The 72089-nt window shown below is 42.5% G+C and overlaps 2 protein-coding genes across 4 annotated transcripts in view; both read left to right on the forward strand.

Annotated features, from left to right (window-relative positions):
* Positions 1-16479: 16479 nt before the first annotated feature.
* Positions 16480-44994, forward strand: kcnip3b (Kv channel interacting protein 3b, calsenilin; the record flags this gene model as incomplete). 3 transcript variants are annotated; one of them, XM_080738990.1, is made up of 7 exons in its annotated part: positions 16480-16645; positions 39981-40105; positions 40270-40339; positions 40544-40722; positions 41304-41408; positions 41556-41618; positions 44947-44994. In XM_080738990.1, 7 exons carry the CDS (start codon positions 16519-16521, stop codon positions 44992-44994), a joined length of 717 nt encoding a protein of 238 aa, XP_080595116.1. The 3 variants fall into 3 exon arrangements, with proteins under 3 accessions (XP_080595116.1, XP_080595117.1, XP_080595115.1); XM_080738991.1 differs by having other exon boundaries at positions 16483-16652; positions 39985-40105; XM_080738989.1 differs by lacking the exon at positions 16480-16645 and adding an exon at positions 32014-32119.
* A 3247-nt stretch (positions 44995-48241) lies between these two features.
* LOC308295601 (solute carrier family 23 member 2-like) overlaps positions 48242-72089 on the forward strand; it is a gene marked incomplete at its 3' end in the record, with an annotated part of 37792 nt that continues 13944 nt past the window's right edge. Inside the window, exons 1-6 of the mRNA XM_080738651.1 lie at positions 48242-48545; positions 63951-63999; positions 65083-65297; positions 68186-68284; positions 70094-70210; positions 70749-70906. Coding sequence (XP_080594777.1) covers positions 63951-63999; positions 65083-65297; positions 68186-68284; positions 70094-70210; positions 70749-70906 — 638 coding nt within the window. The 5' untranslated portion in view covers positions 48242-48545. The remainder of the gene's footprint in view (positions 48546-63950; positions 64000-65082; positions 65298-68185; positions 68285-70093; positions 70211-70748; positions 70907-72089) is intronic.

The raw sequence follows: 72089 nt of genomic DNA on the forward strand, positions 1-72089 counted from the left end.
GAAGCAGGGACCCCCCCCCCACAACCCATAGTCAGATACCTTATAGTTTCATCATTTGACAGCACAATCATCAGTGAATTTTTGGTTCATGTAAGTTTGTGTTTCCAGATATTTAACAACTTGAACCATCAATACTTAAATAAACTTGACCTACCAATCTGTACTTAGTCTGTTCTTTTTCCCCTCTACACGAAACCTCTTTCGCGCTGCGAGGCGTTGTGAGCTTGTAGATCAGCTATTTTTGGATTAAGTTCTCAGAATTTGGACACTAGGGTTCAAGTGGTTAATATAGAAAAGGAGAAAAAAAGCTATCACACAAAGATTTGGAGGACTCCCTGTAGTAACTCTGAGGACCCCCTAGGGGTCCCAGACCCCTGTTGAAGACCCTTGCTGTAGGAGTAGCACGAATACAGTGACAGAGATCTGTTCCCCACCCAGCTTCCCTCCCGGGAGTTCCAACAAAGTTGTGTTTGTTGGAACTCCCGGGCATGCACCGTGGCGGATTCAAACCCCAGTATTTTATTAGGAATTCTATCCCTTGCGCCACACTGCTGCCCCGGTTTCACTCGTTTGTAGAGCTGACCATGAAGTCAGGATTCAATGTATTCAATATGTTCTTAACCTGCAACCCTGTCAGAACATTTTGTTGTCCATGTTGGGTACCAACCCGATGTTGAGAAACACCCGTAGACAGTTGTTTTAGTCCTTAAAGGAGTAGTTCACCCCCAAAATGACTTTTTTTCTATTGATTAGTCACGCCATGGAAACTAGAGTTCAATAATATTTTTAGTTTTTTGTCACATTCCTAAGACAAAAATGTGATAACAATAAATGTACCCCCATTTTTTCCGGATGGGGACCCGTTTCGAAACGGGTCCCCATCCGGAATCAATGGGGGTAAATTTACTTGAATAAAATTTTTGTCTTAGGAATGTGACAAAAAACAAAAAATATTATTGAACTCTAGTCTCCATGGCGTGACTAATCAATAGAAAAAAAGTCATTTTGGGGGTGAACTACTCCTTTAATCTATTCTAAGTGATTATCAGTGAGGATGGATGACAGCTTGAGGGCCTAGTGGGATGTATATGCCTTCATTGGATATGGCTCAGTACAGTCAGCGCAGTTTTCCACAATGCACTGTTCCCACGTCAATCAAAGCATTCACATATAATTAGCCTTTACAAGATCAGTGACCATTACACCACACTGGCTGACAGCTACAGTACACCAGTGTTGTCACACACACACACACACGCACGCACGCACGCACGCACGCACGCACGCACGCACGCACACACACACACACACACACACACACACACACACACACACACACACTCACATACACATTCAGTACACATACACAGTTTTATGTGCGTCACCTACTCAAACGGATGAGGGACAGGTTTAGCGATAGCAGATTTAGACTCATGGATAATTTAAACACTGTGGTAACACTATCCCCCAAAGAGGCCATGAAGAGTTTGGGAGACTCACACTTTTGATCTAATCACTAGATCTGCCAAAACCAAACATAGCTTGGAACAGATGGGAAGCATGCAATCCTACCATCAAGATACTATCAAGGAGTAATCATGTTTAGTGCTCAATCTGCTGTTATCATCTCGAGCCATGGTAGATCAATAGCAAGGCTGCAGAGTATTGACAACACAACATACAGTAATATGAACTGCAATACTTGCAATACACAGCAATTCTTACACATGAATTTTCCTCTATGCAGAATATATTTTAAAAATGATCTGAGGTTCTGCACTGAAAACCTTTTTAGGAATCTGCTTGAAACAGAGAAAATTTCAGCTAATATCGCTATACTTAAATTATGAATATGTATTGTGATTTAGAGTTCACTATATGTGCCTCTGATCCCATATTCATAGGCGTCTGGCGTCTGCATTGTCTCTCCTTTCTAATTCAACATTAGTCATTAGTAGGGGTTTTATATCTTACAATGCTACAATTAAAATGACAATTTCAAAAGGTTTTGATTATAATGTCAGAACGGTTTTCAGAACACTTTCACAGTGTGCAATCAAATGAAAACACACACACACACACACACACACACACACACACACACACACACACACACACACACACACACACACACACACACACACACACACACACACACTATCGTATATCATACAGTGAGTGTCATTGCCCTGACTAAGTCACAGTAAGATCGATCCAGAGTAGAAATGATGCAGTGAGGTTGAGGTGATTGGCTGTTGGAGACGGAGAGGCGGGATGCTGATCAATTTGTCCTATCTTTATCATATATCAATATACTGTGTACCCTCCAGAATGTTGGGACAAAGATGATGCTTGAATTGTCTATTGTCTTTAACAGAACGTTCCCTCTACACGTGCGTGCCTGTGTGTGTGTGTGTGTGTGTGTGTGTGTGTGTGTGTGTGTGTGTGTGTGTGTGTGTGTGTGTGTGTGTGTGTGTGTGTGTGTGTGTGTGTGTGTGTGTGTGTGTTTAAGACTCTGGATTGATAATTAAAACATACACCCTCTATTTCTCTGCCCCCCCCCCCCAAGAGTATTCTCTCTTCACATGAAGTCTCACACATCAGTACAATGCATGGCATGGGTATGTGCACACACACGCACGTATAGTATGTACGCATGCACGCATGCACGCACGCACGCACGCGCACGCACGCACACACGCACGCACACACACACACACACACACACACACACACACACACACACACACAAAAAGTGATTGCATGCTGCTATGGATTCCCCATCCTCCAACAGACACACATTCATACACTGTGACAGCCATGCAATGCGGCTCAAGCAACAAGGACACAAATAGTATCGCCTTTCGACCATCAGCATGTGTGCACACTGCACAGATTCTTCGGTTGAATACAAGAACATAATCAACTTTATTGTCGCATTACACGAATATAAGAGTGTGAAATTGTTGTATATGCAAGCTCTAAACATTGCAATTACAGGTGGAGTTTTAAGGAATGAGATCATATACTGTAGAAGAAAGGAGCACAGAGCACAGAACAATCAAATCAAATATACAAAGTCCAGTAAACATAAGATGCATGATTAACTCACTTCGCAATATTTAAAAATATTTTGAAAGAAATACATATTTTGTTTTTAAATGTAGGAAACAGAAAAAGGTACATATTTACTCACGACCCATAGAAATTGGTCCATGACCCACAAATGGGTCCCGACTCACGTGTTTCACTCCTCAGCCTCCTGAAGTCCACGGTCAGATCCATGGTCTTGTTGACATTGAAGGGCGGATTCACACTGCGGTCTCCTGGTGTCAGTGATCTGACCTCGTCCCTGTCGGCCGCCTCGTTGTTGTTGTTGCCGATCCAGGCCGTCCATCACCACCGCTGTGAAGTCGTCAACGCGGTTGATGATGATGATGATGATGATGCACAAAGCGTGAGTCAGGGACGTGCTGGGCCCCTGATTCATTTTTGTTATATTTCGTCGTTGTCGGGTGGAAACCTTGTATGTCCAAAACCGTTTGTTTTGTATTTATCATTTTAAAAATGATTTAAACTAGTGAAAACAGCCAATCTACATGCACACAACGCCTCGCACCGCGAGGCGTGCTCGCACCGCGAGGCGTGCTCGCACCGCGAGGCGTTGTGTGCTTGTAGATCTGCTGTTTTCACTACTTTTGTGCAACGGCCTTGTATGATGAAGCAGGGCTTTGCTTTGCGAAAAAAATGTATAAATTTGAAACTTGGAGATACAAGGTTTCTGCCCGACAGTGACGATTTACTTGGAACGAAGGCCGACATTTTTTTCCCCCCTAATGGCCGGCCTGGACCGGCCGGGAATGAACCGGCCGTTCGGGAGTTGTCCCGCTTTTCCCAATGGCCAACACGTCCCTGAGCGTGACCACGCAGTCGTGTTTGTGCTTAAAGGTCTCAGCATGTATCCCTGTGGGGCTCCTGTGTTGAGGTTAAGGGTCTGATTGAGTGTTGTTGTTCATTCTGACCACCTGGCAGCGGCCTGACAAGAAGTCCATTGTGAGGGGCAAAATTATGTTTGAATATGTTTATGTTTTATATAATGTAATTCATTATTTTATATCAGAAGTGAATATGAGAGAACAGCTAATTTATGTTTTACATGCTGATACTTTACTGGTTACTTCTTACTGTGCATGCTTAAACAACCTGAACCTACAGCTGTAGATTATGATATGAGTGGAGTGATGCAGTGTTGGAAGCACACAGCTTTTTTACCGTGATTTATTCCTAAATGTATTATTTGACAAGAAAAGAACATTTTAAGAATGATATAACCTGTGCTTACCTCAGAGAAGTAAAAAATATATGTAAAAGAAAGTGTACCTAAACACCTGAAAGGAAACCTGTAGATTACTGAGATGAACAAATCCTGTGCCGTTTGATGAACCTACCTGGAAAGTAAAAACAACACCACCCTGTATTTCTGGAGTACCGTGTAAATTCTGTATCTGCATCATAATCTGGATAAGAAAGAACTAAGTGCTTGGATACGAGTCGAAACCCTTGCCAAAACTGCTCACTTTGAAAACAAAGTGGCCTAATGAATAAGCTCATCCGACATTTGGCCATTATATTATCCAGCTGCATGTGTTTGGGTGCAGGCCTAGATCAGGCCTAGAGTGTCGAGTCTGGCAGGACTATAGTGTTGAGCTGCAGTCAACAAACAGCTCATCTGCACACATTTGTTCATCCAGGTGAGAGAAGGCCACGTGAAGAGCCACCATGGCAATTGCAACATTTGTGGATCCGTTTTTGCAATAGGCAAATATATGGGTCAAGCAGGCAGCACAAATGAACAAATGAAGTCAAAGCATTTACTGACAACTGAGGTCTCCAGTCATTCAGGCATGCTATACCTTGGAGTGCTTGGGGACTGGACACCTTGAGGCCTTTTTGTGACAACAGCCCATAAGAGGGAGAGATTGAAAATATCAACAAACAGTCTCACCATCTTGGTCCACACATGCATGACCCTGCCTGAGATGCGGGCATTTACCCATTTGAAGGATCTACGCATGTCAGCCTCCAAGATGGTTTCATGGGCTGGCCTTCACACAGGTGGTGCAGAACCTGGTTGGTTGGTCGGTGCTGTTAGTCTTGAAATGGGTAAAAAGTAGGGATGTGCGATATATGCGCTAAAATGTAAATTCTAACACAAATCTTTTTCAAATTAGCCAACAACTACCAATAATAGAAAAGGATTTATAGTGGGATCGATAAGGAACCCATGTTTAATCACTAAACATGGGTGCAACATTTCCCCTGAGATATTGTTGTCTTTGTGTGCCTTTTTGTTAATGATAAATTGGTCTTAAAATCTGACTTTGCAGATACCCGTTACATGTATTCTTCAGAATTGGCAAAATTATTATTAGTACTATTAAATACAATGAGATCATATCGATATCAGCAATAATCGGTTATCGGCCATAACACTTATTATATTTTGATATCGCATACCACTAGTAAAAAGGTGTTCATCTCACCGGGGAGGGGAGTACGGGGGTTCTCTACTTCTCTAGCATCTGGTTCTCATATATGGAGATGCCTGCATGATATCAACAATGTTATGTCAAAACATGCCCATACATCGCCATTACCAAATATGGGCATTCCCAGATATGTCCTTTATTATGATGACATTGGGACAGGATCTCCATATATGGGCATACAATGTATGTTAACCGATTTCGTGCCGAGTTTTTGCCCTTATATCCGAGTCAAGTCGCAAGTCGTCAAATTTGCGACTCGAGTCCGAGTCAAGTCGAGTCATCATGACTCGAGTCCAATTGTCTGCTGGACGTTTCCGACCAGAGGTGTGTCTCAATATTTGGGCAAGATTGACGTCACATTTGATGATGCAAGCATCTATAAAGCTGCTTCGTATCAGGCTTTTGGATTTATTTATTTTCCCCATTGTTTGTAAAGGGAGCTCCAAATTCAGATCCAGGAGATCCTTCTACCTTCCCATGGACTCGGCCCAGAAACAGAGTTCACTCTGTCTCTGAACGGCACAGAGTCTCTGGTAGACACTGGCCAGACACTGTCCTCCTGTGGGATTGTTTCTGGGGATTTGATCAGTGTGATCTTGCCTCAGTCTGTGCATGTCCAGGTCAGTCTGTCAGCAGCAGTAGCTGCAGCAGCAGCACAATGTCCCAACACAGCTGGACAAACCAGATGACTACTATGTTTTCCCTCAGTGAGCGCATGCAGGAAGAGGGCCCACTTGAGGGGGAGACCCCACCTCAAGTAGTCCCCACCTGGGAGCCCATGCTGTGCAGCGAGGCAGAGGGGGGAAAGGTACCACTCTTCTTGGACAGCCTGCACAAGGAGGCCCAAAGCAGGAGCCCTTGTGACTCCCTCATGGTGGCTGTGCACCTCTTGATGATGGAGACAGGTTTTGTTCCTCAGGGCTCTGACATTAAGCCTGGTGAGATGCCCACTGGGTGGAGGAGGGAAGGTGGTGCATACAGAATACATTACAGTCATCCTCTCTGTGGGAACAGCCTCGCCATGGTTGTTGCTGTGTCCATGGGAACCATGCTTGATATCGATGCTGCTCTGAAGATTGAGACGGAGGACACTGTGTGCAAACTGTCACTACGTCCATCCAGCTTTGTGACAGCGGAGTGGGCAGGCCCAAGTGCAGCCACAGTGTTTAAAGATCTGGGGAAGCTGTCACAGATTTTCAAAGACCAGCTGGTGTTCCCTTTAATAGCCGCAGCCAGAGACGCCATGGCTCTCCCAACTGTGTTTGGGCTGGGTGCTCTTCCCCCAGAGGTTCTCCTCAGAATCCTGAGCCTGCTGGATGTCCACTCACTGGTGGCGCTGTCCTCGGTTAGCAGACGCTTCCACAGCATTACGGCAGACAACCAGTTGTGGAGACGCCTCTGCCACCACGACTTCCACTACTTCGAAACTAGAGCCTCCAGAGACTGCAAAGAACTTTACAAAGCACTTAAAGAGCAGGATGAGGAGGGGTGGGGGTCATTTGCAGATGTTTCATTTAATTATTGGTTTGATTAGCCGCTTCCAAGGAGTGGCTTTGTGTGTCCTGTACATGTCCATATATGGTCATTCCAGTCCAGAAAGACAATTTGGCCCTCTAGATAAAATCATTCATTCATTCAGAATTCATAAAAATATAGAACTAAAGCACATAGAAAGTATAGATCTTCAACACAGATTTCATAGCTCTAGAACACATAGAATAAAAATTCACCGCTTCACTTCGAACCGAGGTTAGATCTTTTTGCTCTAGAGTCTGGGCAACCCGTGTAACCCGAAAACGGAAGTCCCAGACCGGATCAGGACCAACTCCCTGTATCTGCCCTCCAGAATGCATAACCACGTGGCATGCAATCGATTTCCCTTTGGCAAATTTTTGTAGCGCATCATGGCTCGCTCGTTGAGCGAAGGCGATCAGTGGACACTCGCGCAGTGGACACTCGCGCAGGATGCACGCGCACACGCTCACGTAAAGGTAGTAGGGATGCCCGATCACATTTTTTTTGCTCCCGATTCGATCCCGATCAAATATTATTGCTTCCGATTCGATCCCGATCTTTCCCGATCCGATCTTTTGGCAAGGCATTAAGAAAAAAAAATCTATTCATTCTATCACTTAGTGCAGCACTGAATCAACAAATTAAAAACAAAGCTTATGAGTAGTGTACCACAAAATAACCATGCAAACTAAATCAAATTAAGAGCAGAATAGTGCAATAAGAACATAATTCTATTACTTTTTTTTACAAAACGAAAACAAAACAAAATATTACATTTAAATATCCTGTGTTGAACAAACTAAAATATGCAAAACCTCAGTAAACTTCTTCATAATCACATATAGGCCTATAACTGTCTCCAGCCACACGTCACACACAAACTATATAAAAACTGGTTAAACATTGGCCATTTTTAAAGTTGAAACAAAATAAGTTAAGAACCAATTAACCAGGCTGCTTGAAAAGTATGCATCTGTAGCAGCTAGTTGACAGTGCAGAGATACATAATTGCCTTCCTTTGATCCATTAACAAGGGGCCTGTTACTACTTATTGGCATCAGCTGCCAGCTGGACACAGAGTCTGACACAATCACTTCCCCTCTGCAGGGCTCTGTGTCTCTCATTTCTCCAAAAGCCCTTTAATGATTGAAAATAATTAAGGATTACTGTGCTTATGGTAAGCTTACGTTTCATATCGCATTCACCTTACCTGTAACTTTCACTACTCCCAGAAAATATTTTTTTGAAAAAACAAACAAAAAAAACAAACAATATTTTTTTTCCCGATCTCCGATCGATCGGGATCGGGCAACACTAAAAGGTAGGCAAGATCCTGGCGGTGTGGACCATTAGAAGGGTTTTAAAATGGCAGTAAATCGGTTGGTGAAGGGCAGCATCCACGAACATTCATTGAAATGCTGTGGTCTAGCTCTTGGTTTGAAAATGAGAGTGATGTCAAAGCACACAGGCACACAGGTGACATCACTGCTGTGAGACGCACTTGGTGATGTTTCCCTTGTGATGTATAGGTACGTGACCACCCAATGTAGAGACATATGGACAGTAAACTGTGCACATTGCATTTCATCAGTGCAAGATTATTATTAGATGATTATAATTTTTTATTATTATTTTATCATTTGTCTACTTACCATTGTTCCTTATTGAGCTTTCCTGGGGCATGCTGCCCAGATCACACATGCCACACATGTCTTCTTAATTTTTCACTCTCAAAAAGCGCCTGCATTGTAGTGCATTTGAAGCTACTCTGATGAAGGTCTGAAGAGACCAACACGTTGCCTATTAAAGTTTTTGTAAGTGAAGTGCGGGACTCCTTTTCTCCTTTTACCCTCCGATAATTAAAATGTATTTTTGTGGAATTAATCAATTCTCGGATCAACTATTTATTAATTACTTTCCCTTTGAACCCATTCTTACTCACGACTCTGCCCCTTAAGTTGCGGATGGCAGTCACACAGTTCACTTGGGGAGTAGCTGTGGTGACAGGTGACATCTGGGAGGGAGAAGGGAGATACCGTGGGAGGACATGCAGGGAGAGGACAGAGAGCAGGGAGGGGGTGACTGACTGGAAAATAAATTGGGAGGAATGAAAAGATGAGGAGAGAGAGCAGTGGCGTTAGTTCAGCAACAGACATGATGATCATTACTATCTATCAGTGGATAGTATTATTTAACCGCAGGCAAAAGTAAACAACTGACTGCCACACTTGAAAAAGATGTGCCGCTGCTGCTAATGAACTATAATCACACACAGACATTTGTGAATTTATTTTAAGAAATACATTTATTTTATTTTCCCTGGATCCAGTATATGGCAGCTGTCAGCTGCCGTACCTTGCCATACCCAATTGACGCCTCTGAGAGAGAAAGAGAGAGAGAGAGAGGAGGAGGAGGAACAGTGGTGAGCGCTGACGCTTTGGGTCGATGGGGAAAATATATGAAAAATATGAATATGAACATTTATTCAAATCAATAACTAACGCAGTGCTGTATTTTCAGGTGATCATGCCGCATGTCAGTTTGCATTTGTTTGTGTTGTTTCCGGCACTTTCGCGATCTCATTATTTCCTCAGTAAAGCCATAATGAAAACAATCTATTCTTGTATTATTCTCCTCTGAAAGAGCGAGCCTGCCACTGATGATCTGCGAATAATAAGCAGACGTTTGGCTGAATGGAATTATTTCACTCATCTCTTCATCTCATTGTGGTGCTAGTGCCGGAGTATGCTTGGCTTCTTCACATTAAGGGTGATTTAAGTCTAGAATGAATATGCCATGGTGAAATCACTAGCTTGTTTGAGTTTTAATCTGGCCAGTTGTGGTTCGTGTTCTCTTGTTATGAGCTAGACCACTATTTTCACCATGTTTAGGAAATATTACATTTTTTGAATTATTTGGAGTTCTTTGCAATTATTTGGAAATGAGTTGAAACATTTAGAAATTGTCCAACATAGGCATGTGATGTTGAAAGTGTTTAAGTGGAGAGTTGCCCTAAGTAATATCAGGGACTCATTCATGTCACGATTATTGTGACCAAGGAAATTGCAATTTACGATATTATCGCGATAATCAAAATATCCACAACATCCATTATCCTGGCCGGGCGGAGCATTTGCCCAAAAATAGCAGATCTTCAAGCTCACAACGTGCTTGTTGGTCGTCTATTTTTTGGCAAAGAGATATGGTAGAGACTAGAGAGTGAAAAAAAGATATCAAGTACGTCATTTCCAGGTCCGTTTTACCAATTATAGAGGGTTTATAAGTGCAGCTTGGCAAATAAGAGGTGAATTAATCCCGGTGCATGACGGAGGACGATTCCACGATAAATTTAAACCTCCACGATATGATTACCGTGAGTGTTTTTTATCGCGATAAACGATAATAACGATTATCGTCCCATCCCTACAGGGGAGAGAAGGACGGACATACCGTGGGGAAAACATGTATTGAGAGTAGAGAGACCTGGGAGGGAGTGATTGACTGTCAAATAAATTGGGAGCAATGGAAAGATGAGGAGAGAGAAAGAGAGGGTGTAACAGTAACGAGCGCTGACACTTCGGGTCGACTGGGAGAATAATAAATATTAATATGAATATGTAATGAAATCACTGCTGCTAGTCAGGGCTTCCGCTGTGTGTGTGTGTGTGTGTGTGTGTGTGTGTGTGTGTGTGTGTGTGTGTGTGTGTGTGTGTGTGTGTGTGTGTGTGTGTGTCTGTGTGTGTGTGTGTGTGTGTGTGTGTGTGTGTGTGTGTGTGTGTGTGTGTGTGTGTGTGTGCGTGCGTGCGCGTACGCACCTGTGAGCTTGTGTGTTCTGACTGCATGCCAGCATCTACGTGCATGTTCTACTGTACTTCTTTTAGTTTTTTTTATCGTACAAAATGAATGAAAGTTCCTGCAAAAGAAATGTTGCCCTGCGGGTCAGTTAGTTACATGTAACAGAGAGCGCAGCTGAATTACTACTATTACTTCACCTATTAATGGAGAAAAATGAGGGAAACACCTCAGAAATCAGTTTGTGCCTGTGAACTGAGCAGGGAGGGACTGGAGGTGAAAAAATAGGAACAAAGAACTGGTAGAGGGAGAGAGAGGGTATTTTTGGGCTGGCGCAGTAGGGTGTTAATCACATATGACTATTAATGGAATCTCTCAGCATTAACTTTACGTAACGGGAGTCCTCATCCCTTCTCCCTCTCTCTCTCTCTCTCTTTCTCTCTCTCTCTCTTCCTCTCTCTCTCTCTCTCTCTCTCTCAATTTTAAATTCAATTCAATTCTCTATGTCTTCCTCTCTCTCTGTGTTTGTCTCTCTCTGTCTGTCTGTCTGTCTGTCTGTCTGTCTGTCTGTCTGTCTGTCTGTCTGTCTGTCTGTCTGTCTGTCTCTCTGTCTCTGTCTCTGTCTCTGTCTGTCTCTCTCTCTCTCTCTCTCTCTCTCTCTCTCTCTCTCTCTCTCTCTCTCCCTCTCTCTCTCTCTCCCTCTTTCTCCTGTTCATAGGTAGAGTAGCGTGCGGTGACAGAAGCCCTTGTTAAGAGGGCAGGTTTGATTGGCTGATTCGGGGGAGGACATGCATGCTGTAACGTCAACTTTATGGCAAATATTACATAATTAATGCCCCAGTAAAGCAATGTGCTGGATGTAATATTCTCTACTTGCCTTAAGTGTTACAGCTATATGGAATCGGTATTGTAGTGTGCGTGCGTGCGTGCGTGCGTGCGTGCGTGCGTGCGTGCGTGCGTGTGCGTCTGTGGTCAAGGGGACGTTGAGGGCAGATGTTACAGTGGAGAGGTGCTGCTCTAGGGACTGAACCAGCTCAAGCGTTAAGAGAGAACACTAACAGGCTGCAAAGCTGAAACACTGTGTGTGTGTGTGTGTGTGTGTGTGTGTGTGTGTGTGTGTGTGTGTGTGTGTGTGTGTGTGTGTGTGTGCGTGCGTGCGTGCGTGCGTGCGTGCGTGCGTGCGTGCGTGCGTGCGTGCGTGCGTGCGTGCGTGCGTGCGTGCGTGCGTGCGTGCATACGTACGTTCATGGACCCATGTGTGTCTATAATCTGTATACAGTATATGGTATAAGCAGGCACATATTATGTGCATATCTAGCATGTGTGTCCAGTGGTCCGTGGGTTAATGTCTTACACAGTGCTACAGTATGTCTTTACGCTGCATGTCAGTTTGCATTTGTTTGAGTCGTTACCAGCCCTGTTGCCATCTCATTACTTTCATTACTGTATGAAGCCACAACCAAAACAATCTATTCTTACACTGCATACAGTCCTCTGAAAGAGACAGTGAGCCTGCTGATCGCTTACATCCTATACAACTTCTCTTCTGATTATAGCCCTGCCCGCACTGTTGACCCGGGAACAAATAAACAGATGTTTGGATGAATGGAATTGTTTTAATCAGCTCCCTCTGTCAAAACATTTCTACAGACAACATTTTTATTTCTCAAAAGAATTTCAGAAACATAAAAGAAAAGACATTTCTACAGACAACATTTTTATTTCTCAAAAGAATTTCAGAAACATAAAAGAAAAGATGAGTGAAAATAGCAGATATACGTACGAGCTCACATGACGCATTTAAACCATGTGTTGTGAGCTTGTAAATCGCCCATATATTCACTATTAAATATATGCCATGCTTACTTCCCGGGGAGACAACAACATTTTCTTTTGGGTCTCAGCTGCTTTGCTGTCAGCGAGTTTGGGAACCCCTGAAAAGGGACATGTCACAGAACAGATTTGGCTGTAAATTAATGTATCTTTTCAAAGCTCCCGATCCCTTGCAGCTTTTCAACAGTCTGTGTTGTTATGAACACCTGATTCAGAGCTATAATTACTGTATATCTTGTTAATGTAAAGCACTTTGTATTAAACCTTGTTTATGTTATTATTATTATTATGAAAAATGCTACATTGCACAGAAATTGCCCATGCAAATGTGTTCCCCAGCAAAGAGCTGTATTAGTGTGTCCACTATATAGTACTTGTCCAACTTTATTCCTTCCATTAATTAATTTAGTGGTGAATACATTTTCCCCATTGACCTGAATGCTGGGGAACATTCAAATAGTAAGACGGAATTGTGACTCGCATCACGGCAACCACACTTCTTTCTAGTTTCTCCATCTGATTGATAGATTGATTTTATTTGACATGAAAAAGGGCACAAAGCACTTTCCGACATACAGTCAATGCATCACCGAGGATGGAAACACAAGAAATCCTGACAGAAGAAATCTCTGCCCTGCAACCTCCGCCCTCTTGCTGTCCTCTGCTCTGCTGCTCTGATAGGCCAGTATTCATTATGCTAATTGACTTCAGTGCTTCCAAGAACAAGCCAGCACCTTGTTCACTATGATGCCACATCCTCTCTCTCTCTCTCTCTCTCTCTCTCTCTCTCTCTCTCTCTCTCTCTCTCTCTCTCTCCCTCTCCCCTCTCCCTCTCCTCTCTCTCTCTCTCTCTCTCTCCCCCTCTCTCTCTCATACTGTAGCTTCTTCCTCCTCTCTTTCTTCTCATTATATCTCTTTCTCCCTCACTGACTCTCCTTTTATCTTTTCCCCTTTGTCTCTCTCTCTCTCTCTCTGTTTCACTCTCTCTGTTTCTGTCTCTCTCTTTCTCTCTCTCTCTCTCTGACTCTCTCTCTCTCTCTCTCTCTCTCTCTCTCTCCTCTCTCTCTCTCTCTCTCTCTCTCTCTCTCTCTCTCTCTCTCTCTGGTTTTGTCTCCTCTCCACAGAGTAAACAGAGCTTCTGTTTGTTCTGCATCGCTCTCTTTCATCTTCCTCCCCATAATTCCTGTGGTATACACAGGTGTGTGTGTGTGTGTGTGTGTGTGTGTGTGTGTGTGTGTGTGTGGTGTGTGTGTGTGTGTGTGTGTGTGTGTGTGTGTGTGTGTGTGTGTGTGTGTGTGTGTGTGTGGCGCGCGCACAAGCGTTTGTGCGTTGTGTGCATGTACTGTATGTACTGTATGTATTGCATTTGCATAGCTGGAGTTGCTGACAAGTGATGGGGGATTCTTAAGAGTGTCAGGAAAACACAAATCCAATCCGTTGTGATCAATCAGGCCATTAACAACACTCTTCTTAACCTTCCCTTTCATTAAATACTTAGAAACTGCTGGCTCTGCTACCTTATGTACAACTGCAGTGACCTCCGTTATACAACCGTGTCCACAAATGGATTAACTGACCCATTACACTACAGTATGGTGTGTAAATGCAATATCTCTCTCTCTCTCTCTCTCTCTCTCTCTCTCTCTCTCTCTCTCTCTCTCTCTCTCTCTCTCTCTCTAGATACCGTTAAAGTGTTAAAGTGCATTGCTCAGCGTTCCCAAAGCATCCACCATACAGTACACAATCGGAAAGCATGAGTAATATGAATGAAAAAAGAGTGTCAGGAAAACACAAATCCAATCCGTTGTGATCAATCATTTGACTCAGAAGTCAAATGAACACATCGGATTTTATTGTGTACCAGGTAGTTTTATTGTGTACCAGGTAGTTGTATTGTGTACCAGGTAGTTTTGACCAGTGAATGGTCTTCCTCAGGTCTGAGGAAGACCATTCACTGGTCAAAACATTGCACTAGTTTGCACATTAAAGATTATTCAGAGCAGCAGCTGCCTGTACAGATTTATTTTATTCTTGTTGCGACCGTAGGTCGCAGTTACTTGCACACTATCCAAACCTCCACCGGCTGTCCTCCGTCACTCCCTCCGTCACTCCCTCTGTCACACGTCACACGTCACACTTTTGCCCTGCTCATATCTCTGCAACCGTTGCCCCGATCCATGCCAGATTTTGCACACACACTCCTTGCCTGCCAAACTACAACCTCCAAGGACCCCCGGAGTTTCGGGGACCCCCAGGTCCCTGGGGGACCCCCAGGTGTAAAAAATTACCAAATGTGCAAAAATGACCAAATGACCACCCCAACGGGGCTGCTCACGGGGCATTCCCGGGACCACCCACTCCTGGTGCTCCAGAACGGATGCAAAAGTGGTGGCGCCCCCAGTGGAGGACCCCCTGCCACTGCAGCTCACATAAAATGCCGTAACTCGGGCTAGGAACGACCGGGAGAGCCGGGGCCGGTACCTATTCGTCCGCCTTGGCGGCGAGGAGACCCCACCCCTCATTTCTCACATGGCCCTCTAGCGCCACCATGAGGCCGATTCAGATTTTGCCCCTAAAATCACGAAAATCACTACACAGTATGTCTACACTCATGTCAACAACATGGATCAGGAAGATTTTGGAAAAACACATTTTTGCTCTATATATGGAGATAAGCGACCAACGGTCGCTTATCTCCCGATTAGGGAGTCTTACTGGTATATATCGATTTTTTTGTCCTGCACCAGCGACACACAAACACATGGATGTACATAACAACTCCTTTTGAATCAATTTGCAGTTATCCCACAGATGTGTGTTCGTGCGTTCTTTTGTGTGCATCAAAAGCAAAAAAATAAATAAAATAGACAAGATAAAAAAGACATCAGGCAGAGGGAGGAGAGAGAGAGAGAGAGAGAGAGAGAGAGAGAGAGAGAGAGAGAGAGAGAGAGAGAGAGACATCGAGTAAAAAATTAGTTCAAAGAGAATGTGAGTAGTACTTTCCGGGGCGGCAGTGGCCAGGGGTAGAGTGGCCGGTAAAGTGGCCAGATGGGAACCACGAGGTTCCCAGTTCGATCCCCCCTTGTTTTGAGCAAGAAATGTGATGATGAGGCCTTTGGATAGAAGCGCTATAGTCCGGCTGCCACAGGTCTTTTTTATGACATTTGGTAAATTGTTTTTCTTTTATTGGCCTAAAATGTTTTTTTATATATATGTATATATATATATATATATATATATATATATATATATATATATATACGTGAAACCACCTGCTGATCGCCTGTCAGCATTAAGTAATTTTCTTTATATAGGGGAAAGGTTTGGGGCCCACTTAAATATCCCCAAAAAATCTGCTTTAATTAGCATGTGAGATGCTTGCAATGGATTCAGAATCATTAAAAACCCCTAGTTTGACCCCTCACATGCTACCTAAAGCAGATTTTGGGGGTTATTTATTTCCTTTATACTATATATTGTAGTGTATAGTAAGTGAATGGGCCCCAAACTTTTACCCCCTATAAAATTTGCTCAATGCTGACAGGCGGTCAGCAGGTGGATTCATGACTGTATGTATATAGTCAATATTTTAGGCAAAAAAAACAACAACTATATACCAAATGTCATACCCCACCTCAGGGGCAGCCGGACTACTACTATAAATGCACTATTTACCGTGTGTGTGTGTGTGTGTGTGTGTGTGTGTGTGTGTGTGTGTGTGTGTGTGTGTGTGTGTGTGTAAAAAAATAATAAAAAAGCCATCCCTCTCTCTTTCCCCAGGAGGAACGGAAAGGTGGTGGACGGCAGCCTGCTGGGTGACGCCAACGGCATGGAGCCTGGACCTGGCAGAGTGAAGGATTCTGGGAAGTGGCAGAAGCCGCGCTTCTCTCGCAAAGCCCTGATGAAGTGCTGCCTGGTTAAGTGGATCATCGCCAGCACCAAGCCGCAGGACAAAGGTGAGAGGTCGAAACAATCTATCCGAGACAACAGTCAAGTCGATGCGGTTATTTGTGCAGTGTGTGTGTGTGTGTGTGTGTGTGTGTGTGTGTGTGTGTGTGTGTGTGTGTGTGTGTGTGGTGCGTGCGTGCGTGCGTGCGTGCCGTGCGTGCGTGCGTGTGTGTGAGGGAGAGAGGGAGAGAGGTAGGTGTCTGTATATGAGAGGAACATGTGTGACTAACAGGGTTTCTATTGATTGTTGAATGTACTGATAGGACATCTCCTTGCCTCCAATTGGCCCCTGTGGGCAGAAACTGGCTCTCAGTGCTGTAGGAAAAACTCACCTCTGGGGTCAGCACTCACAGATAATTTATCTCACATGCGCACACACGCAAGCACACAAACGCATGCATGCACGCACACACGCACGCACTAAAGACTCTGGCAGACTGACTTGGCTACCTGCCTGCTTAGCGCTTGTTCTGAACAGGTTCCTGGTCAAAAGGTATTGTACTCTGAAGTATTACTCCTCCACCTAGTGGTGGACAGTAGCTATGACGGTGCACAGTTGTCACTGTTTGAATACAAAACAGATAAATGTTCAGTGTCTGCTGCGGCTCTCAAAGGTGTTTGGATGTCATTATGATTGTTTTGTACAACTTGACGATATTTGCTGAATCTGGATTGACTTGATTTGGGATTCCCTACTTTTCCTGTTCTTCTGCCAGACTGTTATAAAGTAAGATCAGGAGTTAAAACTCCTTATAACAGTGTAACCACAATCAGACTTTGGGCTGCTAGTCTAGTTTTAACTGTATAAGGACCGATGCATACTCCACTTTTAGAGTTGAATTTATTTCGGTTCGGCTCTGTCTAAACTACAATATGACATCATTCAGAGGTTCGGGGGGGGGGGGGGGGGGGGGGGGGGGGGGGGGGGGGGGGGGGGGGGGGGGGGGGGGGTGGGGGCGTAGTCGGGTACCGAACCGAAATAGGTTCGGCTCTGAAAGCTGGAGTATGCATCGGCCCTAAGATATCCCACATGAGCAGCATCTTATCATGTGACTATATTCAGACTTTCAGCCCAAATCCAAATGTGGGTATATCCAGATTGGAATCAGTTTGGTTTTGGTCTGAACAGAAAGAAAATCGGATTTCTAAGGATGTCTCAGTCCGATTGTACGACGGTGCCTTTCAATCGAAAATCGTTGCATTGCATTGAACTCAGACAGACACACAAAAAAACCCAACGCAGGCCATTGTCGAGAGAGACCCACTGTGTCCCTTTTTATGCTCATTTATGGAGTTCCGTGTTAGCCATGTCCAAATATGGAGTCCAGGCAGACTATAATTTCAGTACTATTACGTCATATTGATGACATCAGTACTCCATATATGGGCTCCTGATGGTCGGTCGGTGGACAACATGTACTGACACAAACAGAAACCGTTGCCTAACAACATCAATATGAGCATGTGGCCCTGATGGCCCCTGATACGACCATAATATATGTAAAAAATAAATACAAATAAAAACATTTGTGACAATATCTGTCACCAGAACCAGGGCAGAATACAGCCCATACAGTATATGGCCATATAGGTTGGTGCGACGTAGGTGTGTAAGGCCGGCCGAACCTCTAGTTATAAAAACGTATGAAATACATTTAGAAAATTGCAATAATGAGCTCCTCCCTGCGTTATGCATCACATGCGTAACTGCAGCAGTATATTGCGGCAGTGTGGTTATTGTCAGAGGACAAAGTATAAGGACAATGGTCCTGCTGCTGGTTTCATGCATGTTTCACACGTGATGGCATCCTAGCAGGCCCACTGAAATGTGATCCACTCCTAATGAGCCCACTGAGTCTAATCACAGTCCACAATCACACTTCTCACATGATTAAGTAGGTTTCTCCTCTCCTGCAGCATTTCCCTTGACTTAATGTTTCCTGAAGCACACTGAACACGAACGCGAACGCGCGCGCGCACACACACACACACACACACACACAAACACACACACACACACACACACACACACACACACACACGTATGCACGCACAGACACATTCACTCACTCACTCACTCACTCACTCACTCACTTGGTATGTTTTTAATTTTTATTGTTGTTTATTTTGCAGCAGATTTGTGCAGTGGGAGGGAGGGGAGAATTGTGCTCACCTAGCTAATGGCCAGTTGCTAAAAATAGAAGCGTAGACTTTGAGATATGAATCAGGGAGAGAGAGAGGAGGGGAGATCATAGAGCAATTGTTGAGTCCAGGAGACAATGAGTTAGTTAGGGGAATAGAAATAAACAGGGAGAGAGAGAGAGAGAGAGAGAGAAAGAGAGAGAGAGAGAGAGATGAAGTATTGTTCATAGGGTCACTGTGTACTGTGGGTTGGATACACAAGTTGGATAGATCTCTAGCGCGTGAGAGAAAAATGAGACAATGTCATGATACCGATATCGATAGACGAGGTAGTCTGATAGGAGGAGACGGAAAATGCTGTGTTGGCACGTTGGATCCCACATGGATGTCACCGGTCATGCTTCAAGCATCACATAAAACATCAATAGAAGTCAATAGAACACATGCCGTACGCAAAAGTTAACCTTTTATATTTGATTTAAATAACCTTAAGAAATAGAGTGTGACAATGGCAGTGGGTTTAAAGGACAACTTTGTTTTTTTTACAACAAGGGTTCATATTTTAGATTGTAAATAGAGTAAAGAAAAGATGAGTGTTAAAATGTTTTGATTTAATTCTTTCTATCGTTTTATCCATTTTAGAGAATATGTCTTTTTAGACACAATAAGCGGCCAAATTCTTTATTATTTACGGCAACAAGACAAGCCCCCACCTATAACCATGAAAGAAAACCATGCGGTGCCTGTTGGAGGGCTCATCGTGTCTAAAAAGACATATTTAGCCACTTGTACACATGCCCCCAACCACTGAAATCTAACTCGCTAAAATGGATAAAACGATAGAAAGAAGTAAATGAAAACATTTTAACACTGCATCTTTTCTTTTCTCTAATTACAATCTAAAACCCTTGTTGTAAAAAAAACAAAGTTGTCCTTTAAATAATGACAACCCTCCATCTCTTTAGTATAAACAAGAGGAATAGAAGGATTTTAAAGTGGAGCCATATTGGGGGGGGTGGGTGACTGTGATGCACAGAGACATGAATGACTGCGATATGAAAAGTGTAACATGAGAGGGATCACAGATTGAAGTGGGAAAACAGGAAGGGAGGGATAGAACGGAGGGAGGGATCTGCCTCTGTATGACTTTTATACACTTCTCCTGCGCTCAAAGAGGTGAGAAGTATGAAGCGAGAAGTCTGGTGTGATATATACCTTTTTCACTTTTTTGGGGCCACCTGCTGATTCAGGGTCAGGACTGGGACTGGACATATTGTGTGTCCCAATGGCCAGCAGTGTGCCTTAATCCATTGAAACAGGAGGAGCGTCCGTTTGTTATACGAAACGACAGCAAACGGAGGTAAAGCGATGGGACCCATTTCCCAAAACTTGTACTGTAGGTAGACAGAGAGAGAGGGGAGAGAAGAGGAGGTGGCATTGCACATCACCTGTATGAAAAGTGGGACATCAGTGTTTCAGGAAAAGGAGTGCTGGTGTTTTGAAGTTAAAACAAGGCAGACGACACCGGAATGAAGGAACGAAGAGACAACTTAGGTGTTTAACACACTTTAAACAAACATACTCGTTCTTCTAGCGAGTTCCTCATTAAGTTTGTTTGTTTTGTTCAGCGGCGTGGGAGCTGAAGAATTATTTCCCAGTCTTTGACTGGATAAAAACATTCTTCACATTGGCCTTCCTCTCCTTTCACCATACCGCTATTTATTCTTAGACTTTTTGGGTGTAGTCAGTAAAACAAAAGAAGAAAAAAGAAAGCATTAATTCATCTAAATGTTTTTCAAGTTGGGGACTCTGGCTGTCTTTTGTAGGGTCTGGCGGAGTTGTGAGTAGTGGAGTTTGTGGTTCAGGACCCTGTCTCCTGCCAGGTTACGGTGGTGAGGAGCGAGGATGAGTACCTGCAAACAGGACTGCGCGAGGGAGCTCAGCAAGCTGCTGAGCTGCTTCTTTGGCTTCATTACCGGGACGTTTGTTCCAGGTAAACTCTCCTCACTCAGCCGCTTCACGCTCACTCTGTTTCTGCTACCGCTGCTGCTTCATCTGTCCTGCTGTTGCCGGAGAGTTGAAAGTCGAGAGGACATTCAATTCCTGTCACTTTCCCTGAGCCCTGTTAAGTGTCTGTTATTCTGATCTGTCTAACAATCCGTCAAGAAGGACGCCCGCCCCCTCCACCAGAATTATATTTGGTTTGTTTTGTTTCTGGCTTCACTTGCTGTTGTTGTCTTTTTTCTTGTTGCCTGTTCAATTGTGCGACAAGCTGTTTGACCTTCTGTTGAGCATTGATTGCATGTAAGTCAATCTCCTCTTATTCATCCGTCCATTTGTCAAAGTGACAGAGGTTCAGCCGTGGGCCACCAATGGCTGAATCAGCGCTTCTTGACTTGTTTCCAGTCCCAACTGTCCGGTCCTCTGATACGGTCACAGTGTGGATCCCCCATAATGGAGTGTTGTTTGGGAAGAGCCCCCACAGATCTTGTCTCAAAAAACCCAATTCTGTCTTACTGTACCAAGCCTAAAGAGATACTGTGGGCTGCGAGCCATATAGGCAGATGTGGGTGGGTGAGAGAGAGAGAGAGAGAGAGAGAGAGAGAACAAAAAGTGATTTGAGGGGCAGAGCAGGTAGTATAAGCCAAATTTATATATTGTCGCTTGACAGTGTCACTTGCTAAAAATAACAAAACATTTTGGCAGGAGCAAAGTATAACTTGGGCGTTAGAGGGAAGAAAAGAGAGAAAGCTTTGATTCAGCGGTCTCTGTTTTAATTGCACGGCTGTCTTTGTACCGGCACAGCTGAAGTGTTTTTTGTTTTCGTTATTTTTTAATGAATAGCGTATCTCATGCAGGAACAACACATCTTAATTGGAATAAATTAAGAAGGGGTGAGAGGAGTGGAAGACAAAATAAACACTTAGAGCTCTATTTTGATTGTCTTAAGCAGTGGTTCTCAACCTGTGGGTCGGGACCCCCAGGGGGGTCGCCAAATTATTTTGGGTGTCCCCAGATGATTAACTTAATGTGAAACATTGTTTTCTCACTACAAACCAACATAAAGTTTAAGTGTATAGAGGGTATCTGCACATTTCTAAATTAGCCCTTAATCCCTACTGGATACGGGGTGGCTTGGTGGACTTGATGTCTTCTTTTTTACCTTCTCCAGAACATGGCTGGGCCATCATGAAAGGAACATGAGTAGTCTACCGTTTCTCTTAATGTTTTAAAGTTTTCATCCCTGTGCCGGTTATTAGAGAATTCCTGTGAGATATTAAAAAGGCATCACTGATGTGGATGGCATAATCAGCTCTCTGGCAGCCACAGAATATGGCCTACTGTACAGTCTGCATTCAGACCAGAGTCCTTGGGGCTCACTGCAATATTAACTAGTCAAGTGGCGCTTTATTATGCTCAAACCTTGAGGTGTATGTGTTAAGCCTGAATTATACTTTGTCGTACGATGAAGCATACATTAGGCATTAGGGCTGGTTGTAGAAGGTACAGCCCGCTGTAAGTTTATTCACCTTTATGTTCAAGATTCACGATGGTGTTGCACAGTGGACAGTGGGTTCTTTTATTGGAACAGGGTCATAACGCTGCAATTACAGTGCCTATATCATATTGAATGTTGATCCACATATTGCTTTGTTTTCAATCGATGGACAAAGAAAGCGATGACAAGACAGTCCCAGCCATTATATGCAACTGATCTAGGAATAGTTTGAAATACAGTACTTGATCCACCCTCTCATATTTCATTTCCTTCTCTTTCCCCCTGATTGTGTGAATAAATGAAAGCCATTAGACTGCTGTGTTACAGATTCCATGGTGACTAGCGCCCTCTGCTGGATTAGACTACCTATTACTTCTTGAGGTAACTAGAGTGAATAATAATGAAATAATAATAATAGTAATAAGGGTAATAATAATAATGCTGATAATAATAATACTTTTGTCCCCTTTAGTTGTTGTTGGCATGTTTGCATATACCTGGAATTTGTCCTCTGCATTGAAACCATCCTGACTATTAGGAGCAGTGCACAACTATAGAACAGTGGCCATGGAGCAGTTGGAGTTCAGGGTCATACTCAAGGACACTTTGACACTAAGCCAGGAGGAGCTGGGGTCAGGGATCAAACCAGGGGCCTTCTGATTCTAAGGCTAAGGCAGGGGTGGGCAACTTTGATGATGGCGAGGGCCACTATATTTCCACCTTCACTCCAGAGGGCCACATTGCATATTGCTATGTCCTACTTTGTCATTCTAGTATCTCATACAAAAGAAGCAAAAAATAGCAGATCTACAAGCTCAAAACGCATCGCGCTGAGATGCGTTTTGAGCTTGTAGATCGGCTATTTTTTGCTCCTTTTGAATTGGAATCCTGAATTCTTTTTTGTTATTTTTTAAATGGAATCCTGAAATGTAACATTTTGATTTAATTTCAAACACATTTAATTATATACTCATGTTAAATTTATGAACTTGAATACAAATACATTGGACATTAAAAAAATACATTTTAATACTACTATACTAGTCATTAAGCTACTAATATAGACTGAAGGAATTAAAGCAGGTCATGTTTGGAATTGTAACAGCTGAAATCAATAATATATCAGTATTACTATATTAACCTGCGGGCCGCATTAAGTGAAGGTGGGGGCCGCATGTGGCCCCCGGGCCGCCAGTTGCCCATGTATGTTCTATGGAGACTGCTCCACCTCCTGAGCCACTCATGTAAGCTTGTAATATTAGCAAGCACAATAAACTTTAGTACTTTACTTCATGATTTTGGGCCACCTTATGACCAGAACAACTCCTGGTCTGGTTTACAGAAATTTAACTTTACTCATTTTCCACTATAATACTAAAATATAAAAATTCCACTGTTTGAAGTGGTGGAAAAGTCAAACTATGCTGGGGTGAAACAGACGTGTGTTTTGGTCAGCCAAGACTTTGTTATTTGTTTAGACGTTGTTGAAAAGTTCGGTGGTCGTGAAAGCAGTATAAGGATGTTCAGTTCTAAAATCCTGTGAGGAAAGGTTGCCTGATCGTATGAGGGAAACTGAGATGTGACATGTTTTGTATTATTCTTATGCTTTCTTATTATGTTCAAATTGCTCAGTGTGCATTCTGAGCTCTGTAGATGTTAATTTATACTTCATCGCATTACCTTGTCACTTGCTGAAAAGAACAGATTTTCAAGCTAACAATGCCTCATATCACTTGAAAACCTTTTTTCTTTTTTACACCTTACCTAGAGTATAAACTGGGCTTTATCCAGTTAAATTCCAAGGGTGAGTTTAATCCTAGGATAATGGCGATGACTCAGAATGGCTTGCTATTTATTGCCATTTTCCTTGCCCTCCAAATGGCTAAGTGGACCCAAACGATCCATGCCAAGAAAGAGCACTCACCTGCCATTATTCATCTGACTTTTATTCTTAACTGACTCTACCTGCATGGTACCAAGTGGAGGCTCTGAGTGGACGCTGGTTGGTTGATTCTGTTGTCTTGTGTTTGTCTATAATCACATATATAATTTGGTTAGATATAATGGTCAGGAAGGAAGGACTTTATTAACCACTTTAACATTGACGTCCCAATTTCAGGGCGGTGCAAACCACTCCTACGTTTGACTTAGAGTGTAGGTCCCTATGTCCCTAATGTCCATATGTATGCAGTACCAACAGCTCACATAAAGACTAACATTACACTTACATCACCACAGCTGATGTCACGGACATGAAGGGCCCATACAAGGAAATATGCACGACACAGCCTGCACTGCTTAGTTCACACCCGTGTTCACACTGGTGCGATTTCTTTATTATTATTTATCATTATAATGTAGGTGAAAATAGAAATAATAAGCTTCCGTTATCACTTCACCCATTTTCAACCGTATCTTCATATCCTCTCTAATCCTCACTAATTGAAATAAAGCCTCAAGCTGTCAACGCTCAACGCTGCCCTGTTCCCTCTCCACAACATCTGTTGTAGTGTTCCAAAAGCCTGCATGGGTATCTTGGCCGGCTCCACAAATGGGTCCATATATGGCCTATATATATATATGTAACAGAGGTGATCCGAACCCCGGCTGGGGCTGTGACTCTCTCCGTCACATACCGGTATATATATATATATATATATATATATATATATATATATATTAAGTTCCATCAGACAGGCCAAACAAACTCTTCAACATAAGTCACATCTGGTGTAACCATGACGACCTAATATGGTCATTCCAGTGGAATCCACTCTAACACTAATGCTCATTATAAGATGCTGGAATATATGCCATTGTTCTTGCATTAATACAAAAACTAAATCGCACCTGTGCATGTGTATCAAACACGACACACATGCATATTCCCTTGTATGGGCCATTCTGTCCGTGACATCAGCTGTGGTGTTGTCGGTCTCTGCATACTTTCTATGACGTTAGTCTCGTGTGACGTTAGTCTTGTACTGCATACGAGACTACATACATAGGGACATACACACAGAATCAAACGTAGGAGCGGTCAGCACCACTCAAAAAGAACACATTTGAAATCTCATTTGAAATTACCAGAAGGGCCTACCGATGATGTCACTGGTAGGCCGGTTTCTGAACTGTCCACAGCCTCCTCTGAGACACAGTGTGAGTAGACAGAAATGGTGCCATCTTTCAACAAGCATTAATGAGGACCAATTATATGAAGAAAATGTGTGTAGTGGTCCTTAAAGTGGTTAACCTATTCATATAAGTACATGAGTGGAGGCTCCTGTGAGTAGAGAGACTTACCAGTGACAGGGTTTCATGTGAAATGTCAGTATTTCTTTTGATCTAGCTTTCTCTTTCTCTTTATCTCTTGCTCTCTTGTTCTGCCTGACAAACTCCAAACAGACTTTGAAATGTGGCCTCCTCTGACACAGACACATGCACATGCACATGCTCGCACAGCACACACAAACAAAAGCTCACTCACCCTCTCCACAGCTAGTCAGTTGCCTCTGAAGTGAAAGACTCAAACACAGATTTTGTTTCTTTTTTTAGACCTTGTTTAGTAGTTATCATCACACAGTTATCTGTAGGCTTCCATGTTTGTCAGCTCATGTGGGGTTTTAGTGACTCGCTTTCAGTCTTTCAAAGTTGGGAGACACTGGATGTCCTCCGGTGTCCAGTGCCGTATCCGGAACATCAAGGGGGAGATATTTTTGTGTTATCTGTCTGGTTGTTGTGGCGCTGCTGCAGTATGGGGGCTGTAATGGCTGCTCTCTCTGTGGAGGCCAGGAGACGTTTCTCTCGTCCCAACTGTGGGCACGGTGCTGCCAGATATCACCGTTCAGGTAGGCTGTTGAGCCTTTGTGTCTCATGGATGGTTTCTTTGGCTAACTCACTCGCTTGTTCCCTCAATCGTTCATTCACCCACTTGCTTCATCGTTTGCTCTCTCACTCATTCACTAACTCACTTCTCTCCCTCTCATTCACGACTTTGCTAAACTGCAAGGCTCACTCACTCACTCATTTGACCATTTCAGCACCATGGACAGATACACAGTGGGTTGGGCTAACTGCTGTATTGCATACTTTTGTCAATTTGATGCATTGCCTGAAACTCTAGCCTAAAGTTAAAAACTGTAAAATAATTTCTCGTAACACTGTGCAAAAGAACAACTATAACAATCAAAATGATAACCACCTGTCTATCGCTCCAAAACAATGTCAACAATGTTACAGGACCACAATGGAAACAAGACCCTAGGTTTTTTTTTAACAATCATTGTAAATCGTACCTCGGTACTAATTGCAAAATGTTAATAAAGTATTCAGTCAACCAATCAAGAAAACTGATGTATTGTATTCTGATGATTGCGTAAACCCTGACACTCAAAATGCTAATATTTGCATCACAACTGGACAGATCATAGACAATGTAAAAATGAACAAAATACAGTATGAGAAAAGTTTATTAGTTATCTTATGGTTTATTTCCACAGGTGCACAGCCAATTACCCCTCTGGAGACAAACAGTACAGTCAAGTTGACTCTCACTGGGTATCCAGTCTTTCTCCCCTGCCTACTTTCCCTCTGTGTGCCACATGATTGACACATGCCTCTTGCTTCATTTTACATGCACAATGCATTTATACATTATATCTTTGTGAGTAATGTGTTTACAATTTGCACCTTTGGGATGAATTGTTCCCTGTTACTCTTCAACAACTGTGTGAAGGGAAGTTACTCTTTGCAATCACCTATCATGCTGGCCTTACTGTTTGTACAAAGACAATGCTTATTGTGCATATGGTTTTGAGTAGAATGCGGAATGAGAATTACATCTACAATAACAAGTGTGTTTAGTGTTTTTTGTGAAATAGTGTATTTGCCCTAAATTTGAGGCACTGTTAACTAAGAGAATAAGGTTAGAGAAAAACCTTTTAGTAATAACTTTCGCGCTGACAGTCCATATTGCCCCGTCAGAAACTGATAAGCCAATGGCTTTACTGACTCATAATGGATCCTGGATGGAGGCAAGCTCACTTTCACTGATGCACTGGGCTGTGTTCATAACCCTCTGCATACAGTTCCCATATCAGGCAGTGATGCATCAGGTCAGAATTCTCTCAGTGGTTTCTCTGTAGAATGGCCGTAGGATCTTGGGTCCCATGCCACACCCGAGGTGAAAGAAGCAGTGATTTTTCCTTCTTCACACCATGGTCAGTGTGCTCATCAAAAGAGGTCCTCCGTTATGTGGACACTGAACTCAATTACTATATCCAGTGCAACGCCATCAGTGTAGATGGGGGGGGCATGCTCTCCTCTCGGCCTCCTGTAGTCTTACTGACTTTGAGAGACAGGTTATTCTAATGGTTATTCTCCTTTCCTTTATAACTTTCTCCCAGAATAGAATAGCTGCAGTGTGTAATGCTTTGCATGCAGTGGGGCTAGCCACCATCTTTTCATTCAGGACGGTTAAATGTGTAGAGAAAAATAACACAGAGGCCAACCGGGTGCTCTCAGGAGATAAACATTAAAAGTGTGATGAAGATGATTCTAAGGATCAGCAGGAATATAGACTTAAAAAGAACGTGGAGATCAGAACACTCAAAACATATGGAGGAGAGGAGGTACATTTGAGGTTTATTCTATGAAAAGGGTTAAGTGTGTGTTCTGATGGGAGACTGTGTGGTGCTATAGCTGACCTCCGCTCTGATGTAGAGTATGTTAGAGGGAGATATCTCCATCCGCTCAGATGTAGATTATGTTAGAGGGAGATGTCTCCATCCTCTCTGATGTAGATTATGTCAGAGGCAGATATCTCCATCCTCTCTGATGTAGATTATGTCAGAGGCAGATATCTCCATCCTCTCTGATGTAGATTATGTCAGAGGCAGATATCTCCATCCGCTCTGATGTAGAGTATGTCAGAGGCAGATGTCTCCATCCTCTCTCCCTTGCAGACTGTTGTGTCAGCAGTCAGAGACAAGCCAACCGTTTAGAAATCTCTTAGCTGCTTAATGGTCTGCCGGGAGGAATCCGCTCTCAACACACACGCACGCACGCACGCACGCACGCACACGCGCGCGCACACACACACACACACACACACACACACACACACACACACACACACACACACACACACACACACACACACACACACACAGGAAACACACACAGGAAACATCAGCAGGAAACATCAGCAGGAAAAAACACACAGACATGCTGTAACCTGCAATCCATTCATAAAGTATACAAACTTATACTGTATGTCCTTACACATTGGGGGCGTTATCTTCATGTGATTAATTTGGCTGAAAAATAATTCTATACATTTATACATACAGTATATATTTGTGTCATGACATGAGTGCATTCACACAGAACAAGGTCTGAGGTTCCTCAGAATGCTCACTGCAATAAAGGCATCAGCTTGTATGACTAGTTTTGATAGTAACTATACACCTACAGTTTTTTTTTTCAGTTTTGTTGTTTATTCCATGCCTCTGCGTTTGATGGTCTGGTCATAAATCTTTATGGCCAGCTGAATTAAATGGATTTATTTCCTTTTATGTTAATCAAATGAACCCTGTCATCTCTGTTTCAAATGATTGATTACATTTTTTATTTAAAAATGAGCTGACAACTAGGAGTGCAAAAGTCTTTGGTTTGGGCTATTAAAGAAAAAAATATAATCATACTTTTTGCAATAAAAAATTGCAAAAATAGCAGATCTACAATCTCACTACATGTTACGATGTATTATTTTTCAAGCAAAGAAGTAAATAGGGTATAAGTGATTAAGAAAATGCCTCAACACAGATAAGAGTTTGGAGTGATAATTCTGTGTAGAACCTTTTGTGATTTTTGTGAATGTAGGCTGTGATGTTTTTCACTGGCAAAGGGCTACTATCCGATGAGGGAAAGGAAACCCATCTCACCGCAGAGCTATTGATCTCAATGCATTAACACATGCACGTGCACACACACATGCATGCACGCACGCATGCACACACACACACGCGCGCTGTATGTAGCAGCAAACTACAAAAAAAGAAATCAAATATAGTGTACTTCACATTATAAAATGAGTAATATTACTGGAACTAGGGATGTCAGTCAATAATATGTTCAAGAACTGAATAATGTGTAGAGCTCAGCTTCTCTCCTGGATCATTGTTGTTGACATCGTAAAGGAAACAGAGACAGAGTGAGGGGGAGAGAGAGAGAGAGAGAGAGGGATACCATTTACACTGAGCTGCAGTGTAAATGGTGAGGTGGGGTGTCCCTGCTATTTGATCTGTGTCTATGTCTTTGTGTGCATGCACACTTGTGTGTGTGCGCGCTAATGTGTGTGCATGCTTTTCAATTACAGCGTATTCTCTTACGATTTTGGCTTCCAATTGTGTGGCATTCCGTTTCTCATTTTGTCTTGTGTTATAAATTCAGCGCACCCCTTTCCTTTATAGCGGTGCGCTTTCGCCCCTCCCTAAAAACCCAAACTCACTCTCAACCAGGCTGTGGCAGATTTAGTTCAGCTCGAGCCCAGATGACGGAAAGACAGCCTTTGGTCAACATGAAAGGTAAAACAAATTCAGCTGTTTGGAAACACTTTTGTTTCAAGGAGTCTGATGAGGAACAACAATACAAATTGTGCGAGATTTATTACAAGGCAATATGACCAATTTGTATAATCATCTGAAATTCAATCACAAAATTATCTATGACCAAACAATAAAGGAGCAAAACAACTGAGAAAAGTTAACATGCAAGGTTTTTGTTTTTGTTCAATAAATGCATGATGTTTCCAAAGTCATTAAGTAATCATGATAATGTAATGTGAATAGTGCTTAAACGAGCAGCCTTGGTTGTGATCCCCTATCTTTCATCGTTTGGTCTGACTTGTGTAATGTGACTTCACCTCAAGTCCCCTAGCACTACTGTCTGGGGACAGAAGTGGAGAAGAAGAGAGGGATGCGGTATAGAGTCAGTGGGTTGAAAGAATAACAGAGTGGAATAAATGGATCTGGGGTAGAAAGAAAGTCTGCGGTCGGACAAAGTGATGGAATGACAATGGAGGTGGAGGGAGGAGGTAGAGGACTCAGGGTTGCACAAAGCAAATCAAACGGAGAGGAGTGCAGCAGGAAAGAGAGAGAGATCAGAAGAAGTATGGGACAGGCGGAGTAGGACGGACAAAGACAGCCACTGGATTGGCTACTTACCTCAACGTCTTGAGGTTTTGCTTTTCTTTGCGGGACAGTTTTGGAGTGATGAGGAAACAAAGGGAGGGCAGAACATATTCACAGGACAGATGACAACAGCTAAGTACAGAGAGGGGTGGATGAGTATGAGAGTGGGAGGGATGTGAAAGTATGTGTGGAGGAGGTAGTCACTGGAGAGACTTCCACCCCCACAGCTCCTTCTCAGGATTCCCCTCCTCGATGACACTGGTCTCTGTGGAGGGCCTCCACTCTTTCCCATATCTGGAGCTGGACTTAGCCGAATGCTGAATCGCAGACTGCACCAGATGCAACTGAGCTAAGCCGAAGAACGCCACAAGTATAAAGTGACCAGAGTTGTTCCACGGTGCAAGGAGTTTGATTGGACTGAAAGAAAAAGGGGACTGTTGTGAGACTACGCTTCTGTTTGAGGTCTCTGGAAAGCCGACTATAAACCAAGGAATGACGGGCAGGTCCCGAAAAATGTCTCAGGAGTGAACCGTGAAAATGGTAGATAGCAGCTTAAAAGCACTCAAGAATTCGGGTAACAGCGGGCCCACACGTAAACTATTAATTTCTGATTGATTATTCAGACTATTGATTAAGCAGCCTCTTTGCATGCAGTTGTTTGTGTGTTGATCTGCTTGTTTTTAAAGAGTAGTTGGAAAGTTAACAAAACTTGTTACACATTGTTCTTACAGGTATTATGTAGACAAGGATGGTCCTGAGACAATGACATAGGCCTAGTTATATTTGAGTTTTCGAGCTTGAACAAATTGCTTTGATTGATTGTTTTATATGATGTAGATGAGAAGTCCTGTGTGTACTAGTTCATTTTCATAAATAATCTTTTTGCAGTATGACAACTGTTTTCCACCAGCCTCTCTCTTCTTTAATTAGAAAAGTCAGAGATACAGTTTTCATTAACCAAATTTACATGGCGTGGCTTCATCGGAATTCCTGCTTATTTAAAAAAAAAACATTGTCACCTAAAATAGAATATGTATTGCAGTGTCTCTGGTGTGAGTGCACACGATGACTTGAAGACTGATGATCATTTGTTTGGATTGAGAGGGTCTACCGTACTGTAATCTGTATACTTCACCTGTCAGTGCCTCTTGAGCACAGCAGTAATGTCTTGGACGCGACCCTGACCACCTCTTTTAATGTACTAAAATTAATGACCTCTGATGCAGCCTCCATTTTCCGTCATGGTTGGAGAGAAGGAGGTTCTCCATATATGTCGACTTCCACGTATTTTCCATTTCATCATCATTGTTGACATTAAACCAACCATCACCCAGCTGGCCTCGTTCTCATGCTGTGCCTGGACGTAAAACCCATGCTGTCTCCCACTGCAGATTAGCTCGAGCCTCACTTGCCTCTTCTTAAGAACATTGCTTCATAGGTGGTCTAACTGGCCCAGCTAGGGGCCCAACCTACCCTTTCTCTTTTGGGTCTTCTCCTGGGCCAGGCCTTTGTGTGCGGGCTTGGCCCAGAGCCTTTGGTTATCATGGAGATCCAGGGCATGGAACTGTTTGCCATTGGTGTTGTCATCATCCTTTTCGTGTCAGTGCTCAAGCAGTTTGGCATCCTGGAGCCCATGTCGACCCTTGAAGGTAAGGGCCCTCGGGGCCCCCACCTCCTTTCCTGACTAACAGCTATGTGCTTATGTATGTGTCATGTGAGACGTGGCCGAGCTCAGGATGACATGTTAATTCATTGTTTCTCTCTTATTGCCAAACATGAAACGTTTTGAAATCAAAACAAACTTTTGATATTCAAATTCATTCATTCCTTCCTTCATCCCTCACTCATTCATGTATTCATTCATTCATTCATTCATTCATTCATTCATTCAGGCACGTGTACACATAGACATCAAAGGGGGCTTGAGCCCCTGCCCTTTTATCCTTCTGTAAAAAAGTGCCCTCTCCAGACCATGAATGAAGTTTTTACTATGGTGAAATAAATGGAAATGTCCTCTTTCCATGCCATAGCTGAAGCCAGCATTCAAGATAATTGCCTTGTCCAAACTCTCCTGAACTTGAACGCAGCATCTTATGTTGAAAGAATTGTCCTCTCTGCGTAGAAACCAAGCATCGAAAATAGCCGACCAAGCTCACAACGCTGTGACGCGTTGTGAGCTTGGAGGTCTGCTACTTTCGATACTGCCTCTCTAACATTCTCCAGACGTCCCTGCATTCATTCATTCACATTCATTCATTATTTTTTACTGAATGAGTACAGTATTTTATTACAGCAAATCGTGATGTAAAGTGGAAGGTGGAGGGAGAAGCTTGTTTGTTTCGTGGGCATTCAGATAGCATGTGTGTTTGAGTGTGTACTGCTAAAGAAAAAGAAAGGGCATTAGATATTGCTCTTTAAATGGTGTTGTTTGCTTTGATGAAGGTTTTAGGCCAAAGGCCAGCCAAGCCAGAGTGCCCTGTAGACACGGTGCCAAGGCAATTACAGTTGAAAGGCTCCTGGCGGTACATTAGTGCTTCTCATATGGTCAGGCATCATAAGCAAGCTATAAAACTCAACGGAACACCAGTAATGTGTTTTCATTATTCATCGCTCAACCTGCACTTCCTCAGAAAGCAAACATCTCACCATGTCTCTCACTCTGTGTCACTTTCTCTGTGAGACTGTGACACTCACTCCCTGATTCTGCGACTGTCTAACTCTCTACACTCTCTCTGTCTGTCTGTCTGTCTGTCTGTCTGTCTGTCTGTCTGTCTGTCTGTCTGTCTGTCTGTCTCTCTCTCTCTCTCTCTCTCTCTCTCTCTCTCTCTCTCTCTCTCTCTCTCTCTCTTGTTTTCTCTCACTCCCTTCCTTTCTCTGTGGTCACATATTTCAGAGAGGCAGGGCCTACACCCAGGTTTAGCATTACTTCACATCAATTATACATGCTGTTATTGAACAGGCCTTCTCTGAGGCCGCCTAAATATGGAGCCTGGAACCCTCCACCAGGACCCTGAAGGACGCTGGCCATCGCCTCTGTACCCCCCCCCCCCTCCCCCCCTTAAATTCATCCTCCCCTAATGTTCCTCTCATCATCATCTTCCTCCTTTGCTTCACTCCCTCATCTCCCTGTGGGACTAATTTACCATTAACTACAGCATCTCTCTCATCTACTTTTGTAAAAATAAAGAAACTCTGTCTGTCTGTCTGTCTGTCTGTCTGTCTGTCTGTCTGTCTGTCTGTCTGTCTGTCTGTCTGTCTGTCTGTCTGTCTGCCTGTCTCTCTGTCTGTCTGCCTGCCTGCCTCTCTCTCTCTCTCTCTCTCTCTCTCTCTCTCTCTCTCTCTATATTGCTATATACTGTAAGCAATGGTGACATTAAAAGCCTCTAGTTCTGTACCAGATGGACCTGATAAGCCTAACGAGCATGTCCATTTTGACAGGGCGCCGTCTCTTGACCCTTGCTTCCGCTCTTGGGATCATGATGTTACCGTTAACATCAAACACAAATAGGTGGCTTGTCAGCTTCACAATGTATGTCTCTAGTGTTGTACAAAACATCCATTAACTTCCATTACTCAAATCTGCGTTTGTCTCTGTGACTTAGATCTAAAGTGACAAGACTATCTTTGATTGTTTCCATTGCTGCCTACTCCTTTCATGCTCCAGTGACAACATTGAGTAAAACCCTGCCCAGTCCTGCCTATTTTGGGATGATATTGATATTTCCTTATCCTGGAGCTTGCCTCGCCTTGTAGAGCTCTATAAGCCTATTTTGGGTTTCTCTGATAGCTGGTGTTTACTCTATTTTTATTTCTGTGTGTTGGTATTGTGAATAGCACCCATGTACTGTAGGGGATCACAATTGTGTTATTTGTAGATGTATGTGTCTGCTGTTTCTTTTTCCTCACTCATTTATTCACTTGCCTGTTCATTTAACAAATTATTTAACTCATAGATTGGTTTATAATTAAGTAACATGTAGGCCTATGCAACTGTAGGCCTACTGTGAAAAGTTTGATAAAACATTTGATGAAATACCGTGCATGACACTGAGTCACATAGTCACACAACGACAGTCTCATAACCTGAGCCTCCATGATGAATGGATTCCATGTACCCATTTCAACAACACTCCATTAATTTCTGCAGTGGACTTGCTGTTTTGGTCTAGGATTAAAGCTGGGGGCCACTCGGCCACAAAGATGGGGGAGATGATGGAGTGAAGCAGGGACGTGCTGGGCCTCTGATTCAGCCCGGGAAAAAGAGTTGTAGAGGCCCTCATTGCGTGCTATAGAGAGAGATCTCTCTATAGCGCTGCTGCTACTCAAAGATTTGTCATTTCAGATCATGACAAGTGACAAACCAGTGGGCCAATTACATGAGTTATATTTCGTCATTGTCCGGTGGAAACCTTGTATGTCCAAAACCATTTTAAAAATCATTTAAACTAGTGAAAACAGCCAATCTACAAGCACACAACGCCTCGCGGGGTGCGAGGCGTTGTGTGCTTGTAGATCTGCTGTTTTCACTACTTTTGTGCGACAGCCTTGTAGGATGAAGCAGGGCTTTGCTTTGCGAAAAAAATTACAAATTTGAAACTTGGAGATACAAGGTTTTCTGCCCGACAGTGACGATTTACTTTGTTGGCTGCCCTGCCCCCAAAATGAAACGAAGGCCGACATTTTATTTATTTATTTTTCCTAATGGCCGGCCTGGACCGGCCGGGAATGAACCGGCCGTTCGGGAGTTGTCCCGCTTTTCCCAATGACCAGCACGCCCCTGGAGTGAAGGGGAGAGAGAAAGCGAGAGAAAGGTTTCCCTTCTACAGTTGTAATTCTTGGTTTAAGTCAACTGGTGGTGAAAATGTCTGATAAATAGTGTGTTTGCTTTTCTTCTGTTGCTTTCCTCTTACCCACTAGAGGACAGCAGAGATCTGATCAACGCAAAAAAGGACAGAAAAAATAAAAGAGACATGAAATGAGTCAAGTCATCAAGTGCAGTGGTGGAAAATAACTAAGTACATTTACTTACATACTGTACAATTTTGAGGTATTTGTACTTAGTATTTCCAATTTTCTGTTCTTTTGCTTCTACCCCATTACATCTCGGATCCAAATATTGTACTTTTACTCCACTACAATTATTTGAAAACTTAGTTAGGCTACTTTGTAAATTCAGCCCTATATACTTTTCGTCCATTTGAAAATAGCCGATCTACAAGCTCACAATGTGTTGCGATGCGGCGCATTGTGAGCTTGTAGATCGGCTATCTTCAAACGTTTTTTTATACATTTGAAAACTTGTAATGGGACATTCTGCATAACGACTATTTTCTACTTTTGGTACTTCAAGTACATTTTGAATTCAGCACTTTTACTTGTAACAGAGTGCTTCTACATGGTAGTATTGATACTTTTACTTAATAAAAAACGTGAGTACTTTTTCCACCACTGCACAGTGCCCAGGGAATTTTCAGCTCAGTGCATTCATATTAGTTTTTCACTGAGTGACAGCTCCCCAGACTCCACTCAAGCAAGAGGGTTATTAAATCTGTGTTAACGATCCCAGAAGAGACGAGAGCGCAATTAGAAAGTGGATCACAGAGCTAACTGGGAACGTGGGATGCATGGCACCCATTCACCTATACAACCACCCTCTGTGGTTGCTTAAAGGCGAATGTTACTCTGTGATTCACTCACAATAGGATTAATGATGAGGAAAAGCCTTTAATTGCTTAAAGCAGTGGTTCCCAAATGTTTCAGGTCGAGTTTGGGAAACAGTGGCTTAAACTATATTTCTCATCAACCGGATAAGGTACCAAAATGTGGTTGCAGGATGTTCTTGGAGAGCATGCAAGGGGGAAAAAAACTTCACTATGGGAATATGGTTTTATTCACTGGGTCCTGAAGTCATGGTCAGTTAACTGCTCACGTACCATCGACCAAAACCAGTTTAGAGCTGACTCCAAGTGCTGATATTCTGTACCCCGAAGTCCCCGGTTCTTTGCTGAGCATTTTAAATGGAACTGGGACAGGAGCAGGATTTCTTTGGTGTCTGCAGTTCATTTAGGTTAATTAGCAGAAGAGAAGGAGGCAGCAGAAGATTAGTAATTCTTGCAATAAAGTTGGTGTCTGCTGCTTTTTATTCGTAGTATTTTTTTGTTTTTTTTTGGGGGGGGGGTATTTTTCTTCTTTTTTCTTTTAGCTGTTTTCACAGCAACAACCTGATCCACTTTCATGACCTCGATCCAGCAGTCCATTGAGGTCGCAGCTGTCCGTCTTGGGGAATACCTTGAATGACGACTGACGAGAGAAATTGAAGAGAGGATAAGATCGTCAAAAGAAAGAAGAAAGAGTAGCAGGGTGGCAGAAAGAAAGTGGAGGGTGATTGGCAGTGATTTACGCATCAGGTAGGGCTAGATAAGACGGCTGCAAAGCCACTTTGAGACAGAGGCAATGCAGGCACGATGACTCTGTAGCTGACAGAGTGGCAGGGGTCGGTAGTAGGAGCGAGGGAGGTGGAAAGCAAAAAGGACCACAGCCGAGTTGAGTGACAGGGAAAGAGAGGTCAGAAAGAGTCAGGATGAGTGTAAGGTGGGAGACGGAAGGACTCCAGACTGTGGGGATCGTCTGTCTGGTGATCATGTTCCTCAAACTGATGCACCTGCTGGGCCTCATTGACATCACAGAGACCGGTGAGACAACCCCTGGGATGGAGAGAGAGAGAGAGAGAGAGAGAGAGAGAGAGAGAGAGAGAGAGAGAGAGAGAGAGAGAGAGAGAGAGAAATAGAGAGAGAGAGAGATGGGAAAGAGGGGTAAAGCGTGTGTGTCAGTCAGAGCGTGTGTTAAGCGGAGAGGGGTGGAATGGCAACTAGTTGGAGGAACAAGATTGATTTTGTATTTTTCAGGTTCTGGAGAAATTATGTTTTTGGCATAGTCATATATACAGAATACATACAAAGTTTATAAAAGAAGTCCTGCAGTTTGGGAGTTTATTGAAGTGTATTGAATATTTGAGTTGATTGCAACACTGAAGAATCTCAGGAATTGTGTTGGCTTTTTTAGTTTTATTTTGGATTATTAAATACAGGAGACTCATGAACAGGAAGGCCTAACGTTATGTATGAAATATTCCACATCTAATTCAGAATAATAACACTGATTGCAAAAAAGTATATATACGGTAGATCTATCTACCTGTAGCCATCTACAGTCAGGTAGCCATAAGAAATGGCTACTTGTGCGCTCTGTGAAAGCTCTGTGAACTGTGAACAAGAGATTTTGAGGTTCAACTGAAATTTCAGAAATCAGGGAAAATTGCATGTTTAACTTTGCAGGTACTGTATATGGGAATGTTCAAATGTTACCGTCATTAATTCGGCTGTTCGGTGCCACCAAGATTTTGTGACTCTCCGAACTGAACCGAAAAGCAGTGCCTGTCTAGGACTCAGGTGGCCCTATGCAAGGGCATCTGTCAGTGAGGGGCCACCTAAAATAATCTGCAGCAGAAGATCGATATTTTCTTTTTGGAGGCATATTGACTTGCTCATGAATCAAGTATAGGCAGCCAGGCCTAGAGTGAAGTTTGGGATTATAGGGAAGGAGGAAGGGGGAGGGCATATTAAAATAATAATGTAGTAATCATTTTTGGATAGGGGATACATGACATAATGTAACAATATGTTTAAAAACATCACACCCAATGTGAAGTGAGCAGTGGTCGTGCTTGCATAACGTCTTCAATTGGTAATTGGTGATGTGATACAGGCTACACACACACACACACACATTGCTATGGCAAAACGCTGAGGAAAACACATTGCTATGGCAAAACGCTGAGGAAAAAGACTAGGATATAAGTCTAGGATGTAATTGGTGATGTAATATGGCTACACACACACACATATTGCTATGGCAAAACGCTGAGGAAAACACATTGCTATGGCAAAACGCTGAGGAAAAGTGGCTACAGATAGGTCTAGGATGTAATATTGGTGATGTAATATGATGTAATATGGTTACACACACACACATATTGCTATGGCAAAACGCTGAGGAAAACACATTGCTATGGCAAAACGCTGAGGAAAAGTGGCTACAGACACACGCACAGCCACTCTATGGAGAGGTTTACCACCGCTCAAAAATCTTCTTCCTGTGATGTGGCCCCCTTATTGGTTGTGGCCCTAAGCGACCGCTATAGCTTATGACAGGAACCGGCCCTGTCGAAAAGTTCTAAAAAGTGGAGTATGAATTGGCCCTAACTGTGAAACTGTAAATAACCTTCAGAGTTAAATGAACACTGTGGGTTTTTGCAGTTTGCTTTGTGCAGCCTAATGTTCCAGATGAACATGAGATGAAGGGTCCGCTGTGACTTCACGCTGCGCCCTGCCTTCGCTGTGCTTTTGGGTGTTCACATTAGACACCCATGTATACATTCTGTTTCACTGCTCTGTTGGATGCTTTCTGAGAATAATAACGCGATTCCTTTCCTCTCCGGACCACTCGCTGACCGCCGTAGATCCGCCCCAGTAACTGAACCAACCTGATTGTTTTCTTTGTTGTTTTTCTTGTCCTCCTCTCACTGTCGCTCTTCCACCTTTCTCCATTTACTCACCCACACACACACACACACACTCTCTCTCTCTCTCTCTCTCTCTCTCTCTCTCACTCTCTCTTAATCTTTCTTTTTCTCTCTCTCAATCCCTCTCCCTCTCCCTTTCACTCTTTCTATCTATTTTCCCATCTTCATCAACACTCCTCCTCCTCCACTTCTCTTTCTAAAGATGGTGAGTATGGAGACTGTGAGAACTCCCTCCTTAGTGTCTTTCCCCCTCTCCTCTCCCCGTCTTCCAGTGCTTTCTCTTAGTGATGTGTGAACTGAAACCAATGGTGCCGCGACCTAAATTACCCCAATAATTTGCTTCACAATTAAAGAAGACAGCCTTTGACTTTGAATCAAGTTTGTATTTACTCCATCACATCTGTAGATTTACCCCCTTACCCCTCCCCAAAGCAAATCAGATCTACGGTAGCTCTCATTTGGTGACAACTCTATAAAAGAAAGTATCCCCTCTTCTTTCAGTCCTGTTTTGGTCCTCTCTCCCTTTTACCGTAACTCTCTTGTCCCTGCTTACCTGCACCTACCGTATATGACCGATTTCTCAGAGCGGCAACCATAACTGCGGTGTCAAGCGGCACCTACAGTATGTGTGTGCGGCTGTGCGCTGACACCGCAGCTCTGGAAAAAGGTCTATAGCCTATCCAATCTGTGATGTGTTCTCCCTTCTCCTCCCTCCCGACATGCTGGCCTGCATCTTTGCACTCACCCTCGACCCCCACCCACCCTGCCTCTTTTTTCTCTTGAACTCTTCCATATTTTCCCTATTTCTCTGTCTCTGTGTGTGTCTCTCTCTCTCTCTCTCTCTCTCTCTCTCTCTCTCTCTCTCTCTCTCTCTCTCTCTCTCTGTCCATCCATATCTCTCTCTCTGTCTGTCTCTCTCTCTCCCACAGACAGTAGTGACATTGACTTGGAGCTGTCCACGGTGCGTCACCAGCCTGAGGGACTGGACCAGCTGCAGGCTCAGACCAAGTTCACCAAGAAGGAGCTGCAGTCCCTCTACCGGGGCTTTAAAAATGTATGTCCATGAAGTCTATGGTCTATGAATGAGAACCGAGACGGAGTTTTAATAATTGCACAAATTTTATTTGTGTGTTTTTTAATTTTTATATACATAAAATATTCCAATACAGACTCCCCCATCTCTCTCTCTCTCTCTCTCTCTCTCTCTCTCTCTTGCAGGAGTGCCCCAGTGGCTTGGTTGATGAGGAGACATTCAAGTCCATCTATTCTCAGTTCTTTCCCCAAGGAGGTTAGGAGACTGAACAATCTCTTCCCTCATAATCCTCTCACCCTCCCTTGTTCATACACACACCATTAATGGATGCTTTGGGGGCGGCAGGGGGGAAGTAAATTGAGAATGATTTGATGGTCAATCCTGTTATTTTTCTTTGTCTTTTGTCTTTTGTCTCTTGTCACTCTCCATCTCACCCTCTTCTCAACTGTCGGGGCACAGACGCGACAACCTACGCTCATTTCCTATTCAACGCATTTGACATGGACAGAAATGGCTCCATCCGCTTTGAGGACTTTGTCATTGGTCTGTCTGTACTGCTGAGGGGGTCCGTCACAGAGAAACTCAACTGGGCCTTTAACTTGTATGACATCAATAAGGATGGATACATCACCAAAGAGGTGCATGTTATTTACATAATTTACAATCCAACGCAAGACAGTGTCACTTGTCAAAGAGAAATTATCTTTAAGCTTACAATGTGGCAATGTGACGTGCTGTTAGCTTGCAGATCATGTCTTTTCAGCAAGCAACACCATCCTACTACGGAGTATATTTGGCTTTTGGCCTTTATAAGAACTCATCTTTCATGTGGATTATTTTTTTATGTTTGGATGGATGATTTGCTTTGTTGTAATTGTAGATATCTGAGGTCCAGTTTTAATAATAATTATTATTATAATGATAGTTATGATAATAGCACTTTTCAAAAAACAAATGTTAAAAAGTGCTCAACATGAAAACATGAGTATGTACTGTATTAAAGCAGCTCATACAATATACTGAAATACAGAAAAGGGACCTTTCTAGTCCTGTTTTTGGCCATAAAGCTGGGTGGATTTTAAGATTTGGTAGACCAATAATAATATACAGCACCACTGTAAACCACTGCTATATAGAAGTTTAAAAAGAAAACTCACATGCAGAAACATTAAATGTCCAACAGCTCTGAAAGAAGCTCATCTCTCTTCTCCTTTCTCAGGAAATGCTGGCGATAATGAAGTCAATCTACGACATGATGGGGAGGTACACTTACCCCTGTGTGCGAGATGAAGCCCCTTCCGAACACGTCGACAAGTTCTTTCAGGTTGCACACACGTGAAGACACATGCGCACCCATTCATGTTGTTTGCTTTCCACTCTGCTCTAATGAATGTCACACAGAATGTCAGACAGAAGAGGTCTGACTCATACATCCTGTCTTTCCATTGTTCCCTTTCTTTCCTACTCGTAGAAAATGGACCGAAACAGAGATGGCGTGGTGACAATTGAAGAGTTCATTGAAACATGTCAGAAGGTAACTCACCTTCCTGCACTCACTTGCACGCACAGACAGACAAGAATAGGCATTAACGGCACAAGTGTAACATAACTGTCAGTGGTTCAGCAGGTGGTGACTAAGATAAAATGGACACGCATTCACATATTATTATAGGTTGAGTTCAACTTCAACCACTATTTGTAATATTTGTTTTTCAGTTGATCATGCACTGCATAAACAAACTAATTATAGAGACGCAATGAATAAACAAACTACCATGCAAATAGAGGAAATTGCCAAGGGGATGGAAAACCAGATTATCATAAAAGTGGGTTATTTGTCTATTCGCTTCACACAGTGCGCAGGTACTGTAACTAGTATAGCCAGCACTTCAATACAATGGGGCTTTATTGGTGTAAATGTATGAAGAGAAGGACATAGATTAAGCCAGAACCTACTGTAATGTTCTGTTGGGCACTCTAGTCACATGCACATAATTCAATACATGAAGGAAGACATGGACATTTCTTCTGTTGAATGCATTGTTTGTATGTAATATGCAGTAGAGATGTGTAGATTTCACACTTCTTGTGGTGTCGCTGCCTTTTCATACACCACTGGTTCCATGACTCCTTCTGTCAACTGCAACGTACACCCACAGGACTTAAAAGCACTGGTTATGTGATGTTTATACAGTATGTACATGCTGCCAAAATGAATCTTCAGTTGTGAGCAGTTGAGAGGCAGGCATGTTTGAGGTGTTTACTAGTGCATACACTCATCCAGAGTGGTACACTTACCCCATTTCTCATTCTTCTTGTAGCCATAAAAAATGTGTAAGAGTGTGAAACCTCTTTCTACAGAAAATGACTGATTTGTTAAACTAAACTTTTGAGTTCCTGCAGTTTTGTTTCCTATTTAAAAAACAAAACTGTTCTGCGTATCATAGCCCCTGAAGGCATGCCAAACTGGAGCATAAGGCTTTCCCCAGATTTTTGCAGATTGTATTGATTGTCACAAACCTCTCTTCTTACAGGCAGTACAGTATGGCCTTTGTGCATTAGGGCGGAAGCAGAGTCTTGCATGATACAAGAGTAACGCAAATATGTCAGTGTCATCACAATTGATGACACTTGTGTGTCTCAAGACGAGGTAGATAGCATGTAGCAATATCCTAGTTAAGTGTCTAGTTAAGAGCTCAAATAGGCTAGGCAAATATGTGTTTTCACACTCCAAGATGTCCTTCTCGATGGTTTTGGTTTCTTCCTCATCTTCAATACCTCTGTTCAAGATGATCATCTGTTCCTCAGTCTATGTGGACCTGAGCTGATTATGTAATTGCAAGCACTTCACAGCCTTGTTTCCACTGCTTGTCATGTACAGTACAGCCTGTAATTTGGCACTTTTGTGTGCCCTTAAAATAGATTGCATGCTGTTATCTCCAATTGCTCTGTCTTTATCTCTCCTGTTGCTTGATGGAGTTTGGGTGGTCATATACTGTAGGTCAAAAACCATGGAAACACAATTCATTTGTTTCCTCCTCCAATAGCAGTGACAAAATGTTGAGATCATGTTCTGCAAATGTGTTTTTTCATTCAGGCTCTGACATAATGCCATACCATAATGTATACAGAATTTGCTGTTGCATAGGTCAGATTTGGAGGTTTTATACAAATTTGGGACTAATTCGGAGGAAAGCAGTCAACATAAATATATCAATACCATACCAAATTGATCGTCCCATACCAAAATGCTCCTACAACTTAACCATACAGTACACATACTCACGTACTTCAAGTAGCCTACTCTCACCAATCACTGGATGTCCCAAAGGGTACACAGATGTACACTGATGGGGGATGACATTTACTATTTGCTTATTCATTCATATATTCACTCTGCATTTACCGGTATATAGAATTTAAACATACTAGTCCTACAGGTATGTCCGAGGGTGTGCACAGTATATGAGGGATTGAATGTAGGAGTCTCAGAAGTAATGTTGGAGAACCTGGTGCTCGTTTGGCAGAAGAGTCACCATTGATGTCCAGTTGTGCAATACCCGTTGTATATCCGTCTGTCTGTCTGGCACTGTAGTGGGCACTGTAGTGATGTCAGTCAGTGATGTCAGTTGGGCGTTGTTTTCTGTCTGTCTACCTGTCTTTCTAATGCCTGTATATGGTGTTCCGTGTCCAGGCCTGTCTGTGATGTCATCTCCAAATTTGGGCACTGTAGTGATGTCAGTTGGGCATTCTTTCAGCATATGCGGCTGTTACCATGGTGGCAACATTGTTTAGTATCAGTGATGTCAGCATGCAGACAGACGGTCAGACGGCGGACGGACAGACATTCGGTAAATTAATAGTTAGATGTTCACTCATTTAATCAATCAGAGATTCAGTGGAGATATTTAGGGTCAGCAGCTCAGTATTTGGTTCTTGACTCTGTACCTCTCCTGTTTTTATTCTCACTGTTGTATATCAGCACCGATATTGCATATTTATTTTGAACAGTACAGTCTATTTTCAAATTAAATCAGCTAAATGCTGTCAATACAAGTTCAAATAATAATAATCATAATTATTGATTATGTCAGAAACTTTTCTTTGTAGGTGTTTGAAACAAGAAGTGCTCACATGAGGCTGGCATTTGGGGTGGGGGGGTGGGGGGGGGGACGGGGACGACTGAGTTACCCAAGGTGGAGGGGCCTGGAATTATTTTATACTTTAGCTATTGAAAAATAGCAGATATACACGCTCACGAGCATGTAGATATGCTATTTTACAATGTTTGAAAAGTCATGAAAATTTGTGCAAATCTTTGAATATACGTGTTTTTTAAGCAAACATTTGTAACTCAAATGTTGCTTCTGGGGGGTCCCTGGAACTAAATATTTTGAGATGGGGGTCCGTGGCCAAATACATTTAATTTTGGGGGTCCTTCACATAAAAGGTTTGAGCACCACTTACATAGAAACAGAAGGATTTTAAATATTCAAAGACTTTCACAAACTTTCAAGATTTTTCAAAAATAGCAGATCTACAAGCTCGCAGCGCAGCACTCGGTGCCCCACTGCTTTGGACACATACAATACGGGGTCATTGGTCTCCTTACATTAACTATGTCAGTTAAATAAACCTTTTGGATTTTCAATTTCTGGGATTCTCGGATTAATTCACGTTAGCTAAATAGTTTAACTACTAATTCTAATACAAAGACAGATGCAATAGTTTCACAGTCATTTGTGATTCAACTAATAAAAGTTACATACTGTGGTCCTGAGGGTAAACTCAAACAAAAAATGGACAATTTGCACTTAATTTGTCCAGGGTTCTAAACTGTTGACCTTGCTCTTTTTTTTCAGGACGAGAACATCATGAACTCCATGCAGCTCTTTGAGAATGTTATCTAAACCCAAGCAGAATGCACTCTACAATTGTTTTGTAATCCCTATCTGTCTTTGTTAGATCCATTCTGCATACAGATATAGAGACCCAAGCAGATACACACGTTTCTTAAGAGAACAATACTAATAGGGCAATTGGTCCAGGAATATACTGAAATCCTTCACCTTCAATGCCAATGCTATTGGATAAATGGATACTAAAGGGGGGACTGAGTCTGCAGGAGACTTCTTGGACAAACAGAACAGGAGTGTGAGGAGACGAGAGACTTTATCCACTGTCCTAAGGAAGATCCTATATAACACTTTAATAGACTCTTTGTTTCACACACACACACACACACACACACACACACACACACACACACACACACACACACACACACACACACACACACACACACACACACACACACACACACACACACACACACACACACTATGATCCCTCTGACTTCACAACCCAAACAGACACATACCTGTATAGTAGCAAAGAATGCACTGAACCAAGTTGATGCTGATCATCACCAAAACCACAGCAACAACGAAAACAAGAGGAGAAAAGAAAATGAACTGAAGCATGTTTGTCAGCAAATATGTGATGTGGAATTAGCTTGCACTAAGATTTGATCGCTATGTATTATATGCGCCTAAAGCAAAAAGCAAAGGCATTGTAAGATAGCATCTAAAGCCTGAGTTATACTTGGTTGCGTGCGGGTGTCACTAACCGAAAATAGCCCTTCTCATATATTACTATTTTTGATGCACGAAACCCACAGATAGCTAAGTATAAATCAGGCGTAATACACCACTGATGGAAGCCAGTGTGTATGTATATTTGTATAGATAATAAGTCTTCATATCCAGAGTTGTGCAGCACAACGGTTATGGTGTAGGAACAGATACAATTTTATCTGTTACTGCGCTCTATATGTTAATCAATTAAAATGTAACTTGTGCTCTTCATGTTCTCTTCACTGCATTTACGTAAATGGATTACAGCTATTACTTTGTTGTTGTATTTTTTTCCCCCTAGGTCTTAAAAGTAAGATTTCCGTTTGGCACACTGGAGTTTCTGTGCTAGAGAGTGAAGGAATAAAAGGGAGTGTTCAAAAAGTGTGCTGATAGGCTGAATGAAGCCATGCATTATCTTGGTCTCCAGTTTCAAAGAGCATGCTGACTGTCAGTGCCATGCTATAATGTACAGTACAGTAGGATCTTTGTGATATGGGATGATTAAAGATAATCTCTACAGCTGTGACTTCTCCTCTTAATTCCAGACTAATGACTCACTTGACATGGTGTTCTTGAATATGCAGACGAAGATGGTGAGGCAATAAATCTGACTACTGTATAGGAAAAAAGAGCGCAAAACCCTTGGCTTAATTGTCTCTGTCAGTCACAGTACCGTATTCAATGTAACCTAATTCGGAGCGGATTTGTTCAGTGTCTGTATGCAACAATGATTTAGAATAGAAGTTCTTAACAGTTGCTTAAATACCTGGTGTGCAAATAGGACTCCAGCATTCTTGTCTATATGCATATGCATGGTGTTGTGCGTGTGTCTTTTGTACCTTAAAGCAGGTGTACAGGATGTATCCTGTTTAGTTCAACCCAATTCCCTTCTCCACCAGTGTCAACTTCAATTGTCACAGCACAATGAGTGGGTGAAATTATTTTCTGTACAAGCTTCCGCAAATTGCAGGTAAAACAATAACATGAGGAAAAGTTAAATGTCAAATAACAAAATGGCATGAAATATGCATACAGAAGCCTACATGACAAAAAGTCAATACATCACTCCTAATTTTACTTTGTTTTTCTCAAAGGGGTGTGTGAAGTTTCAAGGCACAACTTGATGTGTGTGTTTGGTATTTGAATCTTCAAAATATATGTATTTATAATATATTTATTTATATTTGGAAGCATAATGAAGTTTGCTTTGATTCACATTCACATGACAGTTTACACATTTGAAATATGATATCCTATTATTTAAAGTAACCAAAAGATCATGGGTCTTACTGGCTTGTGGTGGACATTTTTGTTAAAATTAAATTTTTGCCATGGACAAAATGAGTGGACAAAAACAAAGCGCTATTAGCCCTGAATGACCACCTAATGGGGTGTGTGATTTTCTAGGCTATGGCTATCAGTTCAAATGTTAGGAAGTTGAATATTCCTACTTCAGGTTTTTGCCACATGATCAAATGTGTGGTGTCGGTTGGCAATTGGCATGATCTACCTGAACTTTATTATTAGGCTACAGATAGAGAAGTGACTTTGAAATGAATGTAGGTCAATTTAATAATCGTAGTACAAACAAATAACCGTTAGAGTGCAGTGTTCGCCCCTTTCACGAACCTTATATGACTATAATAAAGCGGTGAGCATAAAATGACAGTTTTTTTACGCAATAATAAACCTTTGGGATTCCAGGGAGAATTAAAACAGAGGCAAAGAGCAAGGTGAAGAGAGATGTGGTTTACCAACACAATGTAAAGCGAACCGGCAGTGGTATAAAGTAACTAAGTAGTAAGTACATACTCAAGTAATGTACAATTTTTACTTGAATGTTTCCAATTTACCAAACTTTCACAGCCCTTACTCCACTACATCTCGGATCCAAATTATTTTAACTACAATTATTTGAAAATTGTAGTTAGGCTACATCATTTTATAATATTATAAAACACATAGGCCTATTAACCACTTTAGCCTTATTTTTTATTTACAAGCTCATTGTGAGCTTGTAGATCTGCTATTTTCAAACTTTTTTTTGTAGGCCTACTTTTACTTTTAGTGCTTTGAGTACATTTTGATGCCAATGCTTTCGTATTTTATATTACTCTATTACATTTTGAATTCCGGACTTCTAACAGAGTATTTGCCAATGCAGTATTGGTACTTTTACTTAAAAGGTTTGAGACGAGTACTTTTTCCAGTTCCACCGCTGCCTCTGTGCTCTGTTACAAAATACATCACCATGATTGGTGATGCATTTTGTAACACACAGCACAGAGGCAGTTGGTGATTCACCAACACAACAGTGACCGTACTGCGCGCGCGACTCTGTTGTACGACGAAGAACCATTGGCTCCGGAGAGATACGTAACGGCTTTACACGCAGCCCGATTGGTCGAAACTCCGTCCCAGAGGGCGGGGCGAGGAGTTACAGAGATCTGACGTCAAGACCAGGGTCAGTTGTGAGCATGCGCGGTGATGAGCTAGTCAACCCCGTGGCTGACTGTATGAAAGGCAAAATCTCTCCATGGACACACAGCGTTGTAGCGTCCATATATACTGTAACTGGGCCGTATGCTGCTGAAACAAGCCGTGCTGTGAACCACCGGGCCTCAAGGTGTCGGTCATTCTCCACGGTTTCGTTTAAATCCCCGGGACCATCTCTCAGACTGTAAATCCGTGTCCCCATCATCATCATCATCATCATCACCATCTCCTCTACTCCAACAAACCGACCAACAACAACAACGTTAGCTGTGCTGCTGCTGCTGTGTGAGGGGACGTGGATTCTGTCGATCCCTCATTTCCTCAGACAGGTGAGTCTGTGTTTTAGTGATTTTTCCCCCCCACCATTGTTATGTGTGGCTGTTATGAAACAAGGCGCAACGCGCACATTATTAAGTAGACCAGACAGCAGCGTGTGAATAAGCGGAACAGAGATGAGAGGAGGTGAATTCCTGGACAGGAATTAGATAGTGGGCCATATGTCTCCCCTGGTTGATGGTGATGCGCTGTGAAGAACAGAGGGTTACGGTTAAGATGATCTATTCTGTATGTGTCTGTATGTGTCTTTTTCCAATAAAACTTCATGTTGAAATCAACCTTACAAACACTAGACGTAGAATGTGGAAGACATGATCGGTTTCAAGGTCCAGACCTCGGTGTTGCGTACTTAAACAAAAACATAAAGACAAGGACAGCTTAGCTAACCATGCAACGCAGCATAATGCCCCACATAACGAGTGCTGTCATAACGCTGTCATAACATAGGTGTTAATATTTCAGAGAGGGACACTAGATAGGATGGATGGATGGGTGGATGGATTATCATGGATATAGATGGGGGAAAATCAGGTGTTGCAACAACAGCAATAATCATGATGAAATCCAGAATGTATACCTATAGTCTTAGAGAGATACACATTAAGATGAACTTGGATAGTAGTAGCGTTCATCGGAGCGCATAACTGTGCCAGGCTGGGTTGCTTGCCCAGCCATGCTGGGCTGTGGAAGTGTGGGTTGCAGCCATCAGGACCAGAGGAGGCTACATAGGAAATAAGATTTGTATGACATAATATGGTGCAACTGTTTGAATTTGTGGTGCCCGCAAGGGCAGAATCAAAAGTGCTTGGAGTTTAGGGTTGCCAACCATCCCTTGAAATACAGAATTGTCCCTTATTTGGAAACTACCCAATATTGAACTAAATTTAGGGGACACACTTTGTTCCTTATTTTTGGTAATAATCATCCAATGACACACATCTTAGTTCAAACAGCTCATATACTATAATACAGGTTCCATCCCTTAGTAAACTGGAACAGAGTTCTCTGTGTACTTGGGCCGCTTTTCTGTCTACACCATACTGTCTTTGCCATAAATATCCAATCTACATGCACACAACGGCATGCGTTTCCTGTTATTTTTATTGGAATTTGAATTTCAGGTCGTATTGGAAATTTGGAGCTGTTCCTCAATATGCAATTTCAATTTGGGATTGATTGGATGTTCATGATATATGGTGGGTTTTTGGGGTTAAGAAATAAGCCTCAGTAATTTTGTAAACCAATTACAGGCAAACAGTGTGGAATATCAAAACCCTGTTTGGCATACATTGTCATATGACTATCATTGTTGTACCAAATTTTGTGGAGAAAAGTATAGGCCTATGCAACAAATAGTGACATTTGTGGTGCCCCTTATGGGTCTAATGCTGAGTTTCAATATAGCAGTCCTCTCTCAAATCCAGAGCAGACTATGGTCTTTGACACTCCTTTGTAATTGTAATGTAAATACATTGGCGGCCAAGTGGCCAATAGTCCTGTCCAGGGGTCTTCAACAGGGGGTCAGGGACCCCTCAGAGTTACTGCAGGGGGCCCGGCAAATCTTTGTGTGACAGAACCCTCGGACCCCCACATCCCTATTCTGTGGAAACATTGGCCAAAAATTGCCTGAAAAAAGTTGGAAGTCCCCTGCTGTGTACACTGAAATGTGTATGGAGAAATGAATGGGATTTCTACCACTTAAACCTGCACTGTTGAAAAACATGTTGCACTCTATAGCTTCAAGTTAGTTTCACCTAAGTTAAGCTGCCTACTTAGTACTTCCAGTAGACTCTAATTCTGATAGACTTAAAACATAAAACCTGTGTTGAGTAATCATATTACAGGTTTCCAATAGTGTTAATCAAACTAAGTGGCTCTAATTTGGAAATCCAGAAGGATATGTTTTATTTGTATTATTATCTTTTAACTTTTATACCTTTATTGATAGGACAGGAAATGGAGAGAGATGGGGAGTGACACGCAGCAAAGGTCGTCGGGATCGGGACTCGAACCCGCGATACGCTGTCAAGCATCAGAGCCTATGTGGTATGTGCATGGACCGGTAGGCCAGTGGGCACCTTGGATATCCGATTTCTATTGAAACTTGTCTTGACGCTGGATTGGATTCAGTGCAAGATTTTGGATAAACGTTATGTTTACAATCTACAAACCAAGTGGTCGTGACAGAGCAGACTATTGACAGTGGAGTGGATATGAAAATGATACAGTGTACTGTTTCAGTCGGGTTCCAACAGTGGGGTATCTGGATAATATGTACAGTCTATCAAGATTAAGTACAGACCTACTGTCTTATCAAGAATGAAACATTTACAGCAATCCTTAACAGGCATCTGTCATGGTTCTGTATAGTCTGTCTCTAGGCCTACATCCCGGTAGAGTCCATGTGTGAATGTGTCAAGCAGAAGTGCAGTCAGTCACTAATCCAAGAACAGAACAGTGGGGTCAGGCTTGGTTGTGGAGCCTAATGTTACAACTAGCACAAAGGACTGTCCAAGACCCTTTGTCTTGTGCACTGGGATGATGAGTCTGTTGCTGAATGTGCTCCTCGACTCGATGGGTTAGGTTTGTCTGTGTCCCTTTTGCGCCCATATATGGAGATCTCTGTATCCGTCTGTCTACCTGTGTCTGTCTACCTGTGTTTTATACTTCAAAATAGTTCGAAGCTTCAACCTATTTGGGTCGGCTTTATACAAAATACAAAAAAAAAAGATAAAAATATTGGCCAACTTATAAATTGCTCAGTTAACATCTGCAGTAGCAGTAGGATCTGGGATTGTTATTCCTGAGGAGGCCCTTCCGGTAGAGGGGGCCTCAGAGTTGTCATTCCAGTTCAGTGAATTGTCATTTGCATTCCCAGGAACTTGTAGGTGTCCAGTTTGTCTACCATCAGCAGAAGGCTGTAGGCTATAATATAGCCTATATATTAGGCTTGGTATGCAGCATTACGGTTAGGCGTAGGCCTGGCTCAGGGAAGAGAACAGTCAGAACACCCCTGGCTTTCATAGTCCACCATGGGCACCATTGAAGGTGCCCACGTGCAAGAAGACCATCCCTCTGTATAGATTATTAACCGATTTAGTGCCATTCCCGAGATATCTCGCGAAATTCCCTTTGATGTTCGCAGTGCCATTCCCGAGATATCTCGCGAAAAGTAATATATTACTGTAACGGCGGTTATCCTACCGGGTACAATGGCGGATGGTCCCGAGCCGATCTCCCTAGCTGATTTATCATCATCACGGATCCACGAGCACAAAATAGTAATCCCATAACATTGAGGCAGACGGGGAATCTCATCTTTAATGTCCATTATCTCAAAACAACACTTTCAAAGCGCAGATGGCAATAGATGCTCGCTTATAAAACACATGTTGAAAAGCACCGATCCGTTCCGCCATTACACCACGTAAACAATGATCGATTCCGGTGAAGGACGCGATGACGTCAGACTGGAAGTGTTAACGCTATGGACTTCTGGCCTTCAAAATAAGATACTGGCCGTTTATGGAGCCAGCGAGAGGCACTCTGGACATTTTAATCCGTTAATTTCTGGGGCACAAAATGGGTAATACAAAAATAAAAAATATATATTGTATAATACAGATGAGTCCATTATGACTACCGTATAATCATATAGTCTTAATTATATAGTCATATTCTTGGGTTTGCGTTTTGCAACCACCTTCTCCTAATCCCACTAGAGATTTTCTATAGGTTCAAGTCAGGTGACTGTGACGGCCATTGTAGTATCTTCCAGTACTTCCTCAGAAACAAAGCCTTGCAGTATTTCACATGTTAGAAGTTAAAGGAACAGTGGCATGTTGTTATGTTAACCATTGTGTAACTGTATACTCATTTAATGTGCATCAGTCAGGTTTTTAGTGTTGTCATGAATAATTGAATGTAAAAGTTTCAAATTCAAATCAACGTGTCTTGTCTCTCAGTTTGAAAATACTTAAAGTGTAGGATACCTTCTGACATTATCTAATGACAAATAAAGCGCTAGCATTTCAGCATGGTCTGATGTTAAGGTTTTTTCCTACTTGACTTGCGGCAAATACTTCTCCAATCCACTTGCCCGTTGCCCCATTCAAATTTGTAATAGCCCTGCCGAGGGGGTACTACTGTTGCCAGCAGTGCAGCATGTAGATTTCTCCCACACTATATCCCAAATTCATTGCCTGCAAAATGAAATTGTCTGAGACCTCGCAGATCTACTGAGCAAACGGTTCACTTCAACTTGCATGTGAGCTTGTAGATTGGTGGGCACGCTATTCTAGCTTAAAGCCTGACCAGAATGTAACGAAAGGCACGCATGAGGTAATTCAACTGAATTCTTGATTAGAGAATTAATATGTTTGTCTTGTGTGCATCCGATATTTGATTTAAATGACACGACTCATTTCTCAACATGCCATGGCATTATGTCTGTGGCTTTGAAGAAGACTATTAAATATGAGTATTTCATCAACATACATGAATATTATGCAGCATGGATGGAGATACCAACCTAGTAATCATCATGAACTCACAGGAGTGAGGTCAGGTTTGAAGGTTTGGAATGAAAACAAAAGATGACACTCAATTGGCACTTGCCCGACTGGGCAGGTGTAGACAGGGAGGCGTTTTCAGTTGAGCACCATGACGTATTCAGTTTGGTAGAAACGTCTTGGTGGGCCGTAGGTAACGGCTCCCCTGGCATTGTATAGGGCCCCCTGCTCCTAATTGTTGAGATGGGTTAATTTTAGAGGACAAATGTATGATTGTGGAAATAATCTCCATCTCAGACTATGTTTTGTCTGTAACTACGAACTAGCAGGGCTTTTAAACAGTTCTGACTTCATTGTTTGACAGATATGATGAAAGTGTTACTGTGTTGTAATGTGTTAGAACATTGTCAGAGTGTCAGACTGACATTTCAAAGGCTTTGTTTTCAGCTTACACACTGTGTGTGTGTGTGTGTGTGTGTGTGTGTGTGTGTGTGTGTGTGTGTGTGTGTGTGTGTGTGTGTGTGTGTGTGTGTGTGTGTGTGTGTGTGTGTGTGTGTGTGTGTGTGTGTGTGTGTGTGTGTGTGTGTGTGTGTGTGTGTGTGTTCGTGCCTGCGTGTGCCCATACAGTATATGCTACTGTAACACTGGCTATCTCCACTATCGGACAGTGACTATCGCTTATTGGTAATTTTGATTTATTGGTCCCTGACTCCTTGGTGATATATGGTTGTACTGGTGATAAGGCCTGAGGTGTGCACAAGCTGCGCTGTCTCTGTGCCCTTGCCTTTGGCAGAGTTAGCTCTGGTCCATAGCGCTAGAGGGAGTTCTCCTTAATGCTATGTCTCCGACGCTCACAGCCGCGGTACCCCTGCAAAAAAGACACTTTCGCTACTCACCACAACAAAGTTGATTTTAGGGGCGCCTGCTGGCCTACTGGTCCAGGCGCATACCACATAGGCTTTGTGTAGCCTGCAGCGGGTCGCTGGTTCAGAGTGTTCCCACTAAGGAAAGTAGGCTTTCAACATCTTAAAACTGAGGATGGTATTAATGTTTTGGCCATTCTTGTCCACACTGTCGCCTTTTTGGGTATGTCTACAGTGATCTTTAAAAGTATACTGCACAATGTGCCATATGGACAAATAGCCATTGCTAGTGTATTATAATTGTTTTACTCAAGTAGCATTAGCCAGTCATTTACTAGCAGACGCTAAAGTAACAAAAACGTCAAAAAAGTCAAAATGCTGACCATGCAAACAAGATTTCACCTGCACTATTTTTCTGAATGTTTAATGTTTCTACCTTAACATTTGGAGGTGTTGGGCACAAACTAAATGCATCCTGTTGAAACTTTGAAAGGCTTCTGGACTACGTCAACGTTTTCAGGCCAAGGACCCCTTAGTTGAGCGAGAGATGAAGCAGTGACCCCCACATCCTTCTCATAGATTCCATATAGTTTCATTGTTTGACAGCACGATCATTAGTGTATTTTGGTTTCATGTCAATTTGTGTTTTCAGATATTTAGCCACTTGAACCGTCAATACTTAAAGGGGCACTCCACCACTTTTCAACCTATGTTCATATAATTGGTCCTCACTCAAAAATAGCTTTTCTTTTTTTTTTTTTTTTTTTTTCTCAGAGGAGGGCTGTCGGCTGGTCAGAAACCCATAGTCTTGTGACATCATCGATTACCAATCCAGCTTATAGAAACTGCAGGCTTTCTATTCCTGAAAAGTTGCAATTTTAAAGTGGAAGCCATTGTTCTCGCGATATTAAAAATCTAAATATTTTTTTCAAAAATATTGATTAAATTATTTTTTTTGGAAAATGATGATGTCACAAGACTATGGATTCTGAACTTCCCACAGCTCTCCTAGGAGACTTGGACTGAGTAGAAAAAAATTGTGATATTTTATCATGAACATTAGTGAGGACCTATTATATGAAGACAGGTTGAAAAGTGGTGAACTACTCCTTTAATAAACTTGACCTTGCAATCTGTACTTAGTCTACTCAGTTCTCAGAATATGGACACTAGGGTTCAAGTGGTTAATATAAAAAAGGAGAAGGAGAAAGTTTCTATCACACAAGGATTTGGAGGCCCCCCTGTAGTAACTCTGAGGACCCCCTAGGGGTCCCGGACCCCCTGTTGAAGACCCTTGGACTAGAGGTTATCAATATCAAGTGACGATGACCTCACAGAGGGCTCCTGGGCCTGGCAGTGCCAGGGCAGACCCAAAGTGAACTGGGTCACAAACATGGATTCATGGCCCTGTTTGCCATTGGAGGCATGTGACTAAGATTACACTGGGCTGCCGGTTCACAGACACTCTGTGTTTCATGTACCCGTGGGTGGGTGAGCGGTAAATGATTAGATTTTAGAATTTTGTTTCCGGCAAATTAGTTAAGATACCGTGAATGTGCTTGTTTTCAGCCTTTTTAGTGTTTTTGTTTATTTTTTTTCTCCATTGTGAATGTGAATTGGTGGGAAAAAATCACACCCGTGTGAAGTGGAGCTGTGTGTGTGTGTGTGTGTGTGTGTGTGTGTGTGTGTGTAGATCATGTGTACCGATTTTTGTGACATTTGAAGAAAATATGTAGGAAAAGGAGCAAAAGGTGTGTTTTGGAGAAAATTCAAGATGGCGGAAAATCTATCCTGGCGCAAATGGGCGTGGCCTATATGGGGAGATGCGTCTTGACCCAAGGAATCCAGGGATCCACGGTTCAAGAGTTACGGGGCAAAACGTAAAGTGGGCCGTTATAGCGCCACCATGAGGCCGAGTGATGTAATTATTTTTCGATTCATTCTTAAAATCATTATGAATCTCCTCTCCGAGGTTTGAAACTGTAGCTCCTATGGTTTACGAGAGAAAAATACTTGAAAGTGATTTCTTGCATTGTCCCATTATAAGTCAATGGGGACAATTAAGCGTCGTTTTTTGCCGATTACGTCGGCATGGTAAGGCGGATCGGAACGAAAGGTAATAGAACACCATTCCCGGCCGAGCCGCACATTTTGATGTATATATTGCGCGAGTGGCGTAAATGGTGCGGCACTAGTTACGCGCCGAAGTCAGGCTACATACACACACACACAGACACACAGACAGACAGACACACAGACAGACCCACACAGCCACGTATAGGGAGCTGCACACAGCTCCAAAAAATAGGAAGTAGGACATTCGTCATATGAGTTTCAGAAGGAGACCAGGCAAGATCACCTACTATATGAGTGTTACAGGACCCAGGAACCAGCATTATTACTTATGTGCTAAACTTTAATGATGGTTCTGTGTCCTCTACTCTCTCACATTTCATCTTAACCTCTTGAAACCTACCATCCCTATCCCTATTGTGGGAGGAACATTTGCAGAAAATAGCAGCTCAACCTCACAATAGCTGCAACAAGCTCACAACGCAATGTAATGCAACGTGTTTTGAGCTTATAGATTGGCTATTTTTGGCAAGAAGATTTTGTTTTCGCCAACAGCTTGAATTTCGGGTATATAGTGTACATGACTGTCAATTAACTTGTGTGGCAGCAGTTGAGGTAAAACTCGGTGAACTTGGACCAATGACTCAACATTATTGTGCACATGAACACACCAAGTGAACTCGGACCACCTCAGGAGGTTACCTAAGTACAGTGTGGGTCGTTTCAATTAATGCCTGCACTTACAAAAAACATTTAAAATATGCCTTGTGAAATTGAACTTAAATGAAAAATGTATTTATTTGAATACCACCCAAACGGGTGTAATTGAACACCTCAACTTAGTTTGGGGTTTAACAATATATCAATTTCACCACTTTTGCAGTAAGATATTTGTATACAAGAATCCATTTCATGTATGGGAGACCTTAGAGATGAGGAAAACTGTTGTGTTTGGACCTACCTCCGGTATCTTGAAAACTAAAGCCCCTTTGGCTGTTACCCTATTTAGGTTAGTGTGGACTCTGTGGAGAGAACTTTGTGAAAGGGCCTCGAGTAGTAATGTTGCAGGGAGCTGTGTGTGTGTGTGTGTGTGTGTGTGTGTGTGTGTGTGTGTGTGTGTGTGTGTGTGTGTGTGTGTGTGTGTGTGTGTGTGTGTGTGTGTGTGTGTGTGTGTGTGTGTGTGTGTGTGTGTGTGTGTGTGTGTGTGTGTGTGTGTGTGTGTGTGTGTGTGTGTGTGTGTGTGTGTGTGTGTGTGTGTGTGTGTGTGCGTGCGTGCGTGCGTGCGTGCGTGCGTGCGTGCGTGCGTGCGTGCGTGCGTGCGTGCGTGCGTGCGTGTGTGTGTGTTTAATGAAAATAGACGGACACAGCTGTTTTTGATCTACCTCTATTTATTGACCAGAGGGAAGAGAGATACTGTTATCCATGTTTGTGACAGCAATACCTTCCTCTTTTCATGATGGCCAAACTTGTTGCATAAAAGAATACCACATCATTTCATTATTGGACATTTTTGAGACACATGCTGTGGATCTTTGGTACAAGCCTACGGGCTGTGTTTAATGAACAATAGAATGAAAGGAGTACCTTATAGATGCACAGTCTATTCCTGTCAGAAGGACCATTGGGTGTGCGTGTGTGTGCTTGTGTGCCATCTTTGTCCCACTCACTTGTGCTGTACAAAAAGAAGGTTTACACTGGTCACATCTGCTCTGGTTATGAGTCATAACTGATGAGCATTCTATGGATTTTGCAGGGCGTGTGCACTGTGCACACAAGCACATGTGAGACATTCATTTATTGGCTGATTATAGGGATGTCGCAGTATGATGCTGCATTTGTATTGGGGAGTGAGGGTCAACTTGGAGCCATACTCACCAGCAACATATTTCCTTCCCATCTCCTGTCTCCCTATTTTCAGACAGAACTCTAATAAGCAAATACAAACTTAAGCTAGTGAATCAGAGCGGTCACAATGGATTTGGAAAATATGTTACCCGAGCAATCTCTGTGTGATTTGTACCCTATGGTCAAATAATGGATGTCAATCAATGGATTTAGCACTTTTTGTTAAGGTGTCTTTTTAGGTGTGTTGCACATGAATCAGCAGCTTTAAATATTCATCGTCTCCGCAGGGCTATGATTATAGAGTTGTTCAACTTGTTTCACTGGTATTTACAACAATCGAGGCAAAGACACAATATTATATAAGGATTATATAACAATGTCTAGTTGTAGCTCAGTTGCTGATTAATAATTTAATCAATCAAAAGGCCCAGGCGGTTTATTTAATTAGCACATTTATTATACTAAGATGCTAAAGTTACATAAAGTACTATGCAGCATGCACACAAACTTAATGTTGTACTTAAATAGAGCAAACTCAGCTATATATAGTATACCAACATAACTTCCATGAAGATTAGAACCAAGAAGATACTCACAATTGTAACACGCCACATCCCAGTTCCTGGTTGCAAAAACAAAATGTACATATTTAAGTACAAGTATGTTTTAATTAACAACTTGTTGCTTTCCATGTCAAATAAAATATGTCTAATTGGCTATCCAAGGAGCAAGATCCAATGCAAGTTGGATGGATGCAAGCTGTTTGAAGTTTCGACATAGGTAATATGAGTGAAAGAAACAGCCACATGAAAGAGAGAGACTAGCTTGTATAGTATTTAAGTGCATCCAGTATTTGCATCCAGTATTGTAATACTGGATTAATGTAATAATGTAATACATTTGTGGCAGAATACAAATTAAGCTGTTTTCCCCTGTTTATTATGGCTGGTTAAGTATTTTCAATTAAAATGAGTCTTGGCTTTTCATTTTGAAACGACTACATTAAGTCATTCCCCTGTAAATCCATTGGAAAGGGGCAATCCCACTGAGAGAAGTTAGATGAGGGGGAGTTTCTTCACTCAAGGTGGCCTATGGCAAATCTCATCAGCTTGAAGCAACAATACATACACTGGCCTTTAGCCTGCCTGCAGGCCTGATGGGAAAAATGCCTAAGTCAGTGGGTGGTGGTGGTATTGCCAGAGCACCCTCTAGCATGCGAGCGTGCACACACACACACACACACACACACACACACACACACACACACACACACACACACACACACACACAGCACACACAGCACACACAGCACACACAGAACCATATACGCCTATATTTTTGAGAACAACAGCAAAACAGTGTTTTATGTTACTAACCTTTCAGGGCCCATTCATGGGCTTCTGACAGCATGCTGTGACCTGCATGCTGTGTGGGTGTCTGTATTACAGTGAGAAAATGATGGAGCTACATTATCTGGACTGTACCTCTTTGTTCCGCTGATCTAAATTAGCTGCCGTTCCTTTTACTGAGCTTTCTCACAGTGTATCCTAGCATGGTGATGGACTTTTACAGTTAAAATTAAAGAAAGTAGGAGGGGTTGCCTCCAGACTGGCCACCTCCTTTCATTAACCCATTAGACGTGAGGCCGATCCGAAATCCTAAGAGTACAGTATAAAACCATACTGCACTCTGATGAGGAGCTAACTAGAGCCAGACCGATATATCGGTCAAACCAATGTATCGGTCGTTTTTGGACCCCGATGTCGGTATCGGACCATCGGTCATTATCTCCCCGATGTATCGGTCGTTTTTATAAGTAACGTTAGACCACCATTTGATGACATTTAGCCACTCAGACCCAAAACATAGAATATATTGTCGTTGTCTGGACCAGAGCTAGTAAGAAATATGCGGACAGAAATATGCGATTATGTTGCCTTTTTTAAAAGATATGACCCCCGCATAATCTGCACCATTTGGCTGATTATTATGCAGGAAATTATACGATCGCATACTCACATTTTTTCTGTAGGGTCTACCTAATGCTGGTTTAAACAGAGGAATGTGGGACAGGGACTTACCCCCAATCCAACCCTTCATACTGAGTGCCAAGCAGGGATGCTTTGTCTCCCATTTGTATAGTCGGGGATCAAACCCCGACCTCCCGGACACTCTATCTACAAGGCCACTGAGCTGGTCCTACAGCCTCATAGAGGCTCAATAAAATCACACAATTCATTACACACAATTTTCCGAAGATAAGCGACAACCACAATGAATAAAAAAGGCATAATATAAAATAACAATTTTCCAGACAAAAATCCTTATAATCAATTATTACGAATTTACGATCAATAATCATGAAATAATGATTATTGGTGAATATTAGATTATTATTTTTGCTAAATAATTTGCATTATCTTTTTTTCTCATAATTGTGCAGGCCTAAAGTAACAGATTCTTTTAAAGGGACAGATTAAAGGGACAGATTATTTCCCCCAGTGTAAGTATTTATTTGACCCTAATATGCTTTTTAACAATAACAAAGGAAATAATTTATTACCTCATTTCCCTGTTTTTTTATGCCATTTTTTTGTTGAGACTAAATGTTTTATTTATGTTTAACTTTTTACATTAGTTGCATAGGACAGCAGACAGGGAACTGAGGACAGGGAAGCAATGAGGTCTTTGATTTCAGTTAAACCAGGCATGTTGCACTTACAGAATGTGGTTAATGCACCATCAGGTCAGCTACTGTAGGTACACCATGTCCAAAGTAGGGACAAGAATTTAACAAGTTAAATGAATAGCTACGTAAAATATTTTCATGATGTGGAGTAATGCTGAGAGTTAGGCGATAACTCCTGCAGATTGCATAAAGACCAAAGGTTTTATTAGGCAGTACAGCTTGGTTTGCACTGATATTTTGCTTCCGGAATGACACGTGAAGTGAGGTTTCCCTTATTTTAGCAATCGCTATTGTGCCATTTAAGGCAAGAAGCATGTCATATGTCTGTTGTAAAAAAAAGTGCAGATAAAGACAGTAGTCACAGGGAAACACACAACACCTTCACATATGTTTCCAGTTGAAATCTACAGCGGAGTCATTCAAATGAAGCTATGGGAAAATGAACCGGAATAGGAATTTTAGGAAACGGGTATGCCACCTTCTGGAAACCTGGGAGTATAGTTATGCACACACAGAGCAAATTGTGAACGTCAAAATACACAACACACTCTACCGAAACTGTGCTGGTGTTTAGGTTTTCTGAAAACCACAAACAAATGTAGTCTTGTGTTTACACATTTTTCAGGAGTTTCTAGTGTCTTCTAGACTAAATTGTTCTTTGTCTGTCTCTCTTCTACCTCTTGATAGAATAGAAGTTGTTTGTCCCTGTTTGGCTTGTGTCGTGGTCTTATCTGTTATTATGTTATCCCCATATTCACCCCTGCCTCTCGCAGGAAGTACACATTGTAAACAGGAGCTTGCCTGAGCTTTAGCCTACTCTAGTCTCTCTGCCCCACCTCCTCTCTATGAAGTACTAACCCACTCTCGTGTAGTGAGCCCTGTATGTATACAAGTTGTTTGACATGTGTATGCAAAGAATACCTGAAATGGCCTCTACGTTTTCATTCATGCCTGTAAAATTAATTATTACTGGCATTAAAATTATATTCTTTTAAATGTAACAAACTTCTGCTCATGATTAAATCTGCAGTTGCCGTGTAGAATGGATGGATGGATAGCAACATCGTTGTGTCACAACCCGGCTCGCAAGTCCTTTACAAAATGATATACACAGCGTGCTAGATGTCTGAACCACCTAAGCTGACTCCTTTCCAAGTGAAGGAGGAGCACTACTCCAAGTCTCTGGCTCCTGAACCTGCTCTGTGCAGGTTCTCCAAGATAGCGCCGCCCATGGCTGCTGTGGTGACTACGTGTGTTGCGTTCTGTTGAATGCAAAAATGTAGTATGCCAAAGCAAATTCCTATGTGTATTACACAATGGTTAATAAAGTAATCTGAATATGAATCTGAATCTCGGGTGACTGAACTTCTCAGCCTATCTCTAAGGGAGATGCTAGACACCCGTCTGAGAAAACTCATTTTGTCCGATTGTATCTGCAACCTTATTCTTTCGGTCATGACCCACACACTTCATGACCATAGGTGAGAGTAAGCACAAATATTTCTCGGTAGACAGAGAGCTTTGATATAATTGCGGTGAAGGAGGCAAATGATATAATTACAACCAATTTCAGTATATGGAAATACAAATATGTTAAGAAGTGCCTTAGAAGAAGACACTGATTTAGCAAGCCTGAGTTTAGGAGCCACGACATCAAAGGCACTGTCTCCCTTTGTCTTCATCCTCAACTTAGGCACAACCAGGTTCCCGCCTAATGTGTACATGCTCACAAGGTAGTAATGACATACTGTATAATTATGGGTTAGGCCATGAAGTCGGTGCCTTAAAGTAATAAGTAAAATCATAAAGCAGGCAGGCAACCAGTGTAGTAATGTTTAAAAGTCTACCCTTTAATACCACATACCTGGCACCACAGGCATTGCAGCTAGGAAATACTGTACGCAGCTGAATCTGGTATGCCAACCTGCTCATGAACAAAGGGGCATGGGGGTGAAGACATCACAACAGTCTTAACGTTGAATTGAGATATTCCTCTAAATCAGCGTTAAAAGGTCAAACATTTCACACCGCCAACTCCTCCCTGAAGTCTCACTCCTAACTTTTCCTGAAATTCGGCAAACCCTGCCGTTTCATTATTTTGTTTTAGATAAGAGAACACATGTCTTCAACTTCAGCTTTATTGTCACGACACAAGTTCACAGGTGCAAAAGTCAAGTCAAGTAAAGTTTTATTATAGCCCAATATCACAAAAGTCCCAAAGGGCTATACATAAAATGAAACTAACAATAATAAAACAATGTGAAAAGTCTGATGGTAAATCATGCTGCATTTAATGATAATGGTGTGTTTATATTGCGCCTTTATCCAAAGCGCTTTACATTCACCCATTCACACACACATTTACACACGGATGGCAAAGTAAACCATGCAAGGAAGGCACCAGCCTGCTCGTTGGGAGCAGTTAGGGCTTCAGGGCCTTTCTCAAAGACACTCAGTTGGTTTTTCTGACCAACATCTGGTGTTGAGACACACACACACTGTCTGATACAGTTGCCCAAGTTCACGTGAATATGCACGTGCAACATATGGTGTAGGGTTAGTCTCGTCCTATCACCCAGCATTGCATGACTGGATGAGATCCTTGGATCAGGTTACTGCAGTATTTGATCTAGAAACCAGAGTGTACACCACCCCAGTGAATCTGGGATGTGTTTAGAATGGCACCTGCATGCGGTCTGTTTCACAACCTCAACCTCAAATCTCTTTTCTTCTACTTCTTTCTTCTCTTTCTTGTTTTTTTCTCACTCACGATTGCTTTCTCTTACCCACGTGCAAAGACTCTTCATGTGCTTTTATGTTAAATTGGTGAGCAATAGCGCTTTATTTTGTTCCCCTTTTTTCATAATCTGACTTTACCCAGAATAGCTTACATAATCATGCAGGCTGCAGACACACACTCTTGTGCGCGCGCACACGCTCGCACATATACGAGAAGTGCATTATAACCTGACACAGTATAATGTCTGAAGGGATGGGAAGATAACTTCCACGACAGGTCACAAGCCTGTCACCTCATATGACATCGGATACAGCATTTGGGTCCATTACACATTCAGGAGGTGACGTGATTTGTTTCAAATTGATGAGGGTGTGTTATTTGAGATGGGAGCCGAGTGCATCAGGGTTTGCATTGGAATCTGGGTAAAGATGTTACACTAGACACTAAAATAGACAACTGTCCAACTCATAATTTGATGCTCGTGATTAATTGTTGACTGTCAAATTAACTCCTGTCTCACCTCCTCCTTCCCCCTGAACACCCCCCCACCCACCTGTTCCTACCCCTCTGCCTCTCTCTTCTTCCCCCCCCCCCTCTCTCTCTATCTCTCTCTCTCTCTCTCCTCTTCTGTCCTTCCTCCTACTCCTCTGTCTCGCCCCATCCCCACTCCCTCACAGATGCTCCCTGCTGCCCAGCTCGCCAGGAGCGATGGGATGTGCCAACTAGGTATTACACCTATCCAACACCTACCTAACACCGCCGGAAGCAGGGCGACTGCCCGGGTCGGCAGGGGACAGGAGTGGGGCGGGGAGGGGCTCTGCCATTAGGGGAGGTGGGGTGTTAGGTGTAGGAAGGAGTGAATGTGACGGGACCCTTTTTACAAGTGCAGTGCAGAGAGGAGATGATGGAGGTAAGGAAGGTGTCAGGCGAACGTAGGAAGGTCGGAAGGTGACAGGTTAGACCCTTTTTGAGCTGCACTAATGCTAATAATATTGCTAATTCTACACACTAGTAACTTCTGGCTGGCCCTTTTTGTGCATATCTCTTATATATTTATTACCTAAACACAATGGTAGGCATCATTCATTTTAAGGCCATAGCGAGTTGACATGTTTCATTGGGCATTTTTAAAATGTTCTGGTTTGTCAATTTATAACCAAATGCAGTGGCAAAACTCCAGGCTGCCATGGTGTCAGAAGGAAGTCCGTGAACACAACTCCAAGGCCTTGTTGTACATAAACACGTCCTGACGCAACACCAGAAATACCACGAACACCCTTTGCGGACAATTAAACTCACCTTCCAGGCTTCCGTCCTGTGTCTGTCGACTCTGTCCTCTCCCATCTCCCATCTTCTCCCCCTTTACTCATTCCTCTCACTCCTTTGTGCCACCTCCTCCTGTTTTCCTCATCTCTGCCACCACCCTGGTTTCTCTTGTCTCTCACCAATGGCTCCATCTGCATGGCCACCCGCAGTACAAACTAATTGTCGTCAGTTCAGAAAGGTTGCTTTCCCAATATACTCGGTCGACTATTAACACCAAACAGCTACCTCTATAGTAGTCTACCATGGGCTAGGCGGTCCTGTGCGGACTAACACAGACCTGAGACAAGCCCAGAGGGCAGCAGGAGCTGTCTCCAGCTTCTACTATAAACCTGGATTCCAAGGCGGTCCACTCCACCTCCAGTTGAAGTTAGAAATTCTGAACCTTTCAGAGTTTTTCTCGCTCTTTTTTTGCATCCAGATGTTCAACTCATGTGTCCCTCCTTCTCTTTCTGTCCCTTGTGTCTCTCCCCTTCCCCGCTGCAGATGCATCAGCCCTGGACGATGTAAGCAGGCTGAGGGGCATCTCCACATTCACACCAGAGCGAGGCAGAGGAGGGGCCGAGGGCGCCGCCGCCGACAAGGAAGAGAAAGGAATGGGCGTGGGGAAGAACACCACCTCTAAGTCGATGGATGGAGGCGGTGAAGGAGGCAAATATGAAGAGGAGAGCAAACACGGCGCGGATTTCTACCCCATCCCGGTAAGCACGTGCGAGTGTGTGTCTGTATGTGTGAATGGTTTCCTAGTCCTGTAGGAATGTGAGGACTAGCGAAATGTCCTCACTTTCCAGGAGTACACAAACAGTTTAAAGTCTTTCATGATGAACGGTATGATGATAAAGACAGGTGTTAGAGCTCTGTAATTACAGTACTTTTCTCATTTATTTTGTGCATCACACACAGACCCGCCATTACTGCTAGCCTGTGTTGTGTGCATGTGGAGGAATGCTGTCTCATCCATGCCCAGATGCCCAGTCACTGCTCCCGTTTCCATTTCCTACACTACACGTGTCCCATGTCCTTTTTTGGCAGTAGTCCCAGTGCCAAATGTGGGTCAAAAGACAAAAGCCACAACAACAAAACATCCACCACCCATTCATAAGTCAAACTACAGTCACGCACGCCTGAAATATTTTGTCCCAGTCTGTTGAGTCGGTGCAGAAGTATCAAATAATACAGTGGGGATTTTGACCAGTGTGTGCTGTTTAGTGGAGTGGCCAAGGCCTGCTGGTTTGGCCAGACAATCTGTAATCGTTTGTGGTTTTCTTTTTTTTCCCTTCTTCTTAAGTACAATAGAAAACAGCAATACAGCCATTTTCTTCCCATTGTTCCACTATTAAGAGGTGTTATTTTCTTGAGTCTTTTGCACCGTTTTGAGTCCAAAGTGCCTTAGGACTTTTTATATAAGTGTCTTACTTAAAATGAAGTATTTCTGTACAGTTTGTAAAACATGAGCCATAAAAGAAAATCGACCTTTAGACAGAGTGAAGAATATCCGGCAGAGGTCACCCGGAGTGCTTCATCATATCCAGTCCGCCACAAATGGATATGAAAGTTTAGTTTTTATTTTTACTTGATAATGTCTGCACATTATAACAACACAAACCATGGCATGTCAACAATGAAGCAAGCAACGTTGATCATAGATTGAGGCATGTGTTGCTTCATTTTGTCGTAAGACAGTGAAATAAACAACATTCGTAAGATCCATCTTGATAGCTTTTTATAAAAGTATAAACTGATAGTTATACTTATGCCTGGAGGCAGACCTACTATGTTCAATAAAAGTGTTTTTTTCCCCCTAAATCTTGACAAACCCATAACTAGACAGACATTTCTCATCTGCATTACTGTGCATGCTTGTATGTTGTAACTAGTAGGGATGTGCATGGTTATACGTACTGCCCATACTAAACTAAATTAGTAAATACAATTCTGGTATGCTATTAAATATATCTTTATTGCGATATTAACTTTTTTTTATTACACAGTTGCACCCATATTACTGACATGTGTTAAATAAAAAGTTGCTTTTAACAAGTAAAATAAGCAAATACATGCAAATGAAGTATTACCATGGTTGATTTGAGGAGCTTGTGTCACACTACAGTATATTGCTCAGTGCTGGTCACCTGTAGCTGCTAGAGAGAGTAGGCCTACGTTTTCAATCAGAACTGTTTGGCTGAAGATCCAATACTACATATTACTTTTAAGGGGAGCTGGTCAGTTAGTGGCGTGCTTCAGACCCTGTTTGATTTTTACGCTGGCTATTAGAAAATTACAGATATGCAAGCTCACAGTGGGTCATTTGGTGCCGTGCTGCGAGCTTGTACAGTGCATCTGCTATTTTTGAACATTTTTGAAAAATCTTGAAAGAACTACTGGTTTAGAAGGCGTTTGTAGAATTGGCCTCAGGACTTAATGGGATAATTGATTTGACCTACTTTAGCAGCACACATAAACACAATAAGCACACAGCCTAGTGACATTTGTCATCCTGTGAGGCAAGTTGCTTTTGCGTACAGCCATCTGTCTTTTCATCCTGTTTAGTATGACAAAAAAACAAGCCTACCGGTACTCTCTTCCTCAAATGTCACTGGCGTGTGTGTGTGTGTGTGTGTGTGTGTGTGTGTGTGTGTGTGTGTGTGTGTGTGTGTGTGTGTGTGTGTGTGTGTGTGTGTGTGTGTGTGTGTGTGTGTGTGTGTGTGTGTGTGTGTGTGTGTGTGTGTGTGTGTGTGTGTGTGTGTGTGTGTGTGTGTCTTCCAGACTGTCCCTCCATAAAATGGCATACATGTAAAACACACAGACAGACACACACACACACACACGCTCATGTCCTTTTTTGGCAGTGTTTACATGAGTGTTTGTTTACATACGTGTTTGCATAGGATCCACATTCTGGAGTAGGCTAGTAAGCAACACAGCTGCCACATCTAGTGGCTGTGGTAGATTTACTGTAGGTGTGCCAGTGTGCAAGGCAGCAATACTGTAGATGGAAGTCATCGGTATGTACATTGGAACACCTATACAGTCTAACACATCTAACGCATCCATTATTAATAATTAGACTGTTAAACTGTAGCTGTGTCGCTTACATCATGGTGTACTTTACGGTCTGCCTTATGCAGGCTGCCTTTCGTCTTTAACCCAAATTGGAAAACAAACCACAAAATCAGCCTAGGTTTTCATCCCCCTTTAAGCCCAATTTTATACACCATAGGACTTTCAAAAAAAGAAGGAAAAAAACAACAACTATATTATCATCACAATGTAACATAGGATTTGATTTTGTCCTTATCGCACAGCCCTAATGCACGCAACCGCACGCACGCACGCACGCACGCACGCACGCACGCACGCACGCACGCACGCACGCACGCACGCACACACACACACACACACACACACAGCTTTGTTTTGGCACCCAGTCAAGAATGTGTCAATGCTATGCATGCTGGCTTTAATCTACTTTCTTGGAAGGCTAGTTTGTGGACTGTAGTTATTGACATTATACAACAGAACAAGCAGCAATAAGAAGATTATCTTCTGCTTAAATCAAAGGCATTGCTTTGTGTGTTTTTGTGTGTAGGTGGTGGTAAACGGCGTGGCCCAGGCCAGTGGAGAGCATGACACAGAGGACACAGAGCTGATGGCAATCTACGCTAAAGATGGCCAAGGAGCTGAGAAGGTAACTCAGCAAGAGAGTCACGTTGATCCCCAGTGTTGCTGAACAAGCCACTTAACAAGGCACCCATCAGCTGGCCTCTTATACTTTTTCAGGGTTATACCAGTTCTCTTTGCCAAAAATAGGCAATCTACAAAGTTTGTAGATCTGCTATTTTGCCGAATGTTCCACTGTTTTTATTTTTTAAATATATATAAATTGTTCCGCAATTAAAAGAACGGCCCAAAATAGGGATGCTAGCTGGGGTTCATGTGATTCACTTACAGGCTTACAGTAAGTTTAATAAATGTCATACACCAGTATTAAGCTGCTTACCCACCAAGCCTACACAGCAAAATACTTTAACTCTGAGTGGGCTCACAAGGACTTACTGATGATTTTACTACATGCAAACTCTTTTTCACTACCTCTTCCATCTAAACCGACAGGCTGGTTCAAGTGAATTTGAACACAGAGTTGAATTGTTTTTGGGCGTTAACAAAAATTCAGAACTTAACCGCAAGCATGCAGGGAATATCACTGATCCTCTGTTTTTCTCTGACTCATTGATTGTCTCTTCCCTCTTCCTTTTTCCTGTAATCTCTTCTCGTCCACATCACTGTGACTCGGCTTTTTTCTCCCAGTGAGGGTGAAATCACACAGGCTGAGGGGTGTACTCTGAAGTCCATGATAGAACCCTGACTTTAAAAATGGCCCACTTAACCATTTGTAACAAAACAACAGGCTACACTACACATGATTTTCAATTAAAGCCAGTGCCATGAAGCTACAAACCGACACCTGACACTTTTCACTGCACTAAAAAAAGGTTGAGCTGGCTGGCTACAAGCACTCCAAGTGTAAATCGATCTTAGGTTCATGTCTGACAATCGTCGTTATGTGATGAGCGTGACACGCTACCAAAAAAAAAAGGTTGCGCTGGGTTTTTCCATTGCTCCAATGACACATTGAAGCATCAAACAACAATATGTTATCGTATCACCTTTTCGACTCCCCTTCTCTCTCCCCACAATTTCCTCTTTTCCGAAAAGGAAGAAGAACTAATTCTTGCCACTAGTCGCAGCTCAATGTGATATTTACTCTCTTCATTTATTGTGTGGCTTGAGCAACACTTCTTCAACAGGCCATGCTTGATGGTGTTGTAGCTTTTGGCACCGCGAATGTGAACATAGCATCATGCATCGAGAACAACACCATTTATAATTTGTAATCTGTAAAGGTAAAAAAGTTTATTTAAGTAGCACCTTTAAGTAGCACCTTTAAAACAAGTGTTACAAGGTGCTGTACAAAGAATAACATCATATTAAAGGTAGAAGAGGAGGGCAGCTTTTTCGTTCCTTGGTATTCACTGACCAACGATGACTGACATGACGTTGTTCACTTAATGTGGACAGGGACACATTTGTGTCCAGATTACTCTAAATATGTGGACATAATCTCCCAAACCTCTGCCGAAAGAGTGTCAAGATCTGAAGAGCTCTCGAGGGCATTAATGCCTGTATTTAGAGCTGTCCACTTGAAGCCAAATCAAATTGTAATGCCAGGTCTGAGCAGTACAGTTCATATGCTAATCCATATTTTTGGCAGAGAATAATATTCACCATTATGCTGAAAGTAATCATTGGCCACATTTACCCCAGTGTCACTATTTTGGGCTATTCTTTTGAAATTTTACAAGGGTTAGGGTTATTTATTTCAAAAAAAGCTAAAATGGCAAATCTAGAAGCTTAGTAGATTGGCTGTTTTGGATATTTGTCATAATTACAGTATTTGGGCCTTAAACGGTGTGTGTGCACGCTTATGCCTTTGTAGAGCTCAATGTCTGAGACGTTGGACAGCACAGACAGTATGGATGCCAGAAGGATGGATATGATCTACACGATAGAAGACACCCCACCATGGTACCTGTGTGTGTTCTTAGGCCTACAGGTAAATCCTCCTTCCAACCTCTTATGGGCAACAGTTACTTCTAATATTATGACCATTACATCATAGTTGCTCTTTTGAATTCTTTTGTAAACAAGGACACATCAGGAATGTGTTTTTCACTCATGTAGAACCAAAGCTAAACAAAGTTCAGTTAATTACAGAGCAATGGTAGCATGGAATTAATTAGCATTTTCTTTTTTCCCTGAAATTAATATATGTTGTTGTTGATGATATTGGTGTAGATTAGCTGCTGTAACTTTACTGTAAGCTAATGGGGATCTAAAACATGAATAACATTGGTAGTTAGTTAGTATAGAGGTTTGATTGATTGATTGAATACTTTATTATCAGTTTGTAAAAAAGTACAGCGATTATTGATGATTATACAATGGTGCTAAAAGGAGAACCCAAAAAGCTCTGGTCCTTTGTATTCAATTTATCAAGGTCAATAAAGTATTGTATATACTATAGGGTTTGAAAACCTCTGTAAACATAGTAAACATATACTAAGTTCACCCTATCCCCTGTGTATCTCCAGCACTACCTGACATGCTTCAGCGGAACCATTGCTGTTCCGTTCCTCCTGGCCGAGGCCATGTGTGTGGGCTTTGACCAGTGGGCCACCAGCCAGCTCATTGGGACCATCTTCTTTTGTGTGGGCATCACCACTCTTCTCCAGACCACGCTGGGCTGCAGGTACCACACTCACACCAACCATCCTTGCCATTCCATGCCCGGGAGAACCCTTGAGTTATCTCCACTGATTACATGTATTCCCATAATTCTAACCTCTACGTGTCTATGACCTTAACATGATTCTCATGTAGCTCTTCAGGCTGTACATATTGTTCTCTTTCTCTCCCTTCCTATACTCCTTTTTTTTCCTCTCCCTTGTCTCTCACTTTGAAATACCACTCAAGGACAAGTGTCATTGTGGAGTACTTCTTGTTCCCCTATGTGTGTGTGTGTGTGTGTGTGTGTGTGTGTGTGTGTGTGTGTGTGTGTGTGTGTGTGTGTGTGTGTGTGTGTGTGTGTACCCGTTCAAAGATATGAGCTCTGAAATGATGTGCAGTGGGTGGGTTATGGGATGTGCACTGTGCACACAGGATATGAGGGATGGAAAGTAACTTTAACTGGTGCTTGCATGATAATATGTAGGAGCATCAATGTAAGAAATACCCGTTCCATTTAACGGCTCCAGAGATACTGTGTACCGATCTGCATGATCCCCCCCCCGTGTGTGTGTGTGGGTTTGTGTGTGATTGTGCATGGCCTGAACAACAGCGCCCCTCCCTTAACATGTGTGGTCACAAAAGGTACTGTCGGCTAAATAGATATAGATCCACCATAAAAATGCGAATATACAGCATACGATTTGTGAAAGTGACAATCGGCCTTCACAGTTATGTCAGGTGTGTTCATATGCTGATGGTGATGCGATTTCAGATCAATTGGTCCAGCCACCGAGGAGAAACGCTGGGACAGACACTCAGACATTCGCTAAATTATATGTTAGATAGAAAACATCAAAAACATGTAACTCAATACTCGGTGTCAGTAAATTATCCAAGACCTACATTATATGTGAGAGGAAGTCTAAAGTGATTTGTGACATCAATTTGCTTAAGAGAAAGGGGGGGGATATTTCTTTCCCAGGACACACAACACACCGTTCATTGTTTTCATTGTCATGTGTCTGTGGTGTCCTGATCAACCATGGGGTCAGTAGTCATTTAATTATTAATTTATTTTCACCCAGCCCGCAGCAATCCGTGGCTGGGTTTGTAATCTGTCCTGTCTGTTCGTAACCAGCTGCGAGCACCTTTAGGTCTGTGTGTGTCGTCATGGCAAAATGTGGTCCAGGAGACTCCTATTGTAG

This window comes from Nannobrachium achirus, assembly GCF_963921795.1.
Source record: "Nannobrachium achirus genome assembly, chromosome: 12".
Taxonomy (NCBI): domain Eukaryota; kingdom Metazoa; phylum Chordata; class Actinopteri; order Myctophiformes; family Myctophidae; genus Nannobrachium; species Nannobrachium achirus.